This window comes from Rattus rattus, chromosome 4 (assembly GCF_011064425.1).
Source record: "Rattus rattus isolate New Zealand chromosome 4, Rrattus_CSIRO_v1, whole genome shotgun sequence".
NCBI classification, from domain to species: domain Eukaryota; kingdom Metazoa; phylum Chordata; class Mammalia; order Rodentia; family Muridae; genus Rattus; species Rattus rattus.
This window is the reverse complement of record NC_046157.1, coordinates 137,248,304-137,320,392: the sequence shown is the minus strand read 5'-3', so window position 1 is coordinate 137,320,392 and position 72,089 is coordinate 137,248,304. Positions and strand designations below refer to the sequence as shown.

The following is a 72,089-nucleotide window of genomic DNA, read 5'->3' as shown; positions in this document are numbered from 1 at the left end:
TGCCCACCCCTGCCCACATCCCTGGCTCAAGAGGAAACTGTATAAGGCCTCTGGGCTCCCATGGGAGAGGGCCCAGGTGAGGCAGGAGCCCTGCCTGAGACACCGCCGGAACCTGAAGGAAACAGACCGGATAAATAGTTCTCTGCACCCAAATCCCGTGGGAAGGAGAGCTAAACCTTCAGAGAGGCAGACACGCCTGCGAAACCAGAAGAGACTGCTCTCTACACACATTGCTGATTCCAGAGGAAAACACCGGAGGCCATCTGGAACCCTGGTGCACGGAGGCTCCCGGAAGGGGAGGCGCAGATCTTCCTGGGTGCTGCCACCTTGGAGAGCCCGTGGGCAGCACCCCGCGAGCGAACTTGAGCCTCGGGACCACAGGTAAGACCAACTTTTCTGCTGCAAGTGACCTGCCTGGTGAACTCAAGACACAGGCCCACAGGAACAGCTGAAGACTTGTAGAGGGGAAAAACTACACGCCCGAAAGCAGAACACTCTGTCCCCAATACTGGCAGAAAGAAAACAGGAAAACAGGTCTACAGCACTCCTGACACACAGGCTTATAGGACAGTCTAGCCACTGTCAGAAATAGCAGAACAAAGTAACACTAGAGATAATCTGATGGCGAGAGGCAAGCGCAGGAACCCAAGCAACAGAAACCAAGACTACATGACATCATCGGAACCCAATTCTCCCACCAAAACAAACATGGAATATCCAAACACACCAGAAAAGCAAGATCTAGTTTCAAAATCATATTTGATCATGATGCTGGAGGACTTCAAGAAAGACGTGAAGAACTCCCTTAGAGAAACACAGGAAAACATTAATAAACAAGTAGAAGCCTACAGAGAGGAATCGCATAAAAATCCCTGAAAGAATTCCAGGAAAACACAATCAAACAGTTGAAGGAATTAAAAATGGAAATAGAAGCAATCAAGAAAGAACACATGGAAATAACCCTGGATATAGAAAACCAAAAGAAGAGACAAGGAGCTGTAGATACAAGCTTCACCAACAGAATACAAAGAGATGGAAGAGAAATCTCAGGAGCAGAAGATTCCATAGAAATCATTGACTCAACTGTCAAAGATAATGTAAAGCGGAAAAAGCTACTGGTCCAAAACATACAGGAAATCCAGGACTCAATGAGAAGATCAAACCTAAGGATAATAGGTATAGAAGAGAGTGAAGACTCCCAGCTCAAAGGACCAGTAAATATCTTCAACAAAATCATAGAAGAAAACTTCCTAACCTAAAAAAGAGATACCCATAGGCATACAAGAAGCCTACAGAACTCCAAATAGATTGGACCAGAAAAAAGAAACACCTCCGTCACATAATAGTCAAAACACCAAACGCACAAAATAAAGAAAAAAAATATTAAAAAGCAGTAAGGGAAAAAGGTCAAGTAACATATAAAGGCAGACCTATCAGAATCACACCAGACTTCTTACCAGAAACTATGAAGGCCAGAAGATCCTGGACTGATGTCATACAGACCCTAAGAGAACACAAATGCCAGCCCAGGCTACTGTATCCTGCAAAACTCTCAATTAACATAGATGGAGAAACCAAGATATTCCATGACAAAACCAAATTTACACAATATCTTTCTACAAATCCAGCACTACAAAGGATAATAAATGGTAAAGCCCAACATAAGGAGGCAAGCTATACCCAAGAAGAGGCAAGAAACTAATCGTCTTGGCAACAAAACAAAGAGGAGAAAAACACACAAACACAACCTCACATCCAAATATGAATATAACAGGAAGCAATAATCACTATTCCTTAATATCTCTCAACATCAATGGCCTCAACTCCCCAATAAAAAGACATAGATTAACAAACTGGATTTGCAACGAGGACCCTGCATTCTGCTGCCTACAGGAAACACACCTCAGAGACAAAGACAGACACTACCTCAGAGTGAAAGGCTGGGAAACAACTTTCCAAGCAAATGGTCAGAAGAAGCAAGCTGGAGTAGCCATTCTAATATCAAATAAAATCAATTTCCAACTAAAAAGTCATCAAAAAAAGATAAGGAAGGACACTTTATATTCATCAAAGGAAAAATCCACCAAGATGAACTCTCAATCCTAAATATCTATGCCCCAAATACAAGGGCACCTACATACGTAAAAAGAAACCTTACTAAAAGCTCAAAACACACATTGCACCTCACACAATAATAGTGGGAGATTTCAACACCCCACTCTCATCAATGGACAGATCATGGAAACAGAAATTAAACAGAGACGTAGACAGACTAAGAGAAGTCATGAGCCAAATGGACTTAACGGATATTTATAGAACTTTCTACCCTAAAGCAAAAGGATATACCTTCTTCTCAGCTCCTCATGGTATTTCTCCAAAATTGACCATATAATTGGTCAAAAAAACAGGCCTCAACAGATACAGAAAGATAGAAATAATCCCATAAAACAAGTATCGGACCACCACGGCCTAAAGCTGGTCTTCAATAACAATAAAGGAAGAATGCCCACATATCGTGGAAACTGAACAATGCTCTACTCAATGATAACCTGGTCAAGGAAGAAATAAAGAAAGAAATTAAAAACTTTTTAGAATTTAATGAAAATGAAGGTACAACATACCCAAACTTATGGGACACAATGAAAGCTGTGCTAAGAGGAAAACTCATAGCGCTGAGTGCCTGCAGAAAGAAACAGGAAAAGAGCATATGTCAGCAGCTTGACAGCACACCTAAAAGCTCTAGAACAAAAAAAAGCAAATACACCCAGGAGGAGTAGAAGGCAGGAAATAATCAAACTCAGAGCTGAAATCAACCAAGTAGAAACAAAAAGGACCATAGAAAGAATCAACAGAACCAAAAGTTGGTTCTTTGAGAAAATCAACAAGATAGATAAACCCTAGCCAGACTAATCGAGAGGACACAGAGTGTGTCCAAATTAACAAATCAGAAATGAGAAGAGACACATAATTACAGAATCAGAGCAAATTCAAAAAATCATCAGATCCTACTACAATAGCCTATATTCAACAAAACTTGAAAATCTACAGGAAATGGACAATTTCCTAGATAGATACCAGGTACCGAAGTTAAATCAGGAACAGATAAACCAGTTAAACAACCCCATAACTCCTAAGGAAATAGAAGCAGTCATTAAAGGTCTCCCAACCAAAAAGAGCCCAGGTCCAGACGGGTTTAGTGCAGAATTCTATCAGACCTTCATAGGAGACCCCGTACCAATATTATCCAAACTATTCCACAAAATTGAAACAGATGGAGCACTACGAATTCCTTCTATGAAACCACAATTACTCTTATACCTAAACCACACAAAGACCCAACAAAGAAAGAGAACTTCAGACCAATTTCCCTTATGAATATCGACGCAAAAATACTCAATAAAATTCTGGCAAACCAAATCCAAGAGCACATCAAAACAATCATCCACCATGATCAAGTAGGCTTCATCCCAGGCATGCAGGGATGGTTTAATATACGGAAAACCATCAACGTGATCCATTATATAAACAAACTGAAAGAACAAAACCACATGATCATTACATTAGATGCTGAGAAAGCATTTGACAAAATTCAACACCCCTTCATGATAAAAGTCCTGGAAAGAATAGGAATACAAGGCCCATACCTAAACATAGTAAAAGCCATATACAGCAAACCAGTTGCTAACATTAAACTAAATGGAGAGAAAGTTGAAGCAATCCCACTAAAATCAGGGAGGACTAGACAAGGCTGCCCACTCTCCCCTACTTATTCAATATAGTTCTTGAAGTTCTAGCCAGAGCAATCAGACAACAAAAAGGAGATCAAGGGATACAGATCGAAAAAAGAAGTCAAAAATATCACTATTTGCAGATGATATGATAGTATATTTAAGTGATGCCAAAAAGTTCCACCAGAGAACTACTAAAGCTGATAAAACAACTTCAGCAAAGTGGCTGGGTATAAAATTAACTCAAATAAATCAGTAGCCTTCCTCTACACAAAAAGAGAAACAAGCGAGAAAGAAATTAGGGAAACGACACCCTTCATAATGGACCCAAATAATATAAAATACCTCAGTGTGACTTTAACCAAGCAAGTAAAAGATCTGTACAATAAGAACTTCAAGACACTGAAGAAAGAAATTGAAGAAGACCTCAGAAGGTGGAAAGATCTCCCATGCTCATGGATTGGCAGGATTAATATAGTAAAAATGGCCATTTTACCAAAAGCGATCTACAGATTCAATGCAATCCCCATCAAAATACCAATCCAATTCTTCAAAGAGTTAGACAGAACAATTTGCAAATTCATCTGGAATAACAAAAACCCAGGATAGCTAAAACTATCCTCAACAATAAAAAGGACTTCAGGGGAATCACTATCCCTGAACTCAAGCAGTATTACAGAGCAATAGTGATAAAAAAACTGCATGGTATTGGTACAGAGACAGACAGATAGACCAATGGAACAGAATTGAAGACCCAGAAATGAATCCACACACCTATGGTCACTTGATTTTTGACAAAGGAGCCAAATCCATCCAATGGAAAAAAGATAGCATTTTCAGCAAATGGTGCTGGTTCAACTGGAGGTCAACATGTAGAAGAATGCAGATCGATCCATGCTTATCACCCTGTACAAAGCTTAAGTCCAAGTGGATCAAGGACCTCCACATCAAACCAGACACACTCAAACTAATAGAAGAAAAACTAGGGAAGCATCTGGAACACATGGGCACTGGAAAAATTTCCTGAACAAAACACCAATGGCTTATGCTCTAAGATCAAGAATCGACAAATGGGATCTCATAAAACTGCAAAGCTTCTGTAAAGGCAAAAGGACACTGTGGTTAGGACAAAACGGCAACCAACAGATTGGGAAAAGATCTTTACCAATCCTACAACAGATAGAGCCTTATATCCAAAATATACAAAGAACTCAAAAAAAAGTTAGACCATGGGGAGACAAATAACCCTATTAAAAAAATGGGGTTCAGAGCTAAACAAAGAATTCACAGCTGAGGAATGCCGAATGGCTGAGAAACACCTAAAGAAATGTTCAACATCTTTAGTCATCAGGGAAATGCAAATCAAAACAACCCTGAGATTTCACCTCACACCAGTGAGAATGGCTAAGATCAAAAACTCAGGTGACAGCAAATGCTGGCGAGGATGTGGAGAAAGAGGAACACTCCTCCATTGTTGGTGGGATTGCAGACTGGTACAACCATTCTGAAAATCAGTCTGGAGGTTCCTCAGAAAATTGGACATTAAACTGCCTGAGGATCCAGCTATCCCTCTCTTGGGCATATACCCAAAAGATGCCCCAACATATAAAAAAGACACGTGCTCCACTATGTTCATCGCAGCCTTATTTATAATAGCCAGAAGCTGGAAAGAACCCAGATGCCCTTCAACAGAGGAATGGATACAGAAAATGTGGTATATCTACACAATGGAATATTACTCAGCTATCAAAAACAACGAGTTTATGAAATTTGTAGGCAAATGGTTGGAACTGGAAAATATCATCCTGAGTGAGCTAACCCAATCACAGAAAGACATACATGGTATGCACTCATTGATAAGTGGCTATTAGCCCAAATGCCTGAATTACCCTAGATGCCTAGAACAAATGAAACTCAAGACGGATGATCAAAATGTGAATGCTTCACTCCTTCTTTAAAAGGGGAACAAGAATACCCTTGGCAGGGAAGATAGAGGCAAAGATTAAAACAGAGACTGAAGGAACATCCATTCAGAGCCTGCCCCACATGTGGCCCATATATATACAGCCACCCAATTAGACAAGATGGATGAAGCAAAGAAGTGCAGAAGTGTAGATCGCTCCTGAGAGACACAGCCAGAATACAGCAAATACAGAGGCGAATATCAGCAGCAAACCTCTGAACTGAGAATAGGACCCCCGTTGAAGGAATCAGAGAAAGAACTGGAAGAGCTTGAAGGGGCTCGAGACCCTATATGTACAACAATGCCAAGCCACCAGAGCTTCCAGGGACTAAGCCACTACCTAAAGACTATACATGGACTGACCCTGGACTCTGACCTCATAGGTAGCAATGAATATCCTAGTAAGAGCACCAGTGGAAGGGGAAGCCCTGGGTCCTGCTAAGAATGAACCCCCAGTGAACTAGACTGTCGGGGGGAGGGCAGCAATGGGGGGAGGGGGGGGAGGGGAACACCCATAAGGAAGGGGGGAGGGAGAGGGGATGTTTGCCCGGAAACAGGGAAAGGGAATAACACTCGAAATGTATATAAGAAATATTCAAGTTAATAAAAAAAAATAAATAAATAAAAAAAGATATTACTGAGTTTTAACTAACAAAAAAAAAAAAAAAAAAAAAAAAAAGATATGTCGTGACCTGTGCCTATCTCACTATAAAGGATTTGTACGACTGTCTATTCTTTTTTATTCACCTATAACAATTTTCTTCTTTTCCACATTTCTATAAATATAAAAAGCTTTCTGGCCCAGTGTGGTGGCACACGACTTTGATCCCAGTGCCCAGGACACATTGGCAGGCAGAGCTCTGAGTCGAAGGCCATCCTGGTCTATACAGTGAGCTGCAGGCCAGCTGAGGCTACACAGTGAGTCCATGTCTCAAAAAAATGAAAATAGAAAAAGCCCTCCATCACCTCTCAAACCTCTAACCCATACACTTCCTCATTTCTACTTGGCCCCTTGTCTTCCCCATTACTATTCCTTCATTAGCTACTCAAAAATTGATACTCTTATCTCTAAAACTATATGAACTACATTCCCCCACACACACCAGTATTGAAGTACCAGTCTCTGAACTTTACTGGGGACACAAATAAATGTAAAAGTGTCCTTCAAATGCAAGAATATCCGGAAGTCATTAGGAGAAACTGCAGCAACCTCATCTCTAAATAGCAGCAGGAAACACAGTACCCAGTGAGAATAATTGACTGGGAGGATGCATGTAAGAGAAAAGAAACAAACAAAAGCTGAAAAGCACGTCTATTTCAACAGATGTACCAAGCACAACAAAGAAATGCCAACAATATGACAGGTACAAGCCTCCATGTACACCTCCGCGTGCTCACAACGACGGGATGATGGAGATCAGGACTAATGCAGTAGCTGGAACACCAGAAAAGGAAAAGACAGTCCTTTTTTTTTTTTTTTTTTTTAAATCAATGGCCATATAGATGATTCAAGGAAGGTGAATAAGGCAAGGAAATCAATTGAGGACCTGGACAAGAAAGGTATCAAAGTAGAAAAAGCAATCAGCAAGTTAGAGAGCATCCAATACACAGAGGAAAAAAACCCAGTAAGGAAGTTGAGACTCTGAAAAAAGAACCAAACTGAACTTTTAGAAATTTAAAACACACACACACACACACACACACACACAGAGAGAGAGAGAGAGAGAGAGAGAGAGAGAGAGAGAGAGAGAGAGAGAGAGAGAGAGCTCATAGTAGACAGCTTTATCAAACTTCAACACCTAGCAGAAGAACAAACGTCAGGGGTGGAGGACAAGGCTGAGACAATAATGCTTTCAGAATTTATAAAGAAAAAAGGTGAATGGACGTAAGTAAACTTCAAAAACTCTGGGATACAGTCCCAGAGACCAAAACTAAGACTCTCTGGTACAGAAGGATGTGAGTCAAAGTTGGAAGGCATAGAGACAATTTATGTGATGGAATGACAGTAGACGAGCTCAGGCCCAGAAAAAGAAATGGATGTCCAGACACAGAGGCATTTTAGAACCCAAATGGGCATGACCAGAGGACCACTCTGTAACAGCATCAAATACCAAAAACACAAGGAAAACCCAGTGTTAATACCTGTAAAGGGAAAGCACTGACTTAGGGTGACATCGGGTCTTCACCAGCAACTCTAAATGCTAGCAAAGTGGGACTAACACATTTTCAAGCACTAGAGAAATAACTTTTGACCAACTTTCGATGAGATCGCTTTTTCCAGAAAAGCTATCTCTTAAAATTGATCGAGAAGTAAGACATTCAAGTTAGGCATGGTAGGACCCATGCCCTTAATCCCAGTACTTTTGGGAGCAGAAACAGGCTCTCTGAGTTGGAGTTCAACCAGGTCTACACATCAAGCCTCAGGCCAGCCAAGGTTACTCACTGAAAGAACGTCTCAAAATAATAAAAGAATAATAATACTTCAAGACAAGTACCAATTTGAAGTGATACTATACACAGGGGAACAAGAAAGTTTCATTCCTGAGAACACAGGAAAAACAATACTTTTCATAAGGGAAAAAGAAGAGATTCAGGAAGGAATTAATCATGTCTTACCCAGCGAATGTCAAACTAACATGAACAAAAAAGGGGACCGAACCCAGGGCCTTGCACTTGCTAGGCAAGCGCTCTACCACTGAGCTAAATCCCCAACCCCCTGAATCACATGTTTTTGACATGTAGTTTATCTTTATGTAGTTTATTTGTAAGAGTGTTTTCCAAATACTTTTATGGCATGATTGTGTGCCTTTTTTTAAAAAACATGTGATGGTATAGCATCTTTGACACCCATAAGACAGGAGTAGGTATTTTTCTAAACAACTGTGAAAGATCGATACTTCAATCGGTGTGCATTATAGACTTGAAACACACTCTCACCATGCTTGTTTGACAAACATGCTCTGTGTGTGTGTGTGTGTGTGTGTATATGTGTGTGTGCGCGCGCGCGCGCGCAGCGCACGCGCTCGCATTTGTGACTGTATATATATGACTACATATGCTATAGACCAAAAGGTCTCTTTACCACAGTTTAAAATTAGTAATGATAACAGTTTAGTAACACTAAACAGGTAATGATTGTATCATATTCCCTTAAGCAAAAAGGAAATAATATTCTTAATATCTTTATGCTAAATGCCATTGACATGTTGAATTTTTTTTTAAAGAGTAGACTCTGCTGTCTTTTATGTATAAGGTTCATACTACTGATTGTCAATACCAAACGTCAGGTTAAAAATATTTAATTTTTATTTACTCATTTCATATTCATCAAAAGATGATTACCATCTCACTTTTACGACCTGCCAAGTCTAAACTATGTGCACTGATATTTGAATTGTCCTATATAAGGGAAACATTGCAGTGATGTTGTTCACTCTCATTAGACAATAAATACTTTTCTATGGAAAAATAGAAGGTATGACAATTGTAAATATTTACACACCAGATCATTGGGGTTCTTAATCCCATAAAACAAAAAGGGAAAAAGAGTTGGATAAATTAGTGTCTAGGTACTTTAGTACCCATGCCCATAATCCGCCTAGGCCTTCCAAACCAAAAATTACCAAAGAAACGGTCTGCCTAAATTATACCATACATCAAATCGAATTTGTGGGTATCTACAGAATATCCCATCTGAGAGCTAAGTAATACACTCTCTCCTTAGCATCATAAAGAGCCTCAAAGTCAATCATGTTATAGCACACAACATAAACCTCAGGAAACACAAAAGATCTTGAAATAATATTATGCGTCTTATCAGACCACCGTGAAATAAAACCATAAATCCTCTGCAAGGGAACCTTAAAAACCACACAAATATTTGGAGACTAAACAATGTGCTTCTGAACGAATAATGAGAAACCAGAAAGGGCAATTTTAAACTTCTAGAATCAAATAAAAATGATACACAACCAGAAGGGAACTCAGGAATATAGACAAGGCAGAGATTTTTGGGTTGTTTTTTTTTTTTGTTGTTGTTTTTTGTTTTTGTTTTTGTTTTTTGGAAGGGGGGTGTGTTTTGAGACAGATTCTCTCTACACGTAACCCTTTCATGTTAGAATTCACTATAGATCTGGCTGTCCTGAAGCTCACAGAGCTCCACCCATCTCTGCCTCCCGAGTTCTGGGATTAAAAGTGTAAAGCCTCACAGCCAGGTGACTGAGGTCGTTCTAAAAGGAAAATTTATAGCCATGAGTACTCGAATAAAAAGTCAGGTGATAGGGGTTGGGGATTTAGCTCAGCGGTAGAGCGCTTGCCTAGCGAGCACAAGGCCCTGGGTTCGGTCCCCAGCTCCGGGGGGAAAAAAAAAAGTCAGGTAACAGGAGGAATTCTGGATTAATATTTTTGAGGTAGGTGGGTGGCCTCATTCCTCAACCGGGGGCCGTGCCTATCCACTGGATATGGTCTCTACAGGTTTTATCTCCCCTTTGTTGGGAGCCTGACCAATACAGATGCAGATGCACACAGCCAAACATGGGACTGAGCGCAGGGACCCCAATGGAAGAGGTAGGGCAAAGACTGAAAGAGCTGAAGGGGTTTGCAGCCCCCTAGGAAGAATAACAATATAAACCAACCAGACTCCCCAAAGCTCCCAGGGACTAAACCACCAACCAAGGAGTACATATGGGAGGGACACAAGGCTCCAGTTGCATATGTAGCAGAGGATTACCCTTTCAGGCATCACTGGGAGGGTATCCTGTTGATCCTGTGGAGGCTCAATGACCCAGGGTAGGGGACTGCTAGGGCACTGAGGTAGAAGTGGGTGGGTGGGGAAGCACCCTCATAGAAGCAGGGGGAGGGGATAGGTGGTTTGTGGAGGGGAAAATGGGAAGGGGGATAACATTTGAAATGTAAATAAATAAAATAGCAAGTAAAAAAAAATGAAAAGAAAAAAGTCAGGATGAGCCAGGTGGTGGTGGTGCAGGTCTTTAATCCCAGCACTTGGGCGGAAGAGGCAGGTAGATCTCTGTGAGTTCGAAGACAGCCTGGTCTACAAAGTGAGCTCCAGGATAGCCATGGCTACACAGAGAAACCCTGTCTCAAAAAAACAACAGCAACAACAATAACAAAAAGGTCAGGATGACTTTTAATCACAGTACCCAGGAGGCCAAGTCAAGTGGATCTCTATGACATCAGGGACAGCCCGGTTTAAAGCAACTTTCAGGCGAGCCAGGGCTATATAAAGAGACCTTGTCTCTTAAAAAAAATTTTTTTATTTTAAGCTTTATGTGTATGGATGTTTTTCCTGCAATGGTGGCATAAAGTTGGGTCACCAACCAATAACTGATTTGACTTAGGCCTACTTCAAAGATGGAACCCATACTTGACATTGCTTGGGTGACCCAGAACCTGAGTTTAGATAGCTCAGGGACATAGGGTGAAAATATTATCCTATCTAAATAATACAGCAATAAAATCACTCCTGATGGCACTTTACTACACTCACAGATCGGTGCCTTGTTCAGCCATCGTCAGAGAAGCTTCCTCCTGCCGCCGATGAGAACAGATACAGAGACCCACGGCCACAAATCTCTCCCCTTAGAACTCAGGGGACCCCATGTGAGAGGAGACAAAAAGAGTGTGAGAGCCAGAGGGGATGGAGGACACCAAGAGAGCAAGGCCCTGTGAGTCAACGTGAGCAAAGTGCACATGAACTCATAGAGACTGAAGCAGCACTCATGGGCTATACATCCCCTGTGAGTCAACATGAGCAAATGCACATGAGCTCATAGAGACTAAAGCAGCACGCATGGGCTATACATCCCCTAGATGGGGTCCTAGAGCTGAAAGGAGAAGCAGACGTGCCCCCATCCCAGCAGCCATCTCCAGGTGATAATCTCTTGGCAAATAAAAATGTAATTTTCTCCAAGGAGTCTCACTACGGAAACAAACTACTCTTAGAGGTCGGCTGCATGCCTAGAAGTAGACGGCCCACAGAAAACAAACTCAAGGACCTTGTTGGTGGTTCTTTGTCTCAGTCTGTGCTATCAGGGCCTTTCCTTTTTTATTTTTGTTTTTGTTTTTTCGGAGCTGGGGACCGAACCCAGGGCCTTGCGCTTGCTAGGCAAGTGCTCTACCGCTGAGCTAAATCCCCAACCCCTCCTTTTTTATTTTTTTTTTTATCTTATTGGTGTTTTTTTTTTCTTCTATATCTCTGCATTTGTATTATGGCTTCCAGGTTAGTGTTTTTATGAGATTCCTGAGTGTGTGAATGAGCGGATCTCTCCTTGTGCCTTCTCTTGGGCTGTTTTCCTCCTGTTTGTTTTGTCCAATTCTGTTGTGTTAGGTTTTTTCATATTATATATTATATTATATTATATTATATTATATTATATTATATTATAATCCTTTAGAGGCATGTTTGTTTTCTAATGAGAGACAGAAAGGAAGTGGATCTGGATAGAAGAGGAGGTGGGTACGAACTGGGAAGAGGAGAGTGGGAATCAGGATATGTTATGTGAGGAAGAAAACTACTTTCATTCTTCCCTTGTTGTTGTTGTTGTTGTTGTTGTTGTTGTTGTTGTTGTTGTTGTTGTCATTCTTGTTCTTGTTTTGTTTTCTTTGTTTGTTTTCCCAAGACAGAGAAAGTTCCTGGCTGACATGGAACTTACTCTATAGACCAGGCTGGCCTTGAACTCAGAGATCGTCCTGCCTCAGCCTCTGCCTCTGCCTCTGCCTCTGCCTGCCTCTGCCTCTGCCTCTGCCTCTGCCTCCCAAATGCTGGTTGATTAAAGGTATGTGCCATCACTGACAGGCAAACAAATCTATTTTCAATAAAAGAAAAAAGTAAAAAGTTTTTAAAAGAAAATATATTAATCCATACACACACACACACACACACATACATACCAGCACACACACACACACAGAGAGAGAGAGAGAGAGAGAGAGAGAGAGAGAGAGAGAGAGAGAGAGAGAGAGAGAGAGAGAGAGAGACCAGGTATTTATTTCTTTGCACTTCTGCAGACCAAAGTCTGGCATCAGCAGGGCTCTGCTCCTTCTGGAGACACAAAGAGCAGAGGCTAGCACCCAAAACCAGAGCACTTTAACCTTTGCCTGTCTTCACAGTTTCTCTCAAGACCTGAAACAGAAATGCAAGAGGTCTGACAAATTGTTAAAAGTGCAAGTTCCCCTCAGCAGGCATGTTCTTCTCCCTGCATGAGATTCCTGGAGGGATTCCCATGTCTTTGGGGTCCATTGTTTCTACAGTCTGATGGTCATATTTAGAAATGCTGCTGTCATCTCTTTAGAGCTTCTTCATTTCTGCCAGACCTTTCTTTTACTACCCCATTTTGTCCCCCCTGTCCACCATCTCTCTTCCGTTTTGTAATAAGGACTTTTATGGTGACAAATAGAGCTCACCAGACCATCTCAATGCCCTTAATCATATCTAAAAAAAAAAAAGACCCATTTTACAGATAAGGTAGCATCCACACGCTATGCAGAGGAGGAGAGGACAGATCCTTGAGAATCATCAACCTAGCACAACAGGTTTGCAGCTTATTGGCTGCACTCATTTTCCTGGTATCCATTTGATTGGCATCAACATCATTCAATGAAACCAAGCCAATGCCATTGCCCCTACATGCAATGTTTTCTCACATGACTAAACTATGACACTGCAGAAGTGTCCACCAGATCCTCTCCTGACCCATCACTGTCAAGTGTATTAACAAGTAACTAATGTGCTTTCTTGGCCATAGATGTGTGCACCTGGACTTCCCATCAAGACAGCATTAAGACATGTGGTTGGTTGACAGGCCACAGCTATTTTAGCCTATGCCACACTATTTCACCTGAAGCCATATGTTTTCTGGGTAGCTTTGAGCCAATAATAAAGTATAGAGGTACTTAAGGGATTAGACATTTGCTCAACCTGGACCACCCTACCAGTAGCCTTTATGCCATAGCTCCCACTGAATGAATTAGCACTTCCTACTCAATTCAGTTGCTATCTTTCATGGTTTGAATACATTTGGCCCAGGGATCTATTTAGAGGTGTGGCCTTGTTGGAGTAGGTGTGTCACTGTAGGTGTGGGCTTTAAGACCCTCATTCTAACTTCCTCAAAGTAAGTATCCTGCTAGCAGCGTTCAGATGAAGATGTAGAACTCTCAGCTCCTCCTGCACCATGCCTGCCTGGACTCTGCCATGCTCTAGCCTTGATGACAATGAACTAGACTTCTGAACCTGTAAGCCAGCCCCAATTAAATGTTGTCCTTTATAAGACTTGCCTTGGTCATGGTGACTGTTCACAGTAGTAAAACCCTAACTAAGGCACCGTCTCTACTCTTCTTCCTTCTCACTTCACAGGGCTATGCCTCTGGAAGCTCTTGCTTTGCCAGCTTCAGTTTGACATCTTCCTCCCGGGACTGTGATTCTGTCTGTTGATACTGAGAGTGATCCCAGGCAGAAAGTAGCAGGATGGACTAGGATTAGGTCACTCCCTCACCAGCAAGAAATGATGACTCCACGTCTTGCCCCAGTGATACAGATCACCTCCAGACACAAGGTAGAGACCTTCATAATAAACTTGTTTGTGATGGATCGGGAGAGGGGCCACTCTTCTGGTAAGTGTAACAGTTCAGGTGTGTGAGAGTGAACAAATGCACACAAAGGCAATGGAATTGGCTGCATTTTACTGAACAATATTGAGGCCAGACAAGGGATAATGGGGAAATGAAGGCAGTTAGCAAACATTTAAAACCCAAATGTGAGGGCCAGAGGGCCTCTCTGGCAGCATTGAGAGAGGCTTTATCTCTTGCAGTGAGAGAGCAAACACAGCTGTGAAGCAAATCCTAGATTGCCAAACTTCCCAAATGATTGGACACTCATATAACAGTCTGTTATATGAAGACCATACGCTGTATAAAAAGTACAGGACTCTGAAACGCGAGACAGGGATGGATCCCCAACAACTAAGGCTCTTAGAGGCTTGGAACAGCCTTGGGTTACCTATCCCTCCAAATTAACAGTTTGATTTTGCACTTCCCCAAGCAATAAGTGCTACAAAGACAGCTAGCTCTCTTGCAAGGCAACTGTCTCTGCTCCCAGAAGCTTACTTACCCCCACTTCTCATCTGCCAAATCAATTACTAGGGTCTCACTGTGTGTGCATGCTGAAAATGATAAGAGGAGATTAGATGGGATGTTCTAGCAGAAGGCACAGAGGATTAGATTTCAAGTATGCTCCATCAAGTCCCGTCCAAGCATAGGTTTACTGACGTCGAGACACTCTAAGAACACAGGATTTAACACTCTGGCGAGGACACAAACAGACAGGGTAAAGTGTCTTTAAAACCTTACAGGAAACAAGAGCCTTTGCTGGGTAAGCTTAAAATGCAAGAGTTGTCTTGGGAGGCAGTGAAGAAAATAATTAAAAGATTTGCGGAAAAGGGCATTCTGGGATTGATACATTATTTAGACCATCAGAATAATCAGAAGATTATACTATACGAGTGACACTCTAGTCATGAAGAACATTGGAAGAGCAGTAAGGACCAGCATCACTAAAGAATTCAAGGCAGTCCTCCTCTGCAAGCTAAGACTGACAGAAGGAGAGGCCACCACACAGTGACTCACTAATAGCAATATTTCTCTGAGTCTCTGAAGTACTAGGAGCCTGGTTGTAATTGATTCTCTTCAGCAGAAGTTCCTCAGAAGCTGGAGGAGATACAACTGGGCTTGAGCTCAGGCAGAACTGATTGGTAAGAGAGAGTGTTTGTGCCACTACAACATGTTAGTAAGGCTTATATTTAATGTTTTACATGTAAACAGGTATGTATACAACGATAACATAACTGAAGCCACAACTGTTATAGGAAAATAAACCCTAGTAACATACATTTTCTGACTGAGTAATAAGACCACAGTTTCATATGCTGAGCTCTCCAGTTGACTGAAGACCTCTTGAGCATAGGGGAAATAATTATTGAAGACTTTTAGATATATCCTTTGGCATTATAAAGATTACTGAGTAGAGAGTGACCACCTGTTTTGAAGAATATTATTGCAAAAGTTTTTTTTCCATTTTTTATTGGATATTTTCTTTGCTTACATTTCAAATGTTATCCCCTTTCCCAATCCCCACTCTGGAATACCCCTAACCCTTTCCTCCTCCCCCTGCCTCCGAGAGAGTGTCCCACCACCCAACCACTCCCTCTCATCTCCTGCCCTGGCATTCCCCTACACAGGGGCATTGAGCCTTCACAGGGCCAAAGGCCTCTCCTCTCATTGATGTCCGATAAGGCCATCCTCTGCTACAAATGTGACTGGAGCCATGGGTATGTCCATATGTACTCTTTGAATGGTGGTTTAGTCCCTGGGAGCTCTGGTTGGTTGGTATTGTTGTTCTTCCTATGGGGTTGCAAATCCCTTCAGTTTCTTCAATCCTTTCTCTAACTCCTCCAATGGGGACCCCATTCCCAGTTCAATGGTTGACTGAGAGAATCCAGCACTGTATTTGTCAGGCTCTGGCAGAGCCTCTCAGGAGACAGCTATATCAGGCTCCTGTCAGCATGCACTTCTTGGCATCAGCAATATTGTCTGGGTTTGGTGGCTGTATGTATATGGGAAGGATCACCAGGTGGAGCAAAGATGCCTTTCCTTCAGTCTCTGCTCCAAACTTAGTCTCTGTATCTCCTCCTATGAATATTTTTGTTCCCCCTTTTAAGAAGGACTGAAGCATCCACTTTGGTCTTCCTTCTTCTTGAGCTTCATGTGGTCTGTGGATTGTATCTTGGGTAATCTGAGCTTTTGGGCTAATATCCACTTCTCAGTGAGTGCATACCATGTGTGTTTTTTGTGGTTGGGTTACCTTACTCAGGATGATATTTTCTAGTTCCATCCATTTGCCTATGAATTTCATGAAGTCATTATTTTTGATAGCTGAGTAGTACTCCATTGGGTAAATGTACCACATTTTCTGTATCCATTCCTCTGTTGAGGGACATCTGAATTCTTTCCAGCTTCTGGCTATTATAAATAAGGCTGCTATGAACATAGTGGAGCATGTGCCCTTGTTATATGTTGGAGCATCTTTTGAGTGTATGCCCAGAAGTGGTATAGCTGGGTTCTCAGATAGTACTATGTCCAATTTTCTGAAGAACCTCCAGACTGATTTCCAGAGTGGTTGTACTAGCTTATAATCCCACCAGCAGTGGAGGAGTGTTCCTCTTTCTCCACATCCTCACCAGCATCTGTTGTTACCTGAGTTTTTTATCTTAGCCATTCTGACTGGTGTGAGGTGGAATCTCAGAATTCTTTTGATTTGCATTTCCCTGATGATTAAAGATGTTGAAAATTTCTTTAGGTGTTTCTCAGCCATTCGGCATTCCTCAGCTGTGAATTCTTTGTTTAGCTCTGAACCCCATTTTTTTTTATTTTTTTTATATTTTTTTTATTATTATTAACTTGAGTATTTCTTATATACATTTCGAGTGTTATTCCCTTTCCCGGTTTCCGGGCAAACATCCCCCTCCCACCCCCCCTTCTTTTTTGGTGTTCCCCTCCCCTCCTCCCCCATTGCTGCCCTCCCCCCAACAGTCTAGTTCACTGGGGGTTCAGTCTTAGCAGGACCCAGGGCTTCCCCTTCCACTGGTGATCTTACTAGGATATTCATTGCTACCTATGAGGTCAGAGTCCAGGGTCAGTCCATGTATAGTCTTTAGGTAGTGGCTTAGTCCCTGGAAGCTCTGGTTGCTTGGCATTGTTGTACATATGGGGTCTCAAGCCCCTTCAAGCTCTTCCAGTTCTTTCTCTGATTCCTTCAACGGGGGTCCCGTTCTCAGTTCAGTGGTTTGCTGCTGGCATTCGCCTCTGTATATGCTGTATTCTGGCTGTGTCTCTCAGGATCGATCTACATCCAGCTCCTGTCGGTCTGCACTTCTTTGCTTCATCCATCTTGTCTAATTGGGTGGCTCTATATGTATGGGCCACATGTGGGGCAGGCTCTGAATGGATGTTCCTTCAGTCTCTGTTTTAATCTTTCCTCTCTCTTCCCTGCCAAGGGTATTCTTGTTCCCCTTTTAAAGAAGGAGTGAAGCCTTCACATTTTGATCATCCGTCTTGAGTTTCATTTGTTCTAGGCATCTAGGGTAATTCAAGCATTTGGGCTAATAGCCACTTATCAGTGAGTGCATACCATGTATGTCTTTCTGTGATTGGGTTAGCTCACTCAGGATGATATTTTCCAGTTCCAACCATTTGCCTCACAATTTCATAAAGTCGTTGTTTTTTTGATAGCTGAGTAATATTCCATTGTGTAGATGTACCACATTTTCTGTATCCATTCCTCTGTTGAAGGGCATCTGGGTTCTTTCCAGCTTCTGGCTATTATAAATAAGGCTGCGATGAACATAGTGGAGCACGTGTCTTTTTTTATATGTTGGGGCATCTTTTGGGTATATGCCCAAGAGAGGTATAGCTGGATCCTCAGGCAGTTCAATGTCCAATTTTCTGAGGAACCTCCAGACTGATTTCCAGAATGGTTGTACCAGTCTGCAATCCCACCAACAATGGAGGAGTGTTCCTCTTTCTCCACATCCTCACCAGCATTTGCTGTCACCTGAGTTTTTGATCTTAGCCATTCTCACTGGTGTGAGGTGAAATCTCAGGGTTGTTTTGATTTGCATTTCCCTTATGACTAACGATGTTGAACATTTCTTTAGGTGTTTCTCAGCCATTCGGCATTCCTCAGCTGTGAATTCTCTGTTTAGCTCTGAACCCCATTTTTAATAGGGTTATTTGCCTCCCTGCTGTCTAACTTCTTCAGTTCTTTGTATATTTTGGATATAAGGCCTCTATCTGTTGTAGGATTGGTAAAGATCTTTTTCCCAATCTGTTGGTTGCCGTTTTGTCCTAACCACAGTGTCCTTTGCCTTACAGAAGCTTTGTAGTTTTATGAGATCCCATTTGTCGATTCTTGATCTTAGAGCATAAGCCATTGGTGTTTTGTTCAGGAAATTTTTCCAGTGCCCATGTGTTCCAGATGCTTCCCTAGTTTTTCTTCTATTAGTTTGAGTGTGTCTGCTGAACCCCATTTTTAATAGGGTTATTTGATTCTCTGGAGTCTAACTTCTTGAGTTCTTTGTATATATTGGATATTAATACTCTATTGGATGTAGGATTGGTAAAGATCTTTTCCCAATCTGTTGGTTGTTGTTTTGTCCTAATGACAGTGTCCGTTGCCTTACAGAAGCTTTGCAATTTTATGAGGTCCCATTTGTCTACTCTTGATCTTAGCTTACATGCCATTGGTGTTTTGTTCAAGAAATTTTCCCCTGTGTCCATTTGTTTAAGGCTCTTCCCTCACTTTCTCCTCTATTAGTTTCAGTGTATCAGGATTTATATGGAGGTCCTTGATCCTCTTGGACCACTTGAGCTTTGTACAAGGTAATGAGAATGGATAGATTTGCATTCTTCTACATGCTGACCTCTACTTGAACCAGCACCATTTGTTGAAAATGCTGTCTTTTTTCCCACTGAATGGTTTTAGCTCCTTTGTCAAAGATCAAGTGACCATAGGTATGTGGGTTCATTTTTGGGTCTTAAATTCTATTCCTTTGATATACCAGCCTGTCTCTGTACCAATACCATATGTTTTGTTTTATTTTGTTTTTAATCACAATTGCTCTGTAATACAGTTTGAGTTTGGGGATTGTAGTTCCCCCAGTTTATTGTTGAGAATAGTTTTTGCTATCCTGGGTTTTTTGTTATTCCAAGTGAATTTTGCAAATTGCTTTTTCCAACTCTATGAAGAATTGAGTTGGAATTTTGATGGGGATTGCATTGAATCTGTAGATTGCTTTTGGCAAAATGACCATTTTTACTATATTAATCCTGCCAATCCATGAGCAGGGGAGATCTTTCCATCTTCTGAGATCTTCCATTTCCTTCCTCAGAGACTTGAAGTTCTTGTCATACAAATCTTTCACTTGCTTGGTTAGAGTCACACCGAGGTATTTATATTGTTTCTGACTATTGTGAAGGGTGTCATTTCCCTAATTTCCTTCTCAGCCTGTTTTATCCTTTGAATAGAGAAAGGCTACTGATTTGTATGAGCTAGTTTTTATATCCAGCCACTTTGCTGAAGTTGTTTATTGGGTTTAGAAATTTTCTGGTGGAATTGTTGGGGTCACAAGTACACTATCATATCATCTGCAAATAGTGACATTTTGACTTCTTCCTTTCCAATTTGTATCCTTTTGACCTCTTTTTGTTGTCTAACTGCTCTGGCTAGGAATTCAAGTACTATATTGAATAGGAAAGGAGAGAGTAGACAGCCTTGTCTAGTCCCTGATTTTAGTGGGATTGCTTCAAGTTTCTCTCCATTAAGTTTGATGTCGACTACTGGTTTGCTGTATATGGCTTTTACTATGTTTGGGTATGAGACCTGAATTCCTGATTTTTCCAAGACTTTACGATGAAGGGGTGCTGAATTTTGTCAAATGCTTTCTCAGCATTGAATGAGATGATTATTTGGTGTTTTTCTTTGAGTTTGTTTATGTAGTGAATTACTTTGATGGATTTCCATATATTGAACCATCCCTGCATCCCTGGGATGAAGCCTACTTGATCATGATGGATGATCATTTTGAAGTGTTCTTGGATTCGGTTTGCAAGAATTTTATTGAGTATTTTTAAATCAATTTTCATAAAGAAGATTGGTCTGAAATTCTCTTTTTTGTTGGGTCTTTGTGTAAGTGTATGTGTAATTGTGGCTTCATAGAAGAAGTTGGGTAGTGTTTCTTCTGTTTCTATTTTGTGTAATAGTTTGGAGAGTATTGGTATTGGGTCTTCTATGAAGGTCTGAGAGAATTCAGTACTAAACCTATTTGGTCCTGTTTTTGTTGTTGTTGTTGTTTTGTTTTTGTTTTTGTTTTGTTGGGAGACTTTTAATGACTACTTCTATTTCTTTAGGAGTTATGGGACTGTTTAGATGGTTTATCTGATCCTGATTTAACTTTGGTACCTGGTGTCTGTCTAGAAAATTGGCCATTACATCCAGATTTTCCAGTTTCGTTGAATATAGGCTTTTGTAGTAGGATCTGATGATTTTTTAAATTTCCTCAGATTCTGTTGTTATGTCTCCCTTTTCATTTCTGATTTTGTTAATTTGGATACACGCTCCATGACCTCTGGTTAGTCTGGCTAAGGGTTCATCTATCTTGTTGATTTTCTCAAAGAACCAGCTCCTGGTTTTGTTGATTCTTTGTATGGTCCTTTTTGTTTCTACTTGGTTGATTTCAGCCCTGAGGTTGATTATTTCCTGCATCTACTCCTCCTGGGTGAATTTGCTTCTTTTTGTTCTAGACCTTTCAGGTGTGCTGTCAAGCTGCTGACATATGCTCTCTCCAGTTTCTTTTTGGAGGCACTCGGAGCTATGAGTTTTCCTCCTAGCACTGTTTTCGTTGTGTCCTATAAGTTTGGCTATGTTGTGCCTTCATTTTCATTAAATTCTAAGAAGTCTTTAATTTCTTTCTTTACGTCTTCCTTGACCAAGTTTTCATTAAGTAGAGTGTTGTTCAACTTCCATGTACATGTGGTGATCTGATATGATGCATGGGATTATTTCAATCTTCTTGTATCTGTTGAGGCCTAAGGTCTGTTTTGTGACTGATTATATGGTGAGTTTTGGAGAAGGTACCATGAGGTGGTGGGAGGTTATATTCTTTTATTTTAGGATGAAATGTTCTATAAATATCTGTTAAATCCATTTGGTTCATAACTTTCGTTAGTTTCTCTATGTCTCTGTTCAGTTTCTGTTTCCATGACCTGTCCATTGATGAGAGTGGGGTGTTAAAATCTCCTACTATTGTTGTGTGAGGTACAATGTATGCTTTGTGCTTTAGTAAAGTTTCTTTTATGAATGTAGGTGCCCTTGCATTTGGAGCATAGATATTTAGGATTGAGAGTTCATCTTGGTGGATTTTTCCTTTGATGAATATGAAGTGTCCTTCCTTATCTTTTTGATAACTATTGGTTGAAAGTCGATTTTATTTGATATTAGAATGGCTACTGTATGAAGATTTTTTTTCCAGCCTTTTACTCTGAGGTAGTGTCTGTCTTTGTCACTGAGATATGTTTCCTCGGTGGACAAAATGTTGGGTCCTCTTTACATATCCAGTCTGTTAGTCTATATCTCTTTACTGGGGAATTGATTCCATTGATGTTAAGAGATATTAAGGGGTAGTGATTGTTGTTTCCTGTTATTTTTGTTGTTAGAGGTAGAATTATGTTTCTGTGACTATCCTCTTTTGGGTTTGTTGCAAGAAGATTACTTTCTTGTTTTATTCTGTAACAAAGTCCTAGCAGGCTAATATGTAGAGTGTGAAGGTCAAATTAAGTTGTAATGGAGACCCAAGAATGTTGGACATTCCAGACCATGTGATATCTGCCAAGGAAGGCTTAAGATAAAGGATGGAGCTGGCCGAAGAGAGAGGTCACAGCTGCTACAGAGTTATACAGTATGGTATCCCAACTCTGTTGGAGCCCAGGTGATCATTCTACAAACCCAGATATTAGACATGCACCTGCAGGGTTTAGTGTTGTCTATGCTGGATTTGGTCTTATTTTGGCCCCATCTTTTTCTACTATACCTCCATTCCTTCCTCTTGGAGTGAAGTATTTAGTCTGTATTATTACATAGTAGAAGTATATGACTTTTAAATGTTTGTAAAGCCTCACAGTTAAGAATTTGTCCAGATGGATCTGGGGAGATGGCTCTGCACTTAAGAGCAGTTGCTCTTCTTGCAGAGGACTTGAGTTCAATTACCAGTGCCTAAATGACTCACAACCATCTGTTAATTCCAATTCCAGATGATCCAACTCCCTCTTCCAGCCTCTATGGCACCAGGCAAGTACATAGTATACATAGTTGCAGGCAAACATGGATTTAAATGGCCAAGTGTGGAAGATTGTGATTTAAAAATTATGTGTTTGGGTGTCAAATTAATAGGGTAAATTCTGATGTTGATCGTTGTTGTCATTTCTAATGGATTAAGAATCACCTAGCAGGTATACATCTTGGCATGTCTGGATTTCCAGAGAGTTAAATGAGGGAAGATACATGCTGAATGCCAGCACCACTGCCTTAAAAACGAGGGTCCTGGACTAAATAACAATTAAAAATCAAGCTGGAAACTCTCATGTATCTCTCTGCCTTCTGAATGCAAACACAATGCAACCAGACATCTTAGACTCTTGTTGCTCAAGCTAGAATCTATCTGGTCTTCCTCATGATGATGAACTATACCAATTAACTGTACACCAAAACAAGCCTTCCCTCCACTAAGCTGCTTTTCTCACATATTCTGTCAAAGTAATGAGAAGACTAAGTAATAAAAGAAAAATATACTTTTTTTTCTTTTTTTTCGGAGCTGGGGACCGAACCCAGGGCCTTGCGCATGCTAGGCAAGCGCTCTACCACTGAGCTAAATCCCCAACCACAGAAAAATATGTTTTTTGTACAATCATGACCAACAATGAATGCCCTGGTATTGAATCTGTAAATTGTTTTTGGTAAGATGGCCATTTTCGCTATGTTCATCCTACTGATCCATGAGTATGGGAGGTCTTTGCATATTCTGATATCTTCCTCAGTTTCTTTCTTCAGAGACTTGAAGTTCTTGTCACACAGGTCTCTCACTTGCTTGGTTAGAGTTACACCAAGATATTTTATATTTTTTGTGGCTCTTTAGAAAGGTATTGTCTCTTTAACTTCTTTCTCGGCCTATTTATTGTTTGTACAAAGAAGGGCTACTCATTTTTGAGTTAATTTTATATCCAGCCATTTTGCTGAAGATGTTTATCAGCTGTAGGGGTTCTCTGGTAGAATTTTTGGGAATCTATGTATCCTAGAATATCATCTGCAAATAGTGATACTTTGACTTCTTCTTTTCCAATTTGTATCCCCTTGATAACCTTTTATTGTCTTATTGCTCTAGCTGAAAATTAACATACTATATTGAATAAAGAGAGAGTGGGCAATCTTGTCTTGTCCCTGATTTTAATGGAATTTAAGTTTCTCTTCATTTAATTTTTTGTTGGCTATTGGTTTGCTATACATTGGTTTGAATATGTTTAGGTATGGGTTTGTATCCCTGATCTCTCCAAGACTTTTAACATGAGCAGGTGTTAGATTTTGTCAAAGGTTTTTTTCTTTCAGTTTGTTTATATGGTAGACATTTTATTACACTGATAGATCTTCATCTATTGAACCACCCCAGCATCACTGAGATGAAGCCTACTTCATCATGGTAGATGATCTTGAATGTGTTCTTGGATTCTATTTATGATTATTTTATTGAGTGTTTCTGCATCAATGTTCATAAAGGAAATTGGTCTAAAATTCTCTTTGTTGAGTCTTTGTGTGATTTAGGTATCAGGGTGACTGTGGCCTCATAGAATGAGTTAAGCAGAGTTCCTTTGTTTCTATTTTGTGAGATAGTTTGAGGAGAATTGGCATTAGCTCTTCTTTGAAAGTCTGGTAGAATTCTGTGCTAAAACCATTTGGGGGGTTGGGGATTTAGCTCAGTGGTAGAGCGCTTGCCTAGCAAGCGCAAGGCCGTGGGTTCGGTCTCCAGCTCCGAAAAAAAAAAAGAAAAAAAGTTTGGACCTCCTGGGCTTGCTTTTTTTTTTTTTTTTAATTGGGAGACTTTTAATGACTGCTTCTATTTCCCTAGGGCTTACAGGAATATTCAGATAGTTTATATGATCTTGATTTAACTTTGGTAATTGGTATCTGTCTAGAAAATCACCCCCATTTCATTTAGATTTTCCAATTTTGTGGAGTTCAGGCTTTTGAAATCAGACCTAATGATTGAATTTCTCCAGTATCTGTTCTTATGTGTTGTGTCTACTTTGTTCTGGAAATTGGATCACACTACCAGCCCCTACCTAATTTCTCTTGAATCCTCAAATAAAAGACACACACAGTTGTCCTTTTCAACTTGCCTTCTTAGCATAACTGCTGGGCACTATTACCTACCTGGAAAAATATGCCTTTACCAATTTCTTAACTCCATCTCTCCCACCTACCCTAAACTTCAATTGCTAAACTCCCCTGACTACCACCTATAGGAGCAGCCTGTGTGACCACTTGGTTTTGAGATCTCACATGGCTCTTAGTTCTCTCTCCAAAGCATGGCAAGTTCCCTTCTCTTTTCTTGAGTCCCCCTTTTCTCTCAGGACCCCGAAGCCCAACTTGTACCTTCCATCCAACCATTGGCCCATGGCTTTCTTTTACTGACAAATTAAGAACCAATTGGGGAACAGGACCTTAGCATCAGAACTGCTCCCTACAGTTATGGCTCCATTTTCATTCTTGATTTTGTTAATTTGAGTACTATCTCTCTACCTTTTAGTTAGTTTGGCTAAGGGTCTCTCTGTCTTGTTGGTTTTCTCAAAGAACTCTTGTTTTCTCAAAGAGCTCTTGGTTTCATTGATTCTTTGTATTGTTCTTTCTTACGAATTGTTCTACCTCAAGACCCACCTGTACAACTCTGGGGCAAATAACCAAAAGATGCTCCACCATCCCACAAAGACACTTAGTCAACAATGTTCATAATAGCCAGAAACTGGGAACAACCTAGATGTCCCTCAACTGAAGAATGGATTAAAAAAAAAAACATGGTTCATTTATACAATGGAATACTGGTCAGCTATTAAAAAACAAAAGCATCATGAATTTTACAGGCAAATGGATGGAACTAGAAAAGATTCTGAGTGAGGTGACCCACACCCAAAGGACAGGCATGCTATGTACTCACTTGTAAGTGGATATTAGCCATAAAGTACAGGATATAACTATGCTATAAACAACAGACCCAAAGAAGCCAAATAACAAGGAAAGCCCAAGGAAGGATGGTTGAACCTTTCTCATAAGGGAAAATAAAATAGATATTGAAGGTAGATGTAGGGAGGGAACTGGGAAGGATGGAGAGGAGAGGAGGGGCATTAGATATAAGGGTAGCAGTGAAGAGAGAAGGGAAATCAGTGTGGGTGTGGCAATCTCTAGGACTGGCTCCCCTGGAATAGTGGGGGCAAACTGCAGGGGGTTTACAGGGGGCAACTCTAGCTAAGACTCCTAGCACTGGGAGGTACGGATCCTTAAGTGGACACTTCCTGTAGCCAGGCTGGACTTCCAATGGAGAGATAACAACATCAACCCAACCACAAAACCTTTAACCCAAAATGTGCCCTACCTATAAGATGTGCAGGGGCAACGAGCAGAAACTAAGGGAATAGCCAACCAAAGACTGGCCCAAATTGAGACCCAACTCACAGGCAAAAGTCAATCCCTGACACTACTAGTGATACTCTGTTATGCTTGCAGACAGGAGCCTAGCATAACTGACTCTGAGAGGCTCCATCCAGCAGCTAATGGAAAGAGATGAACAGACCCACAGCCAAATGTTAGATGGACAGATTACACTAGAACTTCTTGGAGGCAAGTTGAGATTTTCTCAGACTGGTACAGCAGTCTGTGACCAGTCCTTTCACAGGTGACAATTCACACAGATTGGATGACATTCTCTGTGGTAGTTTGAATGAGAATAACCCCAGTAGGTTCATATTTTTAAATGTTTGTTTCCCAGTTGATAAACTATTTAGGGAAGATTAGGAGGCATGGCCTTTTTGGAGAAGGTGTGTCACTGGGGGTGGCTACTACTCCAGTACCATGTCTTCCTGCTGGCTACTGTGGTCCCCATAATGATAGACATGAATATCCCCTGAAATTTGGTGGAAAAAAAATCCTCTTCTGCATATTGAGAAGGCAAAAGCTGTGTGGGAATTGGCAAGAGATTAACCCTTTGAGAATCCCAGTGTGTAATATTTAAATTTTATCATATATAAAATTGAAATTCTGTTTCTATATAAATTGTTCTGAAGGTGAATCAGAAAGGAAAAAGAAGTAACATCTGGTCATCAAACTCTGTAGGCTTTGGGGGTAGTGACAGCCAGATGTAAGAGATGAGTCTGGATTGACAGGACTCCCATTCAATACTCGGAAGCACATGAGGCATGACCAAGGCCCAGTTGACTGGCTCAACCAGGAGAAATACAGGTCTTTTGAGATTTAGACAGTTTGTTGCTTACATAGATGGAGGATTGATGTAAGCTCCAGTTTCATGGGGTCATTTTCCCATACAACAAAACAAAAGCTATACATGAGCTCTGGGACACCTTGTTCTTGGGCACTAATTCTAGACTGCCACAGGCTGTTTATAAAGTCTATACATTACAAATAAATGCATCAAATGGAAAGCTCCACACCTCGCCAATATCCCAGGCAGGCTCCATGCTTAGTAGTAGTTGGCCAGCACCAATTAGAGTCCATATTTTTGTTAGTTTTTGCTTTTTAGGAAAAAGAACGTGAAGTTCGATGGGTAGGAAAGTGAGGAAGTATCTAGGGAGGGAAGAATATGACCAACATTTATTGTATTTTTCTCAAAGAATAAATTCAACACTTTGGGGGGGTTTTGTTTGTTTGTTTGTTTTTTGTTTTTTGTTTGTTTTAAGAAGAGGGAAACTCATGGATGACAGTCACCCTTTTATATTCTGGTAGAATAAAAACTTCTACCAAGGTTGTGATTCCGATGGCTCATGCCTTTGTCTGCATGCTTATATATCACATAGAACTATGCGAGAGCTGCTGGCGTGTCAGAGTCGAGCTGTTCCCCTATAGGTCCCGCATAGATGCTGGCCTATGAATCTGACAAAGTCAAGAGAGGCCTTGTCTCTCCTTCCAGCTGATGCGCCCAGCCTTGTCCTTTCCTTTGTCTGTCAGCCCTGCCTGGATGGACAACAACTGCAGACTCTACCATACAACTAGTGATTCGCTTTACTTTGTGGACTCTTATGAACACAGATACGACATCTGCATCACATCTGCTGTGAATGGGAGAAAAATCTTAGACAAGGTTGGCTAAGTAAACTGGGCAGTGTGACCAACTAGCTTTAAAAAAAAAAAAAAAAAAAAAAACGCTTGTAACCAACTCTGTCTTCTCTGGAAACTTGGGTCCAGAAATCAAGAAAAGACAAGTTTTTTTCCCTTTTGAGAAAATGTCAGCTACCTGGGTAAAGGGTATGGTTTTGGATTTTGTGTAACAAAATGGATATAGAAAATACAGTTGGGTTTATAAGAGGTCAATAATTTGGAAGGACAAGCCAGAACTACCAAACTTCCCGTAAGCCACCGGAGTTTCAAAGCATGTACGAATGCCACACCAAGCAGGTGAGGTTTGAAGATGCAGTAAGTCAGTCAGTTCCAAAGAGGAGCTGTGAAGAAAAGGATGATGGGTTGAAGATCAGCTGGTAAGACAGACACTCTTGTCATTTTAAAAATGAGTCTTCTCTGAAAGGAGCTGTCCATTTGTCAGCTCATGAAAGTGCAGCCCAGGGGTTGGGGATTTAACTCAGTGGTAGAGCCTTTGCCTAGCAAGCGCAAGGCCCTGGGTTCGGTCCCCAGCTCTGAAAAAAAAAAAAAAGAAAAGAAAAGAAAAAAAAAGAAAAGAAAAAAAAAGAAAAGAAAAGAAAAGAAAGTGCATCCCATATCACTGTTTTGGTGGTGAACTGCTACGTTGTTAAATGCTACTGGGGTGAAGAATCTCATACTATACTAGAACATTCATGAGGTATCCAGATCTTTACATGAGTGCCATAGTCTGTGAGACCAAAATATGGAAACTCACAACCACAAAGACAATATATGGTGGAAGTGGTGTATACAGAGAATCAGTGAGAATCTGACGCAGATTGAGCACCTTCTGGTACACCCATGAATAAACCTGGTGTTTAAAATACAAGATCTTCCTAATCGCTCTTCCTATCCAAACTGTATGATACAAGTAACCAAACCCAGAGGGTTAGGGGTTAGGGTTAGGTTAGGGTTAGGTTAGGGTTAGGGGTTAGGGTTAGGTTAGGGTTAGGGTTAGGGGTTAGGTTAGGGTTAGGGTTAGGGTTAGGGGTTAGGTTAGGGTTAGGGTTAGGGTTAGAGTTAGGTTAGGTTTATATTAGGGTTAGAGTTAGGCTAAATTTAGGGATTAGCTTTAGGGTTAGAAGGTTAAGTTTAGGGTTAGGTTAGGGTTTTGTTAGGGCTAGGGTTAGGTATCAAACTGTTTATGATGCACCAGGTAATCCAACAGAGAGGGCTAAGATGCTAAACAAATCATATTTCATGGTTCCTGACAATAGGATGATATGAAGGGAGACATTAGCATAGGAAAATACAAATTAAAATGTTTGTAGTCATTAACACATTTTTGCTTTAGCAAATGACATGTCTTCTTAGCACTACTTTTTAAAAGGAGTTTTAAATGTCATTATGGGCATATGTGGAAATTTTGAGTGCACAAAAACTAAAATAAGTCAATGGGAACAAAACCAAAACAATAATAATATTTTAAAGTGGCTGTGAGTGCTATGTCTTTTCATTAGCTTGTTTATAATTCATTCTACACATTTTTTGCAAACATATTGCCAACCAGATATCAAGTTAGAGGCTAGATAAATGGTACAGGAAGTAGATGAGGTCCAATTCTGATGAGGTCCATGTGCTACTTATGAAAACAGGCACATAGAACAGCATATGCACACATTAGAGCAAGCATTAAAGAAAAGTACTTGGCATAAGGCCAACTGCAGTATGCTTCCACAATTATTACCTTTACAAATCCATGCAATCTGGCAAGAAAACAAAATACACACATTTTTATAGAAAAATGTATCTAATAGCTTTTCAATTCCAGAATTTCTTTTTTCTGGTTTCTCTTTTATTTTTACTGTTTGGGAAATCTGTGGTGGCTCTTCTTGGTTAACAACTTGACTACATCTGGAATTAACTAAAACTCCAAGATTAAGGGCACACCTATGAGGGATTTTTGCTTAATTTGAAGTAGGTAGATCCATCCAGATCTTGAAGCAGGAAGACACACCTTTAATTTGGGCTGCGTCTGTGGGAAGCTTTTACTCTTTGCCTGCTTGTGCTATCAAGTGCATTCTTTCACTGGTGTTAGAGTCATCCTCTACTACAAAATCCCAGCACATAACTGAAGAGCAGCTGAGACGCCAGCCTTGAGGACTAAGCAACTACTGGATTCCTGGACTTTCTCTTCACAGTAAACCATTGTTGGATTAGCTGGACCACAGCCTATAAGTCACTTTAATAAATATATATGAGAGAGAGAAAGAGAGAGAGAGAGAGATTCTGTAAGTTCTGTTACCGTAGAGAGCCCTAATATCTCACTCATGAATTCTTTTGGTTGTTTTTGATAGTTATAAATCATATATATATATATATATATATATATATATATATATATTTACTTAGTAGCTGGCTTCATGTCTTCATAGTAAGTTCACCCCTCAAGGACATTTTCTATGAACTATATTTCCTTTCCTTCTGTGTATAGTGATATTTTCCTGTTCCTTTGAGTATTTAAATTTTTTAATAAAACAATAGATATTTTAGGGTTGGGGAGGTGAATGTGTAGGTAAGGTGCTTGCTACACAAGCATTGGACCTGAGTTTGAGTCCTCAGCACTCCAGAAAAAGAACTGGGCATGATGATGCTGGAAAGACAGAGGATCCCAGAGGCTTTCTAGACAGTCTAGCCTCTTGCCTACACACACGCACACACACGCACGCACGCACGCACATGCGCGACCCAGGCCTCTATGCATGCCAGGAAAGCAGTTCACCGAGCCTCATTCCCAGCCCCCAAACTGGTATCTTGTATATGAAAGCTCTGGTTGTTTTGGTGTCCCTATTTTATAGTTTTCATGAGCTACTTCTCCAAAAGCCTGTATGTACTCCCTGTACTGTGTAGCCACACACTTCTGTGTTCATTGAGTTTAGTGGTCAGCTAATGATAGGTCAGAACTAAAACCTTGTGAGAACTATCTCTGTGTACATGTCAACAGGATTTTCCTTCAGCTCTCAGGCAGTTCACAACTCCGATTTAGCCCTAATTTCCTGTTTAAGTGGAGTCTTCAGTCAGAGATGAATGAGGTCTTCTCTGAATTGTCCAGGGTATGCATTTAACCTTTGTGCAATTTTTTAAGCCACCAGGAATTACCAGAGCTCTTGCAAGTTCCTATTGACACTACTTCAAAACTTCTCAAGCTGCCCCTATTACTGTCTAAGTAAGACCAGGCTCTTACTTGCTTTACCTGGTAATGCTGACTTTGGTAGCTATAATATTAGACAATTTCCAGTGAGTATTCAACAGAAATGCCCCAGGGATAGTTTTCAGCAAATTAACTCAATGTCACGACAAACTAATATAATCCCCTTCCTGTTGGAGCTTTTCTAGGAAGCTGCCAAGGCAGGACAAATAATGCCAGGTCTAGGGATAGGGTTTTGGAGAAGCAGTAGGGCAGCTCCCAGTTCTCACAGCAACTGAGTGCAAGAGTTGCTGAAGATAGAGAGCATGTACTGAGATCAATTCAATCAACCGTGAGACCTGTAAGGTTTTCTTTAATATTTATTCCCTGTAGTATGGCAAGCCTTCAACTTCTAGACACCAAATGTCTGGCTTGACCTTTGGTTCTTGAGGGGGAGGGGCAGCCTTACAGAGGTATTCATCTAACATTGCAGAAGCTCCAGACTCTGAAATAAGTGAAAAATTCTGGAATGGTGCTCAAAATTAATTTTGTTGCTACAGGAGTAGAAACAAGTATAATGGGAGAATTACTTGTCAACCTCATCGAGGCGTACGTTACATACAAATTTTAACCTCGTTATAGTTTGGTGGGTGTGTCTTTTAACTAACAATTTTTGCTGTTAAAAAAAAAAACAAAATGATAGTTTTGTATATATAAAGATCAAGATCCATGACCTCAAATATCCTTTGTAGTGATAACATTTAAACAAACTGTTCAGTTTTAAAATATACACTAATTGTGAGCTTGTTTTGTTCCTGGTTGTATGCTCGTTTCTGTAGAACAGTGTCAGACACTCCAGCAATGAGGTCCTGTGAGAATTCTGAGTGGCTGTGAGAAAACCCCAAGAAAGCAAGGCAAGAGCCTTGCTACCTCAGCTTCTTCATATCATGAAATTGTTCTTGAAATGCATTTTTGTGCTCTTCCCAGATGGAGTGGATAGGAGTGAGTTTGCTCTAGATTATTCATTACAACTGGCTGTTGCATGAGACTTCAGTCTATCTCATCTATTGACTTCATTCTCTTGGGTTCTCTGGTCTGTAAAGTGGTAACAGACTAGTGATCTCTCTCAGCCAGGCTCTCCTCTCCACTTCTGAGTTTGACACTTTTAGATTCCACACATAAATGAGATTATATGTATTTGACTTACTTCATTTAGAATTGCCCCCAGCTTGACCTAAATTGTCCGATTTTTCTCTTCTTTTTCCCATTTTTTTTGTAACATGACAGACTTTAAACCCATCCACATGTTGCTTGGCTGTGGGAGAACTTGTAGGTAAGTGAAATGATGGAGATTCTATAAGTTTAGTATGCTATTCTCCTAATCACACATGTTCAAGACGGAGGCAATTCACTAGCAGAATGGGCCCAGCTCGACTGGAATCTTGATACTTCCAAATATATGTCCACTGATAGCTACAGCACATTTTTCATAATTCCCATATAGTTATTGTTTCTCAGGAAGAAATTACCCAGGCCTGAACACTGAGCTCTATGTACTATATAATGGAAATCCACAGAAGGCTTACATGTCAAATGTTAGTCACGAATACTGGACAGGGGTTAGGAAAAGGAACTGGATCTCATGATTATTCCAGAGTATTTCAAACTCATGGAATCTGTACTACAAAGTGCTTATGCTTTTCTATAAAATGTCTTTCTCTAACCCAAATAGTTAAAAGGAACTTTTGCACATGATTTCTCCTATGGTGAAAGAATTTGGCTATTTTATGACCGAAAAGGGTGTAGGAAAAGAATGTACCTATCTCAGCACAGAAGTACAGCTCAGTAAACCACTTGCCACTTCTGTTTGCATTCTTGGAACCCATAGTTGGGCCAGGCATGTAGGGATAGTGAGGGAATGGAGATACACTATTTCTTGAATATATACATAAGCTCGCCATCTGTCTTAGATGAAGTTTTTTGTTTGAGACGGCATCTTGTTATAAAGCCCAGACTGGCCTTGAACTCTCAGTAATCCTACTTTGGCCTCCTGAAGGTTACCATATCACGCTAAGCCCTAGTTTGCATGTCACAATATAGTCATGCTTGTCCTTGAATTTGAACCCTCCTGCCTCAGCTTCCCCCAAAATGGTCAGGACTGCAAGTGTGTGACACCAAATTTTCAGTCACAACTACCCCAAAAAGTTAGCTGTCAAAAGTATCAGTGAGATGGGTGTGCAACCCTCCTCCAAGTCTAATGCCATGAGCTTGACCCTGGAACCTATGGAGTAGGAGAAATTGTCCCTGATCTCTACATGTGAACAAACACACATAAAATAAACAGATCCAAAAAAAACCTTTAAGTATTGATGAATTTTTAAAGTGACTCTGAGGCACACCCCCCCATTCTGTGGTTTTTTTCAAATGGCTTTCATATAAAATAAAAACAAACACGGGATAATATTTTATCACCACATTTATTCAAACTGACATCACATGGCTTCTGTTAATACACACTGAAAACACAGAATTCCAAAAATGCATAGATTACAAAGAAACACCAGACAAGCTCAAACTCAAGGATATTCTACAAATAAACCAGTACCTTCAAAATGCCATGCTACCAGGTACAGACAGGCGAGAAACTGCTCCACACTGAGGAAACTAACAAAGTATCCATGAAGTCCATAATTGTGGGTCAAATCCCAGACCTGCAAAGGGGATTTGGGGATAATTTTCAAAATTTGACTAAGGTCTGCAGAGTAGAGAGACGAGGTCAATGCCAACGTCCTGATTTTGACAGTAAGTATTTAAATATGCAGGAGAACAACCTAACCAAGAGGCTGCCAACATACTTCCTGGCTGTGGCACAACTAGATTTAAAACCAGCAATTTGTTGGTTCTCATTCTCAAATATCAGTTACCTGCAAGCACTCCATCGTGAAAGGATTGAGAGCATGAGGTGATGTGTTGATGGTGAAAATGAGAACTGACTGAGCACAGGGAAGAGTGGCATGATGGGCAGGGAAAGGGGAGTCAAAGGTCACAAGAGCATGCAACACTCAAGTGAACTACAGGAACACTCCAAAAGGCAACTCTGCTGTCTAGTCTTGGATCTGACGAAGAATCAGATAATAAATAAGAGCCCTGAAGGGAACAAAGCTAGCCTCCCAGCTGCTGGCTTTCCTATCTGCTGTCTGGAGAGAAAGGCTCTGGTACTGGTGTCACTGAAGACTGAGAGCTGGAGGTACAATGCAGCAGAGCACTTGATTCACAAGCACAAGGCTCTGGATTCAACTCTCAGAGGCACAAATATAAAAAAATTAAATTTAAGTATGTTTAAAACTAAATGCTAAAAAGTAATTTAAAAACCCAAAATGCTCAGCATGCTATAACACATAACAAAGGAGACTCTCAAAATCAACCAAACAACAAAAAAACTAATCACGATAAATGAAACAAGGCAAAAAGAAAACAGAAAAAGAAAAACAAACAGAAAAAAATGACTAACAAAGGTACTGCTTATATGAAGTAAACAGAGAAGATGACTATGACAAACTAGAGGATGGCCTATAACTGGGATGGGGGTGGGGGGATTAACTACTCTATGCCTCCATTTTCTCCCTTCCTAGTGATCACTATAGCATCCAAACAACAAGGCTCCCGAGTACAAAGACCAAGGGACATGATTCACTTAAAGTTTGGGACGCTGCGATGCACTCAAGACGGCCTCCATATGTACATACACTAAATCTGGGAATAAAAAATCTGGGAAGTAAACTGCTTTCCAGGTTTAAAAGTCATTAAAATAAATAAACCTAGAATATAAAGATCCAGCAACAAACTGTACTTTAGCCTGAATTCAATCCTTATTCAAAGCAAATAATTTTGAAAACTTAAGCCCATTGCCTAAAATACTTAGAACTTTACATATATGAAGTAGAAGAAAGGGAAATGTTTAAATAATTTTCCCTCAATATTTGAGTACATTTGAGTAAGAGATGAAAAAATGCTATGTCACCTCACTTTGAATTTACTTGAGTTGGCATTTTGGTGTATAATTCTAAAATTCCATGTTTCTAAACATAAAGGTCCTTTTCTAAAAAGTAGTAACTTCTCATTGTAAATAGTAAGATAATTCTCACTCTAACATCCCTGACCAACAAGGGTTCTAAGTCAGTCATTCTAGGGTCAGAAGCACCTATGTCACTGTTCTCTCAGGTACTCTTCCATGTCATCCTGTCGTCACCATCAGATGCTGTGGCACTAGAAGACAGGGAGGTAGATGGAAGGCTTGGGATTGTTCATTTCCCAGAGGGCGTCAGATGGTATGGATCCTGCCTCCTGAACTCAATCCTCTCAGTGCAGGTGTGCCAGTCAAACAGCTGCCCCATTGCTCCACCAGGCAAATTAGTGGTTGTTTAATCTTTTGAAATAATTACTGATTTGAGTACAACCTAGGTATCTTTGGTTAAACTATTTTCTCGCCAGCATCAACATTTGCATTCTCTTATTTATCATCTCTCAGGTCAGGCCTTTTACAGAGTTACTTCAGCCTTGATTACTCTCTGATTCTTTTTAAGTATTTCCAGAAAAAGGTTCTAACATTAGGAGAGAGTACACACAAATTTCAATATTTAATAAATTTATCTTGATAACATCAAAACAAGTTTACACTTTAAACTGCATTATAAAAAATACATCGGTCTTCACATTACTTTTACATGGAAATATATAATTATTTGAATATTTAAATATAGCTTTTCTTTAAGCAAAAAAAAAAGTGTTACTCAGAGCCCTAGTTACATAAATAATTTAAAATGCACAACCAAAAAAAAAAAGCCACTCTTCACAATATTGTCCACACACTGTATACACCAGGACAATTACAATAAATATCTATTTAAGATGCTAAAAGGGACAAGATTAATGAAATGATATGGTTGTAATTTGATGTATTACTATTAAAAGAATGCACTCTTGACTACACAAAATAACCAATTGTTTCAACCTAGCCTGAAAATTAATTCAACATTTATGTAGACAAAGGGGCACATCTTATACTCTATCAAATTCTGAAATAATTCACTTCTAATTTAATGCAAGTTTTACAATTTTAAGTCTCCAATCTTGTCTAAAATAATAATTCTTACAAGAAGTTAGTAAATATTTGCAAAATGCTAAACAAAACCATTATTTCTGTACCAGACATTTTTATATTTTTGGTGATGTGAATTTTACTTATTAATTTTTTCCTAGCTCTCCCTTTAAAAAGTCCTTAGACAAGTTTCCAAATTGCAAATTTTTTAACTTTAAATTTTGATCATTTTGAATTATAGAAATCATCTTCATTTCAGGACATGATTACAATAGATAAAATCTGGCAGGTTTTAGGTATAAACTCTCACTTTTAACCTACATTATAAGAGTGTTTATTAATGGTGTCTGGGAACTGCAGAAGACATTGATACCTGCAAAGAATACTTTTTCATGTTTACTTCATAATCAGTGTAAGGGAAAGTTTTCTTCCTTAATTAAAATATGAGTTTTTAAAAAAAAAACTAGAAGCCCATTGAGAATTTTTTAAAGAAATTAAAATGCTTGTAATATAAAGAGGCAAGGTTGAAAAACTTAAACACGATACTTGCCAACTAAAAAGCACATTTGTCCACTCTGCAATATAATTACCACTTATATTTAGAAGTACAGAGATGACAATAGTTATCACCATTAACGACTCACAGGTTAAGTAATGGCCCCTGAAACAAAACCACATGGTATTTCATTAATTCTAAGGTAACACAGTTTAATCTCTGAAATCAAGACACATCTTAACACTGACTCTAGTTTCAATAAAATATAGTAGTTACACAATAAAGGGAAACTTTGTGTTTCCTCATAACATCAATGACAGAAAAAGATCCAGGTCTTGACTGAACAAGAAAAGGGGATGCGTCTGCACCAACTCAGTCAATGACCCTTAAAGGAATATACTCAAGTACCACAGAGGTTCACACTGTGTATCCAAGCATCTTTATCTCAACTGTTAAACTCAATTAGGTAGTTTAAGATAAAATGTCACATTGGTTTAACCTTGAACTATCTAGCTAGTTTAAGATAATTAGATAGTTTAAGATAAAGTGATGTATAAACTGTTTTTCACTTGTAAAGTGGGTCTTTAGTTAGGTTATTAGTTGAACCTAATTTTTCCGAAATGTAAAGTTTTTCACTAATGACAATTAGTGGCCAGACCACATGCTAATATCAAACCAATAATTTCAACTCAACATTTTAAAATGTTATCTAAAATATTAATAAGATGATAAAATTACCTGGATTTCATTTTAGATTAGTAGTAAAGGGAGAAAAAGTAGCTTAAAAGCTTTACCACATTTGCAAAATCTTTTCCACGTAAGATTTAATATTAACAAAAAGATTTGTGGGTATGTATCCACATGAGGAGTGCTACAGACTTGCAGATCCAATTTAAAGGAAAAAGAATTTGTCTTTCACCAGGTGCTTTCAGAAAATTAGATTAAATATTATTTTATGGAATGCCTTTAAAAGAATAAGAAATTGTATTTTTGTGATATTTGATCACAAAACTGAGATATTTGAAACCAAGACAGCACAATGTCTCTCTTTTTATTTATCCAGTTAGAATACTTACTGGCTATTCAACTCGGAAGTGTGGTAACTAAGTAAATAGGTATCTGTCCCAATTGTTTAAAAAATGGTATTAATAAGCTTATTAAGTTCATTCTCCCAGTGTTATAACTTTTTGGCACAAAAGAGTTTCAGAGGACATGATTTAAGGGACAAAATTCTATATAGTATGCTAAATTATAAGACAAATTAAGATGAAGCTCTTTTACAGAAATGGGACAAAGTTTGCTTTTAAATCTTTAAAAGAAAAAAAAAAGGACCCTAAACACTAATTTTAAATGAATATAAAATCTCTGAAAAATAATATCTGTAGCAAAATAGTGTAAGGTCAGTTTCCCCACCAAAGCTGAGAAAAGTATGTGCATTCAAGTCTCAAATGTGTTTCATCCAAGTGAAGGACTGATGTCTCCGTCTGCTACAACAAGTACTTTTATTTTGCCTCATTACTTTTCGACTTGCTTGCAAGCCGCGTCACCATCCGGTCTGTATTTGGTGTGGAACTCAAGCTTCTGAGGTCATATTCTCTCACAGGAAGGAGTCTCTTCCTTTTGCGGTAGTAAGTTTTCCGGTAGCGCTTTACTCCTCCAGCATCGGAAAGATGGGCAGGCAGGGCAGGCAGCTCTGCAGGCACTGCAGGTGTGCTTAACTGCTGCTTTTCAGCACCGGCTGGGAGAACCGCTGGGAGAACCGCTGGGAGAACCGCTGGGAGAACCGCTGGGAGAACCGCTGGGAGAACTGTGCGACTCTCGAGCCTGAGCGCTTCAGCTGCTCTCTTGGCTTCCTTTATCTTCCTAGCAACTATTTTCTTCTTCCTCAGTTGCATTCTTATAAGAACGGTCTTTGATTGATGCCTCCTGCGCACGACATCATGGCATTTAGAGACATACTTCCTGGTGATGTCAGTCGCTTTCAGCTGAATCCAAAGAGCCAACTTTTCTGAAGCTAGTCTTGATTTTTTCTGGAGAACCGCTGTTTCATAAGCATTTTTGATGAGGCATGATTTGTTTGCAGCCACCATCTTCTTTTTCCAAAATTTCCTTTGATTTTTATTTTCAAAAACTTCCTTTCTAACTGATCTGCGAAATTTTTTGGCACCATCACGATTTACAAGAGTCTGCTGGAAATTATCCTTTGGAACTTGAGTAGCACCCACATCTTCTGATTTTTTTAGAAATGACGATTGACTGGTCCTGTGGAATCTTAACACAGATCTTTTTGGCGTTGTCATAAAAGATGTTGAAGCCAGGTTTTGTCTGTTGGCACCATTTTCTCCTGCATTGGACCTTGGGTCACGCCTATTAAGATCAAGGCCAACTACCTCACATCTGCCAACGTCTGGTACTCTTAGATTCTGTGGAGGATTAACGACAGTTCTCTTCCTTCGAGGGCCAGAAGAGGTGTGCTTTTTACAGCTGTATGCGCCTCGTAAGTCCCTGTCACTGCCAGGCTTTTTCTTAGGTGGGTTCAAAGACTGATCTTCCTTCATGCTTAGAGAGGAAAAAATGTAGACCAAGGAATCAGGCTGCACAGGTTCTAAAACTTTGGTTTGTGGTTCAGGTAACTCAGTTGTCCCCGTTTGGGCTTTTTTTTTTTTTCTGGCGATCATGGCGGAAATACTTCCTTTTTGGTGAGTCACCTTGTTGTGCTGTAATTTTCCTCTTCTTCCCAGAACTTGCTTGAGTTCCACCTCTTACTCCTCCTACCTGGTTCTGAGAAGTCCCCTGCCCAGGTTGCTGATGCCCCTCTGGTGGGGAACAAGATGGTTTTCCTAAGGCTACTGAAAAGTCACCAGTGTCTCCAACTTTACCTCCAACACATTGAATTGATTTGGTGTTCTGATTAAGGTCAGAGCAGGTAGGCTTTTCTTCTTCCCTCAAAACAATTTTCTTGTTCTCAGAGCCACCATCATAGTAACTGTAGAAACGACTTTGACATCCCTGCATGTGTATTTTCACATCACCTCCTCTCCCCTGAGAACATGTTTTTCTAACAGATGATGGAGAACCCTGAACCTGAGGTGAGGCTTCATGAACTAATTCCTTAGGATCACCCTCTGCAACCTCTTCTCCTTCTGAGTATTCTGGGTCTGGTAGATACTCATACTTAGTTACTCTCAAGTCAAAAGTCACTTTCTTACGAGAGGCTGGTCTCTTAGGTTGAGGTTGGTCAGGGTCAGACTGAAGTGAGGCATCATATTGAAAATTTAGCTCAGATCCATAGGAGTTAGGACTTGCGGTTTTTAGAACTGTATGTGCCCTCTTCAAAAAGCTGCGCTTCATAGCTGTTTGGCGGATCACTGACACAGCATAGGCAGCACGGTCAACTGTAAAATTACTGGACCCCCAGGGCCGATCTTTTTTGGATCTATGTTTTGGATCTTTCCGAAGACTGATGGCTTCTCCAGTTTTCTGTAGTTGGCGAGTCATTGGCTGAGCAGTATCTTCCCAATCATATTTTCTTTTAGAACTCTTAGATTCATAGTTCTTTTTTTCTGGGTCAATAACATTAGCATCAGGCTCTTGTAACTGGCAGGTAGTGGGCTGATCAGAGGGATCAACATTGAAATTGAGTTCATGACCACAAGATGGACAAGTGGAATCTCCTAGGATAATGTAGTCATTCTTCCTGTTTATTATTTTGAAACTTTCCTTGGATTGGTTTGTCACTGACTGAGAGGCTTCATAATCACAACCACAGAATTTACAGTAGTACTTTTCGTTTGCTGCAGAACCAAGAGAATCTGTGTTTACATCACTAGTTTCTTTGATAGTCATTTGAGGTGGCATGGTTTCAGGCTGAAGAGGGATATTTGAATCAGAAATTACTTCCCGGTCACAATCACTATCACTAGACACGACATCCACAAACACCACCTGTGGTGAATCTGCTTCTCCATCCGATGTCTGAACCTGGTTAACTACTATCTGAAAAGAAACATCAGAATCATACACCACTTCAGGCTCACACGATACACTGCACTTGTCCTCTACGTCAAGCTCTCTTTTGTCAAGGTCTGCTTCCTTGCAAGCCACTTGAGGTGGCTCAACTTCCGACTGCAGATGAACACCAGAATTATATGCTACTTCAGAACAACATGGCTGGAAGTTCTCATTTTCTAGGTCATCATGATTCTCCTTTTGCAAGTTTACTTCTTTGATAGATACAGCCTCCACAGATGGATCTGTCACAAACTGAACAGGGTCATCAGAATCATAAGTTGGTTCAAAGTCAACTAGCTTGTAGCTCTTATCTTCTAGGTAAATATGGTCTTCCTTCAGGTTTATTTCCTTGACAGGTTTTTGAAGATGGCCTGCTGCTGATTGACAAGGATCATTGGAATCAAAACTCATTTCTGGACCGTCACGGGAATCAACACTCACTTCAGGACCACAAGGATTGCTGCTCTTTACTTTCGAACTGGCATGCCCTTTTTGCAAACGTTGTGGTTTCTGAATCACTGAGCAAAAAATGACATTCGAAACAGGAACTATTCCAGAGCCATAGGACTCACAGCCATTACCATCCAGACTAGCATGTCCCCTCAGTAAATTTATTTCTTGAACGGGCTCTTGTGTTGCATTAGTCACAGCCTGAAGTGGTTCATCAGAATGAAAGTTTATTTTTGAGTCACTAGATTCAACAATCTTATCTTCCAAATCAACATGATCTTTCCAATGGTCAGTCTCCTGAACTACTTCAATTTGGCCAGCCAATGGCTGGCGGACATTGGAATCACATGTAATTCCAAAACCCTGTGCGTCCTCCCTCTTACCTTCCATGTCATCTGTATTCTTCTGACTTCTGTTTTCACCCCTTTCACTATTCTGATCAGCCTCTAACTGGACAGAGTCATTAGAATCAACGCTTACTTGAGAATCACAAGACACGTTATTCCTACGTTCCAGATCAACATGTTCAGGCTCCAAAACAGTTACTTCAGGTGGTTCAACTACTGCCTGGGCTGAGACATTGGAATCCAAATTTGTTTCAGAACACGCATCTTGGCTGTTATCTTCCAAGGGCACTTGATCATCACCATCAAGAGTTATTTGTTTAAGAGCTAGTTCAAGTTGATCCATTGCAGAACGAAAAGAAACATTAGAGTCATGTATTATTTTTGAATAAATCAGCTCACTGATCTTCTTTTCAAGAACCTTTGCCTCTTTTTTCCACTCGTTCATTTCTGTAACCACATCAAACTCTTGTTTAGGCAGTGAATGAAAATGACCAGTAGAATCAACACTTGCTTTAGAATCACTGGGTTTGCCATCTGTGTCTGTGAGTTCGACACAGTTTTCCTTCAAGGCTAACTGAGGCTGACTAATGACTGAATCAAGACAACCAGCAGTATTCAGATTTTCTTCCATTCCTCTAAGCTCAGTCCTTTCATCTTTTGGGTCAGCATAGCCCTCTTTCAAAGCAACTGGTTGAGGTTTTTCAGTCATTGACCAAGGAAAAACGTCAGAATTGAAAGTTGGTGGACAGCCACCATATTCGTCATCACTGTTGACTTCCTCAAGATGCTTTGTCTTTCTCTTTGCTTTCTTACCTACATAAGGTTCCGTCACTGGAGGAGCAGCAGTAGAAGCTGAACTTATTTCAGAACGAGATTCTATGCTTTTACTTGTTAATTCAGCATGCTTTTCTTTTTGAAGACATACATTTTTGACAACTACTTCACACCTGCGAATAACTGACTGAAAGGGGACAGGAGAATCCAATCTTGTTTCAGAAACACGTAATATAATGGGATCTTCAGAACATCCGGGCTTTGAATTAAAAGAGTTAGAATCCAAATGTAATTCAGAATCAGTAGGTTCACTTTCCTTTTGTTCAATTTGTTCTATATGTACCTGCTCTTCTTTGGGGGGATTTATCTTTTTAACAGCTACATCAGAATTAGTCACTGAATGAAGAGGGGCATTAGAATCCAAACAAATTTCAGAACCACTGGGATTGTCATTCTTCCCTTTTAAGTGAACGTTTTCTTCTTCCTGAATGATTACTTCTTTAACAGCTACTTCAGGGTGATCATTTCCTGAATGAAGAGGAATATCAGAATCAAATGTTATTCCAGAAACACAAGATTCATTACTCTTATTTTCCAGACCAACAGGTTCCTCCTCATAAACAGCTACTTGAGGTTGGTCAGCTACTGAGTCATTGGGAATATCAGAATCAAAAGTTATGTCAGAACTACTTGACACACAGCTTTCATCTTCCAGGTTAAAGTCATCTTCGTTTATTCCTTCAAAATCCAGCAGAGACCGCTCAGTAACTGACAGAAGAGGGGAATCGGAATCAAATGTCAACTCAGAACTGGAGCACCCACTGCTCTTAACTTCCATGTCGACATTTAACTCATCAAGATTTACTTCACCCCAAGCCCCTTGAGGTTGATCATTAGCTGACTGATAAGAAGCACGGGAATCAAAACTTAGATTAGAAATGCCAGAGTGAACACTCTGATTTTCTAGGTCAAGATCTACTTCCTCAGGATTTACTGGAGATTGATCAGCCTCTAATTGAGCATCAGCATGAAAACCCACGTCAGGACCATGAGACTCACAGTTCGTATCCCCAAGGCTGGTATTCTTCTGGTTTGGAAGATTTATTTCTTCTGCCTCTCTCTGGGCTTCATCAGCCACTGTCACAAGAGAACCATCACGGTCAGGACGTGCTTCAGCACTACTTGGTTGGTCTTCATTTTCCTGCTCGACGGCTCTGTCTCTCGGGCTTCTTTCTTGAACAGGCATATGGGGACGGTCCAGAGCTGCATCACTGTCAGAACTGAAACTACTTGACCCGTAGTTCTCATCAACCAGGTTTGCATGGGCATTGTTCACAGGATTTTGCTGTCCTGCTGCTGCTGGAGTCTCATCAGCTGAGGACCCAGAATCCTCACATGGTTCAGAGCTGCCACTTCCATAGCTCCTATCAACCAAACGAAGGGGCACTACTACTTCCACAGGCTGTGAGGGACGGTGACTAGTTGATGGAAGTGAGTCATCACCATCAAAATTCACTTCAGAGCCACTAGACTCATAGCTTTCATCAACCAGACTAATGAGCTGTATGTTCTGTGTAATCACTTGAGAATGGGTGGTAGCCACCTGACGAGAACTGCTACCATTATCTGAAGTTGCTCCAGAAACAGTGGGTGTTTCGTTCCTAGGCTGTGCATCAGCATGTGTTTCTTCTGATACATCTATTTCTCTGGTGGTCGGTTCAGATAGGGCACTCAGTGACTGACAAGAGGACCCACAATCAAAACTCATGTCAGATCCTCTAGATTCATAGCTCACATCTTCTTGGTCAACTCCCTCCTCCTCCTCTTCCTGCTCCTCCTCTTCTTCCTGTTCCTCCTCTTCTTCCTGTTCCTCCTCTTCTTCCTCCTCCAAAAGACTTAAGTCATGTACAGCAGCTTGGGAAGGACCAGGTACTGCCTGAAGAGACCTATGATCAAACCTCTCTTCAGAACTCACTGAGCGCTTCTGCTTCAGAAGTGTTGACTTGTTAAGAACCAAATGTGTTTCTTCTTGGGGATGAACTATATTTGAACGAAATGCCTCACGACGCTTTGGAATGGCACCTTCGCGTGCTTGTTCTGGTGGTGTGTCAGTCTCATTTGGGTTTCCTGCTGTACCTGCCTCTAACTCAGAAGAAGACTCAGCTCTTACAGAACAAAGCTCAGGACCTGTTAGCTCACGGACTCGTACGACAGGGGAAAAAGACGCACCCTTAGCTCTGAGATTTCTCTGTGCAAGCAATTTGTCTAAATTTATACTTAGTTTCTTTTTTGGGTCTTTAGTTTTGGGGTGAGATGATGGGTTGCTAGGGCCCTGATCTGGGGAATCAAAGTATTTTTCAAGATTCTCTGTGTCACAAGCTGGAAAGGAATCTGAAGCAACTGCCAGTACTAACCGAGGAACACTGTTAGCCGCAACTGGTCTCTCGAAAGAGCCGCTAGGCAAAGAGCTGGCAGGAGCATTACAAATCACAGGGGGACGCACTAACTTTTTTCCACTAGTTGTAGCCTGAACAACACCGACTGAATTAACTTTTTTCACACCACTCTCAACTTTATGAGCCAATTCCAAGGACTGCTGCTGTCCCCGTTCCAGTTTTTGAATAACTGATGGTCTAACAGCAGCCTCTGGGCGTTCCTGAGAAGTACCAGGTCTACAATCTATCTCTTCGACAGATGCTGAATCCTCGGAGTTCCTCTCTGCACTGATATCATCATCAGAGTCATCCAAAATCACCACTTCAGGTGATCCAGGATCTGCTGCTGCTGCTGCTGCTGCTGCTGTTGCTGCTGCTGCTGCTGTTGCTGCTGCTGCTGCTGCTGCCTCATTTGGTGCAGGTCTAAAAAAGAAGCGGGTAAAAACATTAAAATATCCTGTTTTTCGTTAAAATCCAGGTACTGTTTTCTTTCTATTATGGACCATTCTTAGAGGAAAAGGAATACCAGATTGTACACTTCATGGACTTTAGGAAGTTACCTAGTATAGAAGATACAGTAAGTCCACCAATTGCTATTTTATAAACAAATAGCTCCTGGACATACAAAAATGCAAATCAATCTCTATATCCATTTTTCAGTTATCACAATAAACACTATAAAGTTTGACTCAGAGGCTCAAGATATCACTGAGTTGCTAAAGCACTTGCCAAGTGCATGCAAGGCCCTGGGTCTGATCCCTACAACCTCAAATTTTAAAAGCTGTGTCAAAAATTAACTGTATACAGTTAATTCTATCTGTAAGAAGCTAGTCCTATTTAGTTATCTTTAGGAAAGTGAACATGAAGTCTGGGGCCTCAAAAGGAATATAAGGAATATAGTACTTGTTTCTCTCTTTTTTAAAAGATTAATTTATGTATTTTATGTTTATGAGAACCCTGTCTTTATGCACACAAGAAGATCCCATTATAGAAGGTTGTGAGCTGGGAATTGAACTCAGGACCTCTGGAAGAGCAGCCAGTGCTCTTTAGCACTGGGCCATCTCTGCAGCCCTGGTCTCCTTTTCCTAAGGAGATGGTCTGGCTATGCTGCGCAGGTTGACCTTTCTTTTGGATGAGCAATGCCCCACTTCAGCTTCCCTAGGCAGCTAGAATTATAGGCACAATACCATCATACCTGGCTTATGACTAAATCATTTTTTGAATGTTCCCTTGAATTACATCTATGTATACTACATTTTTCAATTCAAAATTTTAAATACTTTTTTAAAGATCTGAAATTTCATAATCTAAAAATCTATCACTTTGACTCTTATATTGCCATCAGCCCAACAAGCTTGATTCAAAGAATTTTATGGATCCTTCCTTCACACAGATCAACAGCTGTCCTAAAAATGTTGTCATAGTCTTAATCCAGTCATAGAAATCACCTACTAAAAAGTTCCCTAACTCAGTGGTACACTTTGTGGTAGGCACTTGAGCAAATTCAAAGAAAAGCTGGCTCTCAAGAAGCACTCAATTAGCAGCAGCTTCCAGTGCAAAATGTCAACATCATCTTACCAAGATCCACAAAAAAAGATATCATAGATGAGAGAGGCCTAAGGTATCATAAGCTAATATAAAGTGATTAGCCTAAAACAGAAAGAGGTCAAACTAAGAAATCTCAGTTTGAAAATTCAACTTAAAAGTTACTGAAAAAATGTAAACAAGTTATAAACTGTAATGTACTGTCAGTTTATAAGTTAAAACAAATGTACTATACTAATGTTGAGACATATTAGGTAAATTCAGTGAGGTCATATTATAAAGATCCTCTTCTTTTGGGGGAGGACAAGGATACAACCTCCATTCTGAGGTATTACTGCCCAAAATGTATAATCTTAGTTTAATCGTAAGGAAATATCAGAAAAGCCTAAACTGGGATGTTGTCCATAAAACAAATGGCCATTGCTCCTAAAAAGAGTCACAGTCTTTTGGTTGTTTGGTCTGTTGATCGGTTTGTTTTTTGTGGTTTTCTTTGAAACAGAATTTCTCTATGTTATATCCCTGACTGTCCTAGAATTCACTCTGTAGACCAGGCTGGTCTTGAACTCAAAGATCTACATGCTTCTGACTCCCCAAGTGCTAGGATCAAATGCATAAGCCACCACCACCTACCCAAGTGTCAGTCTTAATTAATGAGTAAACAAACAATGCAATGCAAAGCAATGGTGTGATAAAGCTGAAGCAAGAATAAGGAGACAGTACACTCAGTGCAGTGTGTGAGCTTGGGTGGTCCCAGCACAGGGCAAAAGCATGACCAAAGAAAGGTAAAGTTTCAGTGACATTCTATAGACAAGGAGCAGTACCCATAAAAGCAGTTCCTAGTTTAGAGAACTGCACGGTGCCTGCTCTAGATTCCATAGTCATGGCACAAGTTTCTTTTATCAGTTTCCCAATGTTTTCAGTAAACCTAGTATATTATCCCAAAATAAAAACTTTTAAAAAAGACAGTGGTTCTAAGCCTTGCTAATGCTGTGATACAGTTCCTCATATTGTGATGACCCCAATCATAAAATTATTTTGTTACTATTCATAACTGTTATTTTTCTTCTGTTAGGACTCATAGTGTAAATATCTGTGTTTTCCAGTGGTGTTAGGCAACCCCTATGAAAGGGCCATTTGACCCCTAATGGAGTCATGAGCCACAAGTTGAGAATAATAACCTATACATTCTAGCCTAGAAGTTCGAATCCTGTGAAATTAAACTAAAGAAATAGTTGTTATGGTGGTTTGAACAAGAATGCCTACCCCCACAGGCTCATATGTTTGAAATACTGGTCCCTAATAGGTAGACCTATTTGGAAAGGACTAAGAGGTGTGGCCTAATTGGAGGAAGTGTGTCACTGGGGTGGGCTTTGAGGCATCAAAACCTACACCACTCTCAGTTAGGCCACCCGTTCTCTCTGTCCTCCCACACCCCGCCTCTGGCTTGTGGATCAGATGTAGCTCTCAGATACTAGCTCCAGCACCATGACTGCCTGTTGTCATACTCCCTGCTATGACGCCATGATAGTCTGGACTCTAAGCCTCAGGACTGACAGTCCTAAGAGAAATGGTTTCTTTTCTAATGGTCATGGTGTCTTATCACTGAAACTGAGAAGTAAGAAAGACAGTTACACAAGAGTATTTGTTGAGGAAATGTTTATGAGGTTTTTAAATCAAAGTCTCATGTACGATCCCATGGTGAGTCTAATCTCATCTTTCTACCAGCTTTTATTAAGAAACAGCATTTTAAAGAACATTTCCCCATGAAAACATTTTCAGTATTTCTAAATTCTAGGTTAGTATCCTGCAAAGCGCAAGTTTCCTTTTCCTCCAGTGGATGGTACTTCAGTTAAGTCTGCAGAGATGTTCCCACTTTGCTGATCTTGTATGATTGTTATAATCTGATCTTTAGAAACCCAGAGCATTAACTATTAACTCTTAAGTGTCATCAAATATTTCTTTTTATTAAAAATAACCAAACAAGTTGACTGGTAGGGGCTATTAAAGACCAAAATGATGGCTTGAAGGGTAAAGATGTCTTGAAACCAAGCATGTGTGTCACTCCCAAAACATATACAGTATTTGAAAGAGAAAACCAGCTCCACATATACACATGACATATGAACAAATAAAAGTAATAAAAAAATTTGACTAAAAATCTTTTTAAAAGACATCAAGATACTGACAGTATTGAGAGGCCATTCAGTCCTATCCTTCGTTCACTCAATCAGCACAGTTCTACTAGCATTGAATTGTCCTAGATTTTTACTGTGACTATGTTGTCTTATTACCACTTAGCTTTTGTTACAAATCTTTCAAAACATTTTGCTCCACATCCACCCAGCATTTAACCCTACTAACATACCTAAAAAACACATTAATGACACATAATTATTTATCATCCTAAGGCATTTATTTACTCAGGAAAAAGCAGTTGTGTCCATATTTTCTATAGTAAATAGTTTTTTATTAGCAGGGCTGAAGATTGAGGACAGGGATTCACTAATACTAAGCAAGCAGTCTACAACTCAGCTACAATAAAATCTCATAAAAACAACTGAAGTAGAGAAATGGCTCAAAAGTTGAGAGTACTTGCTGCATAGTCATGAGGACCAAAGTTAGGATTCAACCATACAACAAGCTTGGCATTCTACATGCCTATAAAAGACTAACCTCTGCACTAAGCATGCAAGTTTACATGCACATATATATATATATATATATATATATATAAACATGTGCACACAAACACACCAATCTTTAAAGATAAAAACAAAAAACAAATTTAAAAATATTTATTCTTGTATGTATATAAATGTTTTGTCTGCATGTATGTATACCACATACATTCCTGCAGAAGTCTGAAGAGGCTGTCAGACCCCCTGGAACTGAGTTACAGGTTGTTGTGAGCCAATATGTAGGTGTTGGGAACCGAACTCAAGTCCTCTACAAGAGCAAATGTTCTTAACCATTTAACCATCACTCCAGTACCCCACACACAAATAAATCTTTAAAGAAATAAGTACAATAAACAATTTTAAATGGAAGTTGTTAAATAAAATTTCACTTTAGGACTCACTAAGTGCTAACTCTTCTAGCCCTAAATCAAAATTTTATCCAGTTAACTTCATTTCCAACTATTTGTTTTTATTGGCTGAATGAGACAGTTCACAACAGAGCTAGGAGTACATCCTAGTATTTGCCTGGCATGGTTGAGCCCTTAAGTTCAATCCCCAGTTCTATTATCACAAAACCATTTTGTACATCACACATTTTTAAAAATTCAAATACAGCCTTTAAAAGGTAGGTAGGAGGGGTTGGGGATTTAGCTCAGTGGTAGAGCGCTTGCCTAGCAAGCGCAAGGCCCTGGGTTCGGTCCCCAGCTCCGAAAAAAAAAAAAAAAAAAGGTAGGTAGGTATGGTAGCACATTCATATAATTTCATCACTTGAGAAACTGAACGTTTAAAGCCAGTCTGGGCTACACAGCATTTACAGACAAGACTAGCCCTGGATACAAAGCAAGATGGTAAAAGTGGATGGAATATAACATGTGACACAGATAGACATTCCACAGAACTATCTTACCTACTGTCTTGATAATTGTATGGGTGGTGTCGTAGGACATCCTGCAAAAAGCGTTCCATCAGGGTGTTATTGGTAATTGTCCGGCGTCTGCACTGTCTGGTCAGGCTTCTGTGCTGAGCACTAAACAAGTGCTATAAAGAGAAACCAGTAGGTATTTTAAATGAGTAATATTATTCATGGTAACACAAAATGGACTCATGAATGTATTCCTTGTAGAAATATAAGTTGATAGTCCTTTTATACAGCATCTCTACATCTCTAAAATGTGTATCTAAAACCATAAAAGTATGTCTTTTCTAAAGTTGTTACGTTTCTCTAAATACATTCCTAAGGATGACATCAAAAGGTTGTTTATCATACCACATAGCAAAAACCCTGGAAACTCCATAACGATAACCTCATATTAAAATGTACACCAAGATGTAATACCATGCAGAAATACTATATATTAAGAGAAAATTGGAAAATCAAAAATCATACATATGGCTCGATCTCAAACTAGTTTTAAAAATTTACAGAGAAGCAAATGGAAGAAAATGTACTAAAATCTTAAAATTATACTTTTAACTGATATAGTTATGGATAATTTTGCTTAAAATGTTAATATTTTCCAGTAAGTTTTTACAATTAAAAAACTGTGAAAAGAGAGAACAGGGTTGGATTATGGCATTAAAAAAGAACAAAGATTAACTCACAAAAAACCTTTCATTTCTTTTTCTCCAGTGATTAAGAATCCTGCCTTAGCAGAAAATTAGTCTAAGCATACTAAAGTGTTGAGTTTAACCACAGATACTAGTATTAATGGACTGACAATGGGATAAGAAGGACTCTAGCATTGGGGGAGACGTACCATATGCCACACACAGGGCTATTCAATCCATCTAAAAAGCTCCCTGCGCTTTCACTCAGCAAGAACAGTGCCCTCTTTTGACACAAAGAGAGTGGGGCACAAAAAATACAAAATAAAAGCAAGCTGCCTTAAGCTCTGTTATCCAGTCAACAGCAAAGCCAGGATTTGAATGTGAGTCAAACTGTAGCTTATGTGCTTTTTCAATTAGCTAATATAAATGGCATATTAATCACATATGTTCTTTATAATATAACATGCTTTAAAATAGTTACGAAAACTGTGTTAAGATACTATTTAAAAAAAAAAAAAAACACACAGGTTGCTAGCTTCTGACCACTGTTAGAACTCTTGAAATTATTTCCTCTGTCCTGTTGACATGAGAATTTCTGCAATGTTACCCCATCACTTAAGTATGACGGTCTCAAAATTCTTTGCTATAAACTCCCCCACTGTCCAGTGCCCATCGCCAGAGTAGATTGCTGGTGATAAAAAAAAAAACAGTGTACAAAGGAACAAATAAAGAATGAACTAAAATCCAACCTTGTCCTCTCTCTGCTAAGGCAAACAGATAAAGAACACCACGAATGGGGAACCGACCAGCACACACTGCAGGAGCCACCATATTACACACATCTCACAGGGCTTTCTTAACAACTTCTCAACAGATATATCACATAAAGCACATAAAACATTTGTATGCACCCACTAAGCCACCAAGGAATAAACACATCCATAACTATCTATGAATATCAGTACCTAGATATCTCTTTATTGCTCCATACCAATCTAATATCCCTTCCCTCTTCCCCCAGTGTAACTATAACCCTGATTTCTAATACTAAGTTTTGAAAGGTTCTAAAATTAATATAAATGACACCATACAACATGTATTTTTCTGCACTGAGCTCCTCTCTCATTCAACACTGCATTTATGATACTTATTCAACAGTAACTGTATTCTGTTCATCTTCACATACATCTGTACTCTATTATATGAATCTATGCTATTTTACACATTGATAGGTTTTAGTTTTTTTTCAGCATTTGGACATTACAAACCATAATGCTGCAAAGAACCCTGCTATTTTGTCTTGCGTGACAACACATCTTGGGGGAGTTAGGTTCTAAGATGTAAATCTTCTGTGTCATATAGTACATGTATGTTCATCCTCAGTACCTAGTCTTCCAAAGTGGTTGGGACAGTGTACACCTAATCAACAATCCATCTTTGTATTGCTCTACTTTATCATCAACATTTGGTGTGCTGTTTTTCCACATTTCAGCTATTTTGGACTGTGTTCACATTGAACACATTGTGAAATGTGTTCAGTATCGTATATTATGCCCTTAATCCACAATCTGATGACAGCTTTCCATTTTTAGTGGCGATCCAGATCAGCTCCTTTATTATGGGTTCATTTACCTTTCTTCCTGATTTCTTTTTCATGACAGTGTCTTCATCACATAGTCCATTCTAGGCTTGAACTTAGGATCCTTCTACCTCTGTCTCCAGAATGTTTGGTTTCAAGCATGTGCCACCATACCAGCTCCTCTTCCTGTTCTTCAAATAGATGTCTTCTTCATTGTCTTGTAGAATGGATTTATTCTGGACACAATCTCTCCATTCAATTATGTATGTTTCAAGTATCATCTTTCTTTCTGTAGCTCGTCTTCTCACCTTCTTAATCATCTACTATTTTCTCAATTTCATTGCAGCCCAGAATAGCTTTTTAAGTGCTTTTTGTTGGCCAAAAGCTCTTCCTCGCAAGTCATGAACTTTCTCCTGTCTGCTATTAGTTCCTTTATTATATTACCTACAACATTCACACCTCTAATTTACTTGGGATTATTTTTACATACATAATCATCTTTTCCCAACTAGCTGCTCACTTGACACCACAGCAGCAAGAATACTAGACAAAGTCTTGTTTCTTGCTGCTCTGCAGTGTCACCTTTGTCACAGATCAGATCCACACATTCATCTGTCTCTGGAGTGTGTTCCTATGCTCGTTCTAACTTTGCACCAAGCCCGCCTTAGTAAAGGTGAATGAGAGTGGTTATCTAGTGGGATACAACTCATTCAGGTCTTCTTTAATATCATCTAGTTCTCTTTTTTTTATTTCCATATTTATAATGACTTAATTTCACTGGAATGCATGGGATTTTCATTGGATACTACAATTTTGGAAAATTGGACAATTTTAAATATTGGCTCTTTCAATCTATAAAAATATTAAGTCCCTTTCCCACCCAGTGCTGGGGATTGAACCCAGGACCTAAGAAAGCATGCTAAGCAAGCATGCTATCACTCATCCTCAGTCCTCAGAATTTACAGATTCTATAAAAAGGTTTTATAAATAATTATTCCTCAGAATGTTATTTTCTTTGATGCTACTATGAATGGCACAATTAAACTTCAGTTTCAGAAGAGTATTTGCATATACAAATAAAACTTATTCTATTGGGGTTTGTTTTGATTTTTTTAGCCAAAAGATGCAAATGGTGCCCAGGCTGATCTCAAATGCCCAGCAGAACCAAATGATCATCTTACTTCAGCCTCCTCAGTATCTGGGACCACAGGCATGCACCACCACACCTGCTTCCAACACACTTTAAAACTCATTAATTCTAACAGTTGACCTATTTTTGATTTTCTAGCCATCGTCATGTAACGATAATTGCCTTTTATCTTCTTACCCAATTATCTTCATCATTTCATTTTTTTATTTCTTATTTTTGTGGATAGGGCCTCCCATAAAGTAGCAAATATAGTTTTATTTTTCCTTTTTGAATTACTGGAGGTCTCCCAGTTTCATATATAGCAGGCAAGCGCTCTACTACAGAAGTAAACACGCACACACAGTCATTGAACATATTTTCTTTAATTCAAGCAGTAAGTCTATTTTTTACTTGAGCATACTTGATAGTCTGTTTAATATTCTTATGGGTATTTTTTCTCTTCTTTCTTCCTCTGCTTTATTGTTCTAATTTCCACCATTTTGTTAGCTTAATAGTTACAGAAGCTCTTCTAGGTCTACTGGAAGGAACGAATGGCAAACCTGAACTATCAAATTCTAAAATTACTCCCTACTTTATTTTCTCCTTAAACAATGTAAGAGCCTTCGAAATTAACTCCACTTACTACCCTCCCAACCTACATCACTGTTAATCCCACAAACATGATTTATTGATTGCCTACATATTTACCTGTCCATTGTTCTTCATTACTTCCTGACAGCTCTGAGCTTCCATCTGGAATCATTTTCCTTCTGCCTGAAGAACTCCTTTTAGATTTTCCTTTAGTGAGGGTCTGCTGGTGACAAATTCCCTTAATTTTTGTTTCCTGAAAATATTTTTATTTTACCTTACGTTTAAAAGTTATACTTATTGAGTAGAGAAGGTTGGCAGTTGTTTTCTCTCTTTTGGCTCCCATTGTTTTCTACTGAGTACTCCACTAGATGTAGGCCCCATATTTCTGCCTTAGTAGTTTTCCAAAGCCTTGAAATATATATATATAGACACACACATATATATTTTCCAAGCTTTCAAAGTTAATATAAATTATCCTGGCTGTCATCAACAGAATCTTTTTAAATGCCAATTTAGTGCAAGAGTGCCCAAATGAATTAAAATTATTTTAAATGTTAAGCAAAAAATAAATAAACAAGTAAATAAATAAAATCTTTATTGAATAGAACCTGTACTTAAAGAATCAATGTTTTATGATTGCCAAAGGTTCAACAAGTCATGTCATGTAATGACACAATTTATCAATCCTAAGTGAAAGCTAAAGAGACTTCATTTATTTTCTGCCTCATGTTTATGACCAGCATTAAAAATTTTTCTTTGAAAAAGGGTAAAGGGGTTAAAAAAATCACAACAAAAAAGTTTTTTATTACTATGAAATTAAGTGATTTCTATTAGAGAAACAAGACAAATGCCACCACACAGAATTTTTACATATTATAGTTATCTTAGATATCATCTAAGATAAAAAACAGTTCAGCATTTACAAAACCAGAACATCTTTATGAACTGTTCCATCTATGACACAATTACAGCATAGACCCTGAAGAAAAACTTGAGACACTTCTAAATGACAAACCTGATTAGAAAACAGCAACTACTACAATAAATACTTATGTCAAATTCTCAATATATAATGGTTCTTACAACTCTTCCAACAAAAACAGAAGGGAATACGAGTCAATTCATGAAACTCTTATCACCCTACTACCAAAATGACACAAAGACACCAACAAAAATGTCACAGGCCAGCACCCTTACAAATACATATACATATATACACATATATAATATACATATATATATCCAAAAAAATCCTTCACAAACAAAATCCAACATCATCTAAAGAGAACTAACTATATGCACAACCAAGTAAGATCTATCCCAAGAATTTAAGAGTAGAGTAACATTAAAAATCAGTCTATACTACAGACTGACCTACATCCAACCAAAACTCAAATGCTCATTTTCTAACCCCTAATTTAGATGCAACTTTAGGAAGTAGTTAGGATTACATAACACTAAAAGGATGAGGTCCTAGATACAACATGATTGTTGATTTTGTAAGAGGAAGAGAGATCATGCTCAATGAAGACACATTGAGAAGCCAGCCAAGTACAAACTAGGAAAATCAATCAACCAATCAATCAATCAATCAGCTATCACCATGCTCTTGGGCTGCCTCACCTTCAGAACAACAAAAAAGAAATTCAGGTTTCTCAAGCCATCTAGTACTACCATGTTTTATTATGGCAGCATTAGCTAATATACTTATACACTAAGGAAAAAACATAATAAACACAGAAAAGCATGGGACAAATCCTCTACCTTTTTATGAAACATTCAACAATATAGGAAGAGAAGATCATTTCCTAAACCTAGCAGGTCCTCTGCATAAAACTGCACTTGTGTATCATATCTGACAGAAATCTTTCTCCCTAACATCAGGAAAGACAACGGTATCTATTCTCATAACTCCTACTTGATACCTACTGAACTACAGAGAGATGTTCAAGGAAAGAAAAGGAGTATCCAGACTAAGAAAACTAGTGTAATTACTTTGTATATGGAAGGATCTTACATACAAAGAGTCTTAAGGACTCAAAAAATTTAGAGCTATTAAGTTCCACCAAGTTGCATGGTGAAGGATCTTACATACAAAGAGTCTTAAGGACTCAAAAAATTTAGAGCTATTAAGTTCCACCAAGTTGCATGGTGTAAGATCAATACTTTAAAGTGCTATTGTAGGCCTATACACTAGAGATAAACAATCAAAAATGAGTTTAACAAAATAACATCAAAATATTAATAAATTTAACACAACAGTATGAAACCTGTACACTAAAAAGTCTAAGGCTAGGATGCAACGTTTTAAAGAAACTTTATGTAATGAAAATATATGCTTCCTGCTCAACATGTTCATCTGCAGAGTGAACACGATCACTATAAAAATCTGCCTGCCTTTCTTAAGTAGTCCAGTCTTAGAAAAAAGATTAAGAACAAATAAGGCCTCTGACAAAATGAGCACATGTTGGTATTATTGGTGTTCTAAAAGGTAGAAAATCTACTCAACTTAGAACTTTGCATCTTAGAAAAGAGATGCCTAGTTTAAAGGACCTCTGAAACTTGATTAAAAGAGGTCATATATACTACAAGATGATATCCTTGAAAGGCTCATATTGAAAAGTTGGTCTTCAGTTTGGTACTATTAGAACCTTTAAGAAGGGGGGGGGGTCTAATACTTGAGGTTTTAAGTCACTGAAAGTGTACCTCAGTAACTATGGAAAAAGTTCTGTTATTTTACCTATTTCTCACATCCCAGACATTAAGCTTGTCTCACTGTACTTACTGCCACACTGTGCTATCTCACCACAAACCCACAAGTAATAGAACCTATCAATATAGACTAGATTGTCTCCAAACAGAGCCCAAACAAACTTTTCCTCTCTAAGTTGATTATCTCAAGGATTTTGTTATGGTATAAAAAAAATGATCTCTCAGTCATCATTGTCAAATTGCTAAAAATAAGAGAATTCTTAAAAAAGCAACACAAAAGCATCAAATCACCTAAATAGTAATTCCCACTATACTAACAGAAAATTTAAAATCAGCAGAAACTTTACAGGATGAGAAATATTCAAAGTCCTGAAAAATGAAACAAACAACCAATACTATACCCAGCAAAGCTGTCCTTCAGGAATGCAAGAGAAACATAGTCTTTTCAAACACAAAAATCAGTAATTCCCTGTCATCAGATTACCCATCCCTAAAAGAAATGTCTATTAGAGCTCTACATTGGAAGCAAAGACAATGAATATCAAAAAAACGTGTGCAAATATAAAACTCAATTGTTGTTCAGATATACAAGGGAAGAACCATACACAGAAAATCATCAAACCACAAACATGAGTAGAAGGAACGAAAACTATACCAAAAATTAGAAAAAACAGTAAAAATATAACAAGAGTGTATCATTACTTATCAATAATAAACTTGAATATAAACATTAAATCCTCAAAACAAAATGATGTAGACTGGCCCAATAGGGATTTTTAAAAAGAGGCTCAATGATACACTGCTCTAAGAAACTTACTTTCCTAGTGAAGTAATACACTTTCTAGAGGTGAGGGGCAGAAAAAGACATACCATGTAAACAAAACCCAAGCAGGAATACCCACATTTGTATCAGAATAAGTAGACGAAGTAAAAACTGGGGGAGACAAGATATAATGACAAAAGAAATCCAACAAAAGGAAATAAATATCAACACAAATCAACAACAATATATATATGTGCAAGTATGTGTGTGTGTATGTATCTACACACACACACACACACACACACACACACACACACACACACACACACACACACACACACACACACTAACAATCTAAAAGAAGATTCTAATACAGCAATGAGACTCAAAACCCCATTTCCATCAACGGAAATATTCTCTACACAAAAACTAGAAAGAAACTGATATTTGAAATCATAGTTTATATATTATAGACCAAAGGGGCCAAGCATTTACAGAATTATTTCATCCAATAGCTACAGAATAAGCATTATTCTCATCAGCATGTGGAACATTCTCAACAAATCAGAAATAAATCAGCACATGTATCTTTGATCAGAGTTGAATAAAACCCTCAAATGTATCTTTAGAAACTGCACAAGCACATGAACATTAAACATGTTCTTAAGTAAATAGATGAAATTAAAAGAAAATTTAAAATGTATTAAGACAAACAAATTAAAACAACACCCTACAGCCTATGGAATAAAGCAAAAACAATACAGATGGAAGTTTATAATGCATTTCAGCCTACATATTTAAAAAAAAGTTTAAACAGTACCACAAATCAACAACCTAAAAAAAAAATCAAGAAAATACAAAACTTATAGTAGCAGGAAGAAATAAATAGCAAACACAGCAGAAATAGACTAAAAGTTATAAAAAGAGGGCTAGAAATTTAGCTCAGTGATATAGCATGTGCACACAGATGCAGGCATGCAAAGGAGAGGAGAGGAGAGAAAACAGATGATCCAAATAAAATCAAACAAACAAACAGGACAATACTACAACTGATCTTTTAGGAAAACAAATGATCATTAGGGACTATGATAAACAATGATAAACCAACAGACTGGAAAATCTATAAGAACTGTATTTCTATAGACACAGCCCACAAAAACTGAACCATGACAACATACAAAGTCAACAAACTGATAACAAGACTAAATCAATAAAATAGGTCACGAGACATAAAAGCCCAGGACCTCATAAATTTTACATCTTTACAGATGTATACTGCTAATAAACAGATATAAAAATTCTCAAAAAATGCTAATGAATCAAATTCAACAACACATAAGAAATATTACGGACTATAATCAAGTGGGATTTACTTCAGGAAGACAAGAACGGTTCAATATATAAATCAACAAACATCTCATCAACATAATAAAAGGTGAAAACTGCATGATCATCTAATTGTATGCAGAAGAATATAATAAAATTAAACATTACTTTATAATAAAATATTTTTATTTGGGTGCAAAAATAACAACTCAGTACAATAGGGGCTGTACATGACTATCCACAATTTACATCATATTCAATGGAGGAAAGCTAAAATTCATTTTCTCTGAAAGCGGTAATAAAACAAAGACACCCATATTGACCATTCAGATTCAGTATCAGATGAGAAACCTTAGTGCACCACAATAAGAGAAGTAAAGGGTATCAAATTATTCATTTGTAGAATCCAATCTTAAAATAAAAAACAAAACAACGACATACATATAGGTGTTTCACATGCATGTGTGTATGTGCGCCACACGCAAGTCTGGTACATAGAGACCAGAAAAGGCTATCAGACACCCTGAAACTATAATTTACAGCCATGTAAATGCTAGGAACACACACAGGTCCTCCACAAAAGCAGCAAGCACTCAACTGATGAACCGTTCCAGCCCCAGATGACAATTTCACTAAGGAAAAAAAAACTATACTCCATTAAAATATTTTTAAAACTGAAAAACAAGTTCAATAAAGGTATAGGATATAAAAATCAACAGACAAAAAGCACCTGTTTTATATATTGTTTGTTAAAAGGTTACCAAGAAAGGTATCAATAATAACAACATCTAAATATTATTCTAAATAATATTTGACCAAAGACATGAGTGATGTCTAGAATGAAAGTTGCAAAATATCAAAAGAATGAAACTGAGGACACACATACCAAACAAAGTTTCATGTTCATGAATTAGAAGAATATAAAGTATCCATAATACTCAATCAACAGATTCAATTGCAATTCATATCAGAATACCAATAACCTTCACAGAACTACAGAAAAAGCAACCATAAAATTCACATAGACCCTAAAATAATTCTTAACAGACATAAAAATCTTGAGCAAAATGAATAAAGGTGGATCCACTATAATAGCTACTTCAAAACATAGTGCAAAACTATAGTAACTAAAACAGCATGATACCAGAAGCTGGGGCACCCAAGGAATGTAACAAAAGCAGTTGACCCGTTAGGGAAAAGAAGGCATCAACTAAATAAGTCTCTTCAGTAAATTGTAGGGAAACTTCACTATCTATATATAGGGAAGTAAGTCTGGCATGGTGGCTTAAACCTTTAATCCCAAAGCAGGTGGTCTTCTGTTAGCTCAAGATCAACCTGATGTATATGGTGAGTTCCAGGACAGCTAGAACTACACAGTAAGACTCTGTCTCAATAATAATGATGATGGTGATGATGAATTAAATAAATACAGAATAAAACTAGACTTCAATCTCTTATTACAAAAAAAAAAAATCGATCCAAATAGTATCAGATTCTCAAATGGTTTGAATAAGAACAGCCTCCAGAAGTTCCTATATTTGGATGCTTGGTCCCAGTTAGTGAACTGTTTGGGAAGAATTAGAAGGATTAGGAGGAGTTGCCTTGTTGGATGAAGTGTGACCTTGTGGGAAGAGGTGTGTCACTAGGTATAGGCACTGAGGTTTCAAAAGCCTCTGCCAGCCTCAGTCTCTGTCTACTGCCAAAAGTCACGATGTAAAGCTCTCAGCTACTTCTCCAACACTATGGCTGCCTACTATTATACTGTGCCACTCTCCGCCATGATGTCGGTGGACTAATATCCTTCTAAAACTGTAAGCAAGCCCCCAGTACAATGTTTTCTTTTATAACAGTTGCCTTAGTTATGGTATTTCTTCATAGCAATAGATCAGTAACTAAGACACACAAGTATAAGAGACTACTAAAACAAAACGTAAGGGACATGAACATGCAATGGTGCACATAGAAAAGTCAGAGACAACCTTGGGTGCCAGCTCTTCCCTTCTACCTTGCTTTGAAACAAGATCTCTCCATATTATCTGTTCACTGCTGCATACCATTCTCCTGCCTCTACCTATCTTACCACAGAAGCACAGAAAAGTACAGAAGTATTCTCCCATGCCTTACTTACAGGAGTTCTAGAGATTCAAGCTCAGTCCTTAACTTTTGATGTGTTTTACCCAAGTTACTTCACTAGCACAGAATTCTTTAGTGTTGGTTTCTGTTATTGTTCTTTTGTTGTTGTTTTGAGACATAATCTCATGTATTTCTGGCTGGCCTCAAACTCATTCTGTAGCCAAGGATGCCATTCAATTCCTCATACTCCTGCTTTTACACTTCCTGACTGTCTAGAAGGCATGAGCCACCATACCCAGCCATCCAAAAGATTCATTCATATATAAAGGACTCAAACAATTCAACAGCAAAATATAATAATTTAAAGTGGGCAAATAACTTGTGTAGACATATTTAAAAGACAACATACAAATAGCAAACCAATGTATAAAAAATTTTGATATCACTAATTATCAAGAAAATATAAAGACAATAAATATTGTCTCAATCCTGTAGAAAGGGCTACTAATAAAAGATTTTAAAATGGCAAGTTCTAAAAGGGATGTGACACAGGGGAAACACTACTGTAAGAATAATGTTAAACAGCAGAACCATTCAAAAAAACAGGACAAGTCCCTTGGAAAACTAGAAGCATAACCACTTATAATGGAAAATGCCACTACTGATGCATATCTAAAGGAAATAAAATCAGCATGCCAAGGTAACGTCTGCTTTCTTCTGTTTACTACAAAATATTACCAACGGGAATCAGTCCAGGGGTCTACAGATGGAGAATGGATAGAGTGGTCACCCAAGTTTGACAAGGACAAAGGGATGGAAAGAGGATGATTAATGGATGGATATAGGAGTATAGGTAGCTAGGTGTAATAACTTTTTTTTTCGGAGCTGAGGATCGAACCCAGGGCCTTGTGCTTGCTAGGCAAGAGCTCTACCACTGAGTTAAATCCCCAACCCCATAACTTCTATTGTTCTATAGAACAGATAAAGTAACTATGACTTACAACAATTAACTGTATTTCAAACAGCAGAGAGAATGTTCCCAGTACAAAGAAATGACAGACAAGACAATTATCATGATCTGATCATTACACGTTGTATACATGTGCTGAAATATCGGAGTTTTCTAATAAATACATATAATTACTGTATGCCAGTTTAAAACATTTTAAAAAGACATGGTACTGCATTATGATGCATATGTAGACCAATAGAACAACACTAAGAACAAGGAAATAAACTCTTACAATTATAAGTAGTTGATTTTCAACAGACATAACAATTGAATAGTAAAGACTAGTCTTTTCAACAAAGAGTGTAGTGATTACTGGGTATCACAAGCAAAAGAATGAAATTGGATTCTATCTTCCATAGCATACAAAAATTAACTCAAATTGAACAAAAGACCTAATTATAAAAGCAACTATGAAACTCTTAGAGGAAAATACAGGCATAAATCTTCATAATGTTGTGTTAAGCAATCCTTCATCAAAAACAACACAAAGAAAAGTGCATGGTACAAACCTGCAAATCTCAGTACTCGGGAGGTAAGAGAGGAAGATCCCTCAAGCCTGAGGCCAGCCTGGGCTGCACAGTAAGAGCTGTCTTTAATTTACAAAAAAGGAACATAAACAAATTCAATGATGCAAAGTTTAAAACTGATTTTTAAGACAGGTCTCACTATGCTTTTCAAGCTGGCCTGGAACTTGCAATGTTCCTGCTTCCACCTCCTAAATTGTGGGACTACAGGCAAGCATTATCACATCTAGCAAAATTTAAAGCCTTTATACGTCAAAGCATACCATAAATAAATAGAAAGACAAGCCACAGAATAGACCAAGTATTATAATCATATTATTTCATAAAGGTTTGCTAGCCAGAAGAAAGGCTTATAACTCAGCAATAAAAAAGACAAACCACCTAAAACATGGACATAGGATCTCATTAGGCATTTGTCCAAAGGATGTACACAAACAGCCAATAAGCACATGAAAAACATGCTCAATGACACTGGTGAATGTAAATCAAACCACAATGAGATGATCACTTCACATCCACAAAATGGCTATAATTAAAAAAAAAAGTGCTGGCAAGGATGAGGAGAAACTGGAACCCTCATGCATTGCTGGAGGTAACAGAAAATAGTAGAGCCACTTTGGAAAACAGTGAGGCAGTTCCTCAAAAACAAGTTATCATATGACCCAAAAATTCCAGTCCTACATATATACCCAAGAGAACTGAAAATGTATGTTCACACAAAAATTATACACAAATATCCATAGCAGCAATATTCATGGTAGCCAAAAAAAGTAAAAACAACCTAAGCATCCATCAGTTCTGAATGAATAAATAAAACATGGTATTACTTTTATAATGAAATATTATTCAGCCATACTGAGGTAATAATACATGCTATGATATGAATGAACCTTAGATATATTATGCTAAATGAAAAGTCAGACACAAAAGATCACATAGCATATGCTTGTATTTGGGGTAAGTACCTAGAATGGTCAAATCTTTTGAAACAGAAAGTAAATTAGTGCTTGCCAGAGGTTAGAAATCCAAGGGAGTATAGCCTGACTATTCATTAAGTATGTGGTTTCCTTTTAAAGATGAAAATAGAATATATCACTTTGTGCATATACTAAAGATTTCTGATTTTCAGTTTAAAGGGGGGATGTTTATGATAAAAGAATTACATTGCAACAAAAATAAATATAAAATAATCTCCGTACCAAGTGTTCTACCCCATTAGCAGACAGAGTGATCCTTCTAAAGTGTGAGTGCAATAATACAATCACCTTTTCATAGTCCTGAGATGGCCGTCCACCTCACTGTCATAAAGTCAATGTTCTCACCTTAACCTATAGAAATGTCAGCATGTTTTCTAAGACAAGGTCTCACTGTATAGCATGGCTGGTCTAGAACTTTGTAGATCAGGCTAGTCTTGAATCCATGGAGACCAGCCTGCCTCTCGTGTATGCTGGTATTAACGGGGTACATGACTGCACCCAGATAACTTACTAAGTTTTATAGAGTCTGTTCCTCTTCTTTTTCACCTGTTATGTTGCACCTAACACTCAGTCTCCACTGGAGTTACACTGGTCTCTTCATTTCTGATGAGTGCGACACTCTTCTTCCTCAGGGTCTTTGTCAAAAACCTTTCCTCCATATATTTATGTATGTATGTGTGTTGTGTATATACATACATATATTTATATATATACATATACATACATACACACATATACATGCAAACCTGGTACTGAGCAACTTTCAAATACCAACCTAAATGTCACTTTAAAAAAAAAAATCCCTCGTTTATATGGTAACTTATTTTCTGTCTTACTAAACTACACTATATCTTCCACGAAAAAAACCTTGTTTTGCTCATGATCACATTCTCATACTCTTAATCTATATCTGCAAACCAGCAGACTCTCAACAAGATCCACTCCGTGAATGAATAAATGAGTCTAATACAACGTAAAGGAAACCTCACGACCGAAGGGCTGGTTGTTACTGGATTAGAGGGAGCCTCTCACCTGTTCCAGGCTAGGGTACCGCACACGGCAATAGCTGCAGTACCCTTGTCTTTTCTGCATCTTTTTCAGGCAGCCAGTTAGTCAATCAGGAGGCTACTGGCCTCCAGCAGTCAAACTGCAAAGAAAGGGGAAAAGCATTAAAGTATAGTAATTCCTTATTACTTTAGGAAAAACAGCTCAAAATCATTTTTGTTTTTCAAGACAGATTTCACTATATACCTTAAGCTGACATAGAACTCACCATATACTCTAAAACCTACCTGAAAATAAGCACAATCCTTCTGCCTCAACATCCCGAGTATGGGAATAACAAGCACAAATCACCACACCGAACTCCCACCGGCCCCACCTCTACCCGTGAGGGAGGTAATGCACAGCAGGCATAAGCTCCTGAGTCCGTCTCCACATCACTGGCAAACAGTCTGTTGCCAGTTATCTGAAGATGATTAAGGTTTTTACAATTTTCTATCGCTCCAAGTTACTAGGAAATTATTCAGGATGAAATACAGCACTAAATTTCTTTTTTTTTTTTTTTTTTTTTTTTTCTTTTTTTTGGGGCTGGGGACCGAACCCAGGGCCTTTGCGCTTCCTAGGCAAGCGCTCTCCCACTGAGCTAAATCCCCAACCCCTAAATTTCTAAAGATCATATTACTGTAGTATATTCTAACACAATTTTCCTGCATTCTTATACAAAAACTCCAGCTTATCTGAACTTGTGGTATCTAATGCTCTATCTTGAGAGTTGAAGATGCCATGCAGCAGTTGAATGTTTAGTGCTTACTAACTATATATGTAAGAGGGATTATTAGAAAAGTGATAATTTGAGATTACAGGGTTTGGTTTGGCTTGCGTCTTGCTGTGTTATTTATGTCAATCTCAAACTCATGATCTTCCTGCCTCTGCATCCCAAATGCTAGGATTATAAACATGGGCCTTGACAATCAGCTTTCTTTTCCCTATTCTTTTTTTTGGACAACTAACAGGTGGAAGGAGCACTATTTTTTATTTACATGTATGTGGCTCCCATTATCTGCATGTTAATTTAATCTCCAATAGCTCTACTTACACATTACTAATTATTTGAAATTATCCAAACAGATCATTATAAACCTGCAATTTCCTGTTGAAATTTAAACAGCAGAAATGTCCTGGTAAAGAATGCCGGCACGTGTGTTATCAGTGACTGTGGTTTATCCATGAGGCTAACTAAAAACAGGTTGGTGCTAGGGCTATAAGTGAGGCCCTATTATAATTTATCAGAGTTGCTTAAAGCCAAGAATAATTAAAATGGCCTCTGAATCATCAAACTTTTCTAGTACAAGTTACACAAATATGGGGAATTTTTCCTACTACTATCCTACTACTACTACTTTTGAGATTTCTTGACCAATAAATGGTTTACTCATTTTTACCCACCTAAAACTGTAAGTCTTCCATAATATATGCAAATTTGAAAATCAAGCTGAATGCTAAAATCATTCTTCAAACTCTAAATGAGAATTAGGAGTTAGGGCCTATGATTCAGAATTTTTTTTTTTTTTTGAAGCTGAGGACCGAACCCAAGGCCTTGCGCTTGCTAGGCAGGCGCTCTACCACTGAGCCAAATCCCCAACCATGATTCAGAATTTTTAAAGATTCTGCACACTATTCAAAAGGGGGGCTCTGAGTAAGTCGTACACGCCTGCCTTGCAATGTGGCTCCTCGGTACTTGTGCTTTGCTTATAAATGAAACCCCTTGTTGCTTTGCAAAAAAAAAAAAAAAAAAAAGTATTCATCTCTTGTAGCCCCTTCTACTCTCAGTCTTTTATCTTTTAAGTAAATTTACATTTACTGTACTAAAAGAGAGATTGATTCCCTAGATAATCTCGACACACAGCCAATTAATTTGTTGGTAATATTCTCCCTTCCTCCCTCCCTCTCCCTCCCTCCCGCTCCCTCGCTCTTCCAGCTACATATACACAGTCTCAGTTATTTTAATAAACTCAATGTAGTGTACTTGCTGGTTTGTTAAAAGCTAAAAACAGAATTTCAAATAAGCTTTTCACGTTTTAATCTAATTATTTAAACATTTGTCTGTTGGAAAATATATTTAGAGGGAAAAGGCAGAAACAGTCTCATGCATCGCGCAGACGACCTTTTTCAGCCCTCATCCTCAGCTTCTCAAGCACAGGGATTATAGGCGTGTGTGACTAAGCCCAGCTCTGTGACATTAGTACTTCTAAGCAAGAGTATTTGGCAATGTAAAAGAATTAACTATTAAAATCAATGGTAAAAATGAAATTCCATTCTCAAATCTAATAAAATGTGAATAGGAAAGCTTTATCAAGTTGATATTCCATCATCATCATTTACCTATTATTACTCTGTACTGAGAAATATTGCCTTTCTGATTTTCCACACTTATAGGGGAAACAAATCAACTAAACCAGCATCTGAAATAATATATGTGACAATTTAACACTGAATATTTTTCCTCATTAATTTACCTCATTTATTAATTGAAAACCAGAGATAAGACAAAGATCACAGTTATATTTATACATAAGCCAGTTTTTAGGCTAAGTAAATCCTAAAGGGGTACATTTATCCTAGAACATAAAACTAAACTTTGAAAATTATAACATAAGGAATGTTTCAACCACTTCTTTAATATTCAATTCAAACCTTTCCTGAATGAATGGCTAGCACTCTAGCCTGTGACTGCAAAGGCACTACCTGATGTCTCTATGTCTTCAAACCAGGGAGTTACAACGGATCAGAAGTATGTGCTGACAGTTTTTAAATTTCACATTCCAGGACCTCACCTAAAACTTCCCAAATCCAATTCCCCTGGGGTAGGAAGGCAGCATGTATATATTACAGAATTAAAATATTCAAGCTGATTCTAAGTTGACCCAATTTTTATGAACTAATAAAGTTTTTAATTATTAAAAGGATCATTTATCCAGAGTCTAGAATTATACTGCTTTGCATAAGTCGATATTTTTATATTGATTTTAAATTCTACTAGAACCTGACTGATTGCTTGTTTTTAAAGTAATGAGCAGCTTACCTTGGGCAGAAAAGGGCAAGTATTCCATCAACTGCATTAGTCTTGACAAGCATCTGTAAATTAAAATAAAACAACTTTTTAGACACTGTACAAGCTTCCTCTAGTAATACTGGCATTTTAAAAGTAACACAATTATTTCCAGTGACAGAAGAAAACATTAAATCTTGAACATAAAGCACATTACATACTACCATCCACTGACTTTCACAGCATAGCCTCCCTAGTAGGTACTATGGAGCATGACTAGTGCACCAGCAAGCCCCCGTGCACTCGGAGCTCTGGCTCAGGAACAGCAGCTGTGAAAGAAGAGGAGGAGGCGCACCCGCGCCTGTAGCACATTAGGGAAACAAAATTGTCCAAAGCCAAACAAGCTTCTGGAGAAATCTCAAAGGAAAGCACACATGTAAGACTGAGTGTAGGTCCAAGACCCAATTCTCAGCTACCATACTAGTTTTAATAAAAAATACTATCACTTCTTATTTTCCATCTGTACCAGTGAAGAATTAAACAAAATGATGGAGTTTTTAAATTTCTTATAATTATGGGTCAGGTGTTGACCTGTGCCACTTGTAAAGAAAAATTCCGACACTTTCAAAAGAACTGATAGGACCATGTCTTACTGAGAGCGTATGAATCCGGCACCTGCCTGCTCCAGAAACTCCGTCCTAGAGCTTTAGGGGATAAACACAGGCTCTCCTGCCACCAAGGAGTGTAAAATGGAACTGGAAAGTCAATGCACACGTGTGAAGTGGTGTCTGAGAACGGACTTAAGTAAAAATAGTAAGCGTGAGGCAGTGAGGAAAGCTGGGTGGGAGAGCCCTTGCCTAGCATGCAAGAAGCTTGGACTGGATCCACTGCTGCCAATAATAAAAATGTGATAATGGCTTTAATTATCAAGATCAACTTAGAAATCTAATGGTCAAGGATGTCAAAGTGATAATAGTTTTTTTTTTGTTTTGTTTTGTGTTTTAGCCAAATTTTGGAAATGAGTTTCTTACAATAAGGTTAGGAAAAAATTGTCCAAGTAGCAAACAAAATAGGTATAAAAAAAGAAAAGGTATTAAGTGCATTTGGAAATAGTAAAGTAGTAAGTTTTGCTGAATGAAAGGCTTGATTTGAGAATTTAAGGGGCAGCAAACCAGAAAAAGTAGGTTGAATTTTTGAAATGACAATAGTCAAAAGCCAACACCCCCCCAAAAAAGAATATAGAGTAGGAACTTCTTTACAAGAGGTATATTAGTGATTTGAAAAAATTATAAAAGGACAATTCACATTAGTTTTCACTAAAAACTGACCATTTTAATACAAAAGACATTTCGTTACGCAACTGTGAAAACACGTAAAGAAGATAAAACAAGCTGCAATCCTTTCTTACCGTTTGTCACACAGCACAGAGAGGGAATGAGTGAAGCTGGACATCCCATACGACCACCCTCTGCTCCCATTTAAACACACGTGATAAGTACCTTCCCATACCATCACACAGAATTCCAAAATAGAATATTTAAAGGCAGTATAGTCTTTCATTTTATTTGTGCAAGACAAAATCTCTCTTATCCAACAAAATAAAAGCCAGTAGTTGGTAGCCAATAATTTTAAAAATACATATGTAATCTTAATATTTTAATTTAAAATGTATAGCATATATCTGTTTAAAATCAGGTTAGTTTTGGGTTTTTTGGTTTTGTTTTTTCTTTTTCTTTTTTTTTTTTCTCTGATGTTTAGAGAGATTTTTGTCTGGGTTTTTTTTCCTTCTTTCTTTTTGTGGACAAATTAACCTGTATTCAAGACATATTTTTTTCCCAAATTGTATGATTCACTCTCAATAAGTATCCCGTTCACTGCTGTAGAACAGGACAAAAGCCTAAATCCATTTTCAAATCCAAGAGTAGAATTATGATTGTTTTCCATTTTTCCCAATCCCTTACAGACATCATACCCAGTTATATCTTTTGGAAGAGAAGCCTTTTTTTTTTTTTTTAAGTCCAAAACACTCCATTTATTTTCTATAAAAATTCTAATACTATTTTTAATGACAATGTTCACACTCCTCATTTTACTGGTTTTTATAATATCTAAAATTGTATAAGCCAATCCAGGGCAGTGAATAGAGATATCTGAATTACCTGGAATGGTTTTGCTGCTGCTTCTTCTTTTTTTGTAAAAAAAAAAAATATTTTTCTAGAGCTGAGGACCAAGCCCACAGCCTTGAGCTTACTCTACCACTGAGCTAAATCCCCAGACCCTAAAAAACATTTCTTGCTCATCTGCGCAAGAGATAAACCAATAATATTGTTGAAATGGTTTGGAATTATATTGTCTTTGAACTGACTGTGTCACTGTAATGAGAGCTAGCAAAATTCAGAATCCTCACTGGAAATATTTCTCGACTGCCTGACAAAAGATATCAACTTAATAAAAAAAAATAGGAAAAGACATTAGAAGGATATCTGTTTTTAAATAAAACTGAGCTGGTTGTGGTGGTACACACCTATAATCCCTGCATTTGGGAGACTGACACAAGACGCTCATCAATTTAAGGGATGCCTATGCTACATATTGAGACCCTGTCTCAAAAATAAAAAATACATTAGAAAGTTAAACTTCAGACAAACAAACCCCTGCGATCTAAATTACCTGTCTACCAGTAGGAAATATGAGAAGCAATCATAATTATAACAATGGCCAAGCCATATATTTAAAAAGACCATGTTAATTCGGTGTCAGTTTCTTCATAGAACACTATCAACTAATTTTCACCTTTGCTTTTTTTTTCCTTTTGGATTATCCATGCTATGCTGGTTTCCCGGTGGCGACAAGCATCCTGGACACTTCCATTGGGTCCTAATAAAATAATAATAGCTAACCGTGAGCACTTAATCTGAGCCAGGCATGCTGTCAACAGCTTCATATGCATTATCTTATCAAAATATAGGAGGCAAACCAAGGTTTAGAATAAGGACGGATATATTGTTCCAGGTCTCATACCAAAAACAGGGTGGCTGGTGAATCTGAGCAAATGCTGCTTCAGTTCCTTACCGTCTATAAAATGTTTTAAAATAATAATGTAGAATAACTTTTAGAAAAAAAAGTCTTATTAGGTGAAAGAAAACAATTAGTAACCAAATTTGGTACACTACATAACTGTCACTACTCCAAAAACGAAAAAGGATAAAATTAGCATTTAGTTTAATTCCATCATTATTCTTTCTGAGTCTTGAAAGTATTTTGGTGACTTCAAGTTTATTTAGCATGAGACCACAGGAAGCAATAAAATTTTATATTACAACCCAATGCTCAATGAGTGGATGCGCGCGCGCGTACATACACATGCACACACATGCACACCCAATTTTTAAAGGTTTCACAAAACAATACCCTAGCTGTATACATTCTGGTATCTTCCCTGTTATCTTAATTCATTTTTTAATGTTAGTCATGAATAACTACATCGGTTTTACAATTGATCAACCAGTAGAAAATTGCAGTACGAAAAACAGTGCCCCAAATTATGAGGAAGAGTAAACAATATTTTATAGAAACCGGTTGCTACCCTGATTTCAGCTTTCTTCCAGCCAATGGGCTGACTACTGCAGTGATACGTAATCAAATTTTCAACGAGTTTCTAGCTAGCATTTTACGCTTTGGTTTCAGACCATACAGAAAAAGTCCTCGATGTATTAAGTGAAAAGAACGAGAAATAAACACTCCGCTTATGTAAAACACGCGTATGAAGCAAAGTACATGAACGTATACATCCTCAAAAAGAAGGGGCTGATAATCTGAAATTGTTAATGGACTCTCTCCAGTGGATGAGATTTGCTACGGGCTTTCTTCATGCCCCTCGCCGCCACTCGGAGCATGTAACTGCAGCAAAAAACAAATACACATAAAAAATACTATCATTTGGGGACGAAAACGGTTTTTAGTGCCTTGCGACGGGCATCTTTTCCTTTTCTTTCACGAGCTACCCACAACTGTCGTCAGAAAACCGTAGGACCTGGAAAGGGCCTTCTTGGGAGCAAGTAAGGACGATGGTGTCTTTAACCAGCTCTACACAACTGTTGCACGACGGCAGCAAAGAGATCGTTAACACGCACACACTCACACGCCGCAGCATCGACAGTCCCCAGCAAAACTCCGCGGCGAGAAAGGCTGGGGACCAAGCGCGCAGGCAACGCGGGGAAGGGGGTGTGTGGACAGGTGGCGCCAAATACCTCGCGCGGCCCGGTCGAACCGCAGCCCGCTGCCCTCCCTGGCCTCGCCCGCGTCCCTGCCGTCTCCGGGGCCCCTCCTCCCTCCGCCCGGCCCCGCGGCCGCCCCGGGGCTGAGCGCCGTGGGGTCGCCCGAGTCCGTCGCGGCAAGCGCGGGAGCCCAGGCGAGCCGTCTACGCTGCTCCGGGGCAGGAAACGGGTTTCCCGGGCTGCACACCGCCCCAGCCTGGCCCGCCACGGCCCGCCACGGCACTCACCTCCGTGGAGGCCGCCTGCTCTTCTTCCGGGCTGCTGCGGGCCGCGGCCGGCCTGGGCGCGCTGCCCGCCGCTTGGGTTCCGCCGCGCCGCGAGGACCCTCGAAGCGTCCCGAAGCCGCCCGGCCCCAGGCCACGCCCGCCCGGAGCGAAGGAACCGAGCTGAGCGGAGCGCGTGTCGCTCGACGCGGGCTCCGAGTCGCGACTGGTCTGGGGCTGGCAGGGGCTGGCCAAGTCACCGCAGCCCCACTGCAGCTCTGACGTCAGCGAAGGTGCGAACACTGGGCCCCTTCTGACGCACGGCCCGGCGCCGCCCCCGGCCCCCGCGCCAGCCCCCCCCCGCTGAGAGCCCCTTCCTCCCGCTCTTAAAGCGCACACTTCCTGCAGGCGCCGCCCCACGCGGCCCCCGTCCGAATCAGAGCTTGGGGCTCCGGGCTCGGGACTTGGGGATAGGGGCTCGGGGGTTGGGGCTTGGGGGTTGGGGCTTGGGGCCAGGACCCAGAGCCAAGCTTCAGCTTTTGAAGAAATCAATCCCAAAATGAACAGATGAAAAATGGCTCGCAAAGCAACATGTGAATTCAGGCAAGGAGAATGGCGTTCAAAGGGTTAATGGAG

General features: G+C 39.0%; 1 protein-coding gene across 1 annotated transcript; it reads right to left on the bottom strand.

The window, feature by feature from the left end:
• Positions 1 to 33,312: 33,312 nt before the first annotated feature.
• Positions 33,313 to 64,065, bottom strand: Zdbf2 (zinc finger DBF-type containing 2). Its single transcript, XM_032901216.1, is given in 4 exon segments — positions 33,313 to 39,114; positions 39,116 to 44,888; positions 49,596 to 49,726; positions 63,955 to 64,065. Coding segments are annotated over 4 exon segments (7,128 nt in total). The 5' UTR covers positions 64,015 to 64,065; the 3' UTR covers positions 33,313 to 37,950.
• Between the last annotated feature and the right edge of the window lie 8,024 nt (positions 64,066 to 72,089).